Genomic DNA, 72089 nt, shown 5'->3' on the forward strand with positions numbered 1-72089 from the left:
ATTGTTTATTATTTTTAGGAACGACCCTTCTATTCCTATGCTTTCTAGTGTTTTTAATAGGAATGGGTGTTGTATTTTGTCAAATGCTTTTTCTGCATCTATTGAGATAATCATGTGGTTCTTGTTGGTTTGCTTGTTGATGTGGTCAATTATGTGGATGGTTTTCCTAATATTGAACCAGCCCTGCATCCCTGGTATAAATCCTACTTGATCATGGTGGATGACCCTTCTGATCACTTGCTGAAGTCTTTTTGCTAGTATCCTATTTAAGATTTTTGCATCTATATTCATTAGGGATATTGGTCTATAGTTTTCTTTCTCTCTTTTTGACCTGCCTGGTTTTGGAATCAGTACCATGTTTGTGTCATAAAAGGAGTTTGGTAGAACTCCCTCTTTGCTTATTATGTCAAATAGTTTGAATAGTAATGGGGTTAACTGTTCTCTGAATGTTTGATAGAATTCACTGGAGAATCCATCAGGCCCTGGGGATTTTTTCTTAGGAAGTTCTTTGATGGCTTGTTGGATTTCATTTTCTGATATGGGATTATTTAAGAATTCTATTTCTTCTTCTGTTAGTCTAGGCAGTTTGTATTTTTGTATATATTCATCCATATCATTTTTCCCTTTTAAACATTATTTTATTTGGTCATTTTCAAACATTATTCATTGGAAACAAAGATCATTTTCTTTTCCTCCCCCCCATCCCTCCCATAGCCAATGTGTGATTCCACTGGGTATCACACATGTCCTTGATTCGAACCCATTTCCATGTTGTTGGTATTTGCATTAGGGTGTTCACTTAAAGACTCTACTCAATCATATCCCCTCAACCCCTGTAGTCAAGCTGTTGCCTTTCCTCAGTGTTTTTACTTCCACAGTTTTCCCTCTGCTTGTGGATAGCATTTTTTTTCTCCTTGATCCCTGCAAATTGTTCAGGGACATTGCATTGACACTAATGGAGAAGTCCATTATGTTCAACTGTACCACAGTGTGTCAGTCTCTGTATACAATGTTTTCCTGGTTCTGCTCCTTTTACTCTGCATCACTTCCTGGAGTTTGTTCCAGTCTCCATGGAATTCCTCCACTTTATTATTCCTTTTAGCACAATAGTATTCCATCACCAACAGATACCACAATTTGTTCAGCCATTCCCCAATTGAAGGGCATCCCCTCGTTTTCCAATTTTGGGCCACCACAAAGAGCGCAGCTATTAATATTCTTGTACAAGTCTTTTTCCTTATTATCTCTTTGGGTTACAAACCCAGCAGTGCTATGGCTGGATCAAAGGGCAGACAGTCTTTTATCGCCCTTTGGGCATAGTTCCAAATTGCCCTCCAGAATGGCTGAATCAATTCACAATTCCACCTGCAATGAATTGATGTCCCTACTTTGCCACATCCCCTCCAGCATTCATTACTTTCCATAGCTGTCATGTTAGCCAATCTGCTAGGTGTGAGGTAATACCTCAGAATTGTTTTGATTTGCATCTCTCTGATTATAAGAGATTTAGAACACTTCTTCATGTGTTTATTAATAGTTTTGATTTCTTTATCTGAGAACTGCCTGTTCATGTCCCTTGCCCATTTATCAATTGGAGAATGGCTTGGATTTTTGTACAACTGATTTAGCTCTTTATAAATTTGAGTAATTAAACCTTTGTCAGAGGTTTTTATGAAGACTGTTTCCCAATTTGTTGCTTCCTTTCTGATTTTATTTACATTGGTTTTGTTTGTACAAAATCTTTTTAATTTCATGAAGTCAAAATTATTTATTTTATATTTTGTGACTCTTTCTAAGTCTTGCTTGGTTTTAAAATCTTTCCCTTCCCAAAGGTTTGACATGTATACTATTCTGTGTTCGCCTAATTTTCTTATAGTTTCCTTCTTTATGTTCAAGTCAATCACCCATTTTGAATTTATCTTGGTGTAGGGTGTCAGGTGTTGATCCAAACCTAATCTCTCCCACACTGTCTTCCAGTTTTCCCAGCATTTTTTGTCAAATAGTGGATTTTTGTCCCAAAAGCTGCGGTCTTTGGGTTTGTCATAGACTGTCTTGCTGAGGTCATTTACCCCAAGTCTATTCCACTGATCCTCCTTTCTGTCTCTTAGCTAGTACCAAATTGTTTTGATGACCACTACTTTATAGTATAGTTTGAGATCTGGGACTGCAAGTCCTCCTTCCTTTGCATTTTTTTTCATGATTTCCCTGGATATCCTTGATGTCAAGGAAGATCTTATGCCTTTAGGACCCTGGGCAAATCATTGAAGTCCTATTTGTTTTGTGTTCTTCATCTGTAAAATGGGGGTAGGGATGCATTAGAGAAGGAAATGGCAGATCACTCCGGTATCTTTGCCAAGAAAACTCCATAGACAAAAGTCCATGAGGTCATGAAGAGCCAGACATGACTGAACAACAATAAAGAAACAAAGTGCACAGCTGTCAGTGAGGAGACACACATGACTAAAGCAGAAGTTTGCAGAGTAGCCATTAGAAAACAAAAAATCTTCTTCTGGGGACTGCCTACCCTTTTCCAAATAGGATGAAGAAGGATTTCATACACATGATAGATGCAGCTGTCTTTTCTAAGCAGATCACATGGGAATAGCACTAGACAAACAGTTGCCCTTATCTCCCTTCCAACCCTTTTTGTTATCACTTCCCCACCCCTCCTATGGACACACACACACACACACACACACACAATACACACACAAACACACCTGTCTATGATTGACAGGTTTATACCCAACATACTTACATGTAATCTGCACCAACACCAGATGATGAAAGCCATGTTCAATTAGTCTAACTTAAAACATAAAGGTAAAGAACTATCATAAGAAGAAAGTAGAGTATTGTAGTGGAAAGGGGCACAACAGTAAAAACAAAAACCGAGTTCTAATTTCCTGGGGAAAAGTCCAGACTTGGTTAATAGTCTTGCCTAAATTCCTTCCAGGCTCAAGATTCTATGTTTTAGCTTCCCTTCCAACTCTCATGTCCTCATGCCTCAATTGGCTCTGCTCTCTCAGCAACATCTCACACCTCCAGATGACCTGGGTTGGTCTGCTGTCGCGATTGGTGAGTCCTTGGCCAAAACCACCATTTCTTGAAGATCCTTAGCCATAACTGGCTTCATTCCTGCTCTCCCCACTGTTCCACTTCCAGAGGATTCTTGTCTTCCCCTTTTTTCCAGATACCCCTTGTTTTTTTCTTCCCTTAATAGAATGGAAACTTCCTGAGAAATGGAATCATCTTATTCTCATGAATCTGTATTCCTGTGATTAGCACAGTTCATGGCACATATTAAGTAATTTATAAATGCTCTCTCTGTGTACATATGTATATATGACATATACATACATGTATATGTACATATACACAGATAAGCATGTGTAGTCCCTATGAAAAAGAACTCGACCTATGTATAGGTATATATTAAATACATACCATCCCTTTGAAAAGAAACTAAAATGTATATGTATCATATCTATATATGTATGTTTGTATATAGTTCTCTTTCTATCACTGACCATAGAAATATTTCCCATATTCCTTCAGGGTTTGAAATTCAGTGTTATTTTCTAAGATCTCTTCTAATGCTAATAGATTATAGGCTAAGATAGAGGCAGGTAGGTGGCACAGTGGGTAGAGTACTGAGCCTGAAATCAGGACGTCCTGAATTCAAATCTGGCCTTAAACACTTAACTAGCTTTGTGACCCTAAGTAATTCATTTTTTATCCTGATTGCCCCAGTTTCTTCATCTGTAAAAAAGCTGGAGAGGGAAATGGACAACCACTCCAATTGAAAACCCCAAATGAGGTCATGAAGAGTCAGACATAACTGAAAAACTGAACAAGCATGTTTTAATGTATCTACTAGTTCTAATATTTTAGGGCCACAATGTCCCTTCTAGCATTTTTATGTTCTAAGGTCTCTTTCAGCTCTGATACACTGTTTCAAAGATCTCTTCCAAGTTTGAAATTATTTTCTTTCCTAAGATTCTTTCTAGCAATAACTGAAAAATGAACAAACATAAAGTGTGTACTAGATCTAATAGACCTCTTCTAGTATTGATATGTTCTAAGGTTCCTCCCAGATTTGATGTTCTGTGTTCTAAGAGTCCTTCCAGCTCTAAAATTTCATTTTCTAAGGTGTCTTCCAGTGGTAAAATTTTAGGTTCTATCTAATGCATTAAAAAATCCCTTTAAGGTCTCATATTTTATGTTCTATGTTCTAAAATCCCATCTAGCTCTAAGATTCTTTGAATGAGGTGATGAGACATCCAATGAGATGATAATGGTAAATCACTTAGCTTCAGGCCTGGTACATAGTATATACTGAAATATGCATGTTCCCTTCCTTTTCCTTTCCCCTTTTTCACCTCCACATTTTATATTCTATCTGAGGAACCTTTGAGCTCTGATATTCATTGTTTTCTATGTTCCAATATCCCTTTCAACTCACAATCTATGCCTTTCTCAATAGTAATTCAAGAAAACCTGAATGTCAAGGAGTCAAGTTCTAAATCATGTACTCACGATTTTGTGGAAATCAAACTCAATGCCACCATTTTTAAAGCAGCACTAGGAATAGTAGAGGAGAGAAACTTTTTTCCCCCCAGAAGTTGAAGAATGAAGACTTTATGTCAACCTTAACTTCCAATTTCAAGGGCTCCTGTCAAATGGCATCCCTGCCTTAATGTCATTTTAACAATTTTATATTTAACTTTTAGTCCACCAATTGCTCTGCATGATAAGATAGAAGTTGGCAATATTCTTATGGAGCTTTCCATCACTGTCAGTAGGGAGGCTGTCTTTTTCCAAGGCTGCAGCCCTTGTTTGGTTTTTTTTTTCTTTCTAAAGAGTGTGGTTCACTGAGCTCCCAAGGAATATAAATGAAGTGGTAGAATATGCAATGCCACATCACAAATCATCTGAAAGAAACTCTGAAGGCATCCAGAGTCAGTCTTTGGTATCCTTGTAAAGTAGCAAAAATTAAGACACTCAGCCCAGCTAAGCCCAGACCAACTCACTGGAATATTGTGAGATTCACAAACTATTAAATGTCAGATTGGATGGAATATTAGGACACAGAATGCTGGAACTGGAAGAGAACATAGAACAGAATGTTAGAGCTAGAGATGACTTTAGAAGGGAGAATATTTCATCTGGAAAAGATCTTAGGCTCTCAAGCATGAAATATGAGAATTGGAAAGGACCTTAGAACTCCAAATACTTCTCCAGTTTGACTATACTTTCTAAGTTTCCTAGGTAATTTCCCTGAAATAAACATGTATGTTTCACAGTCCACTGATGATCATGAAAGCAGCCAAGAATGTCTCTTCTCTGGGTCTCCAATGTTGCTTTAGCAGCTCTTGACACTTCCCCTGGTGGCAGAAGGATCAATTTTCCAATAAGGGACTTAATAAATTTTCATGGATTGATTGAGATTATCTTTCCTTAATTATAGTTGAGATTCTTTCCAGGAAGGACTGCCACATTCTTTCAAACCCAGGTCTTGGTTCAGTGCTTGACATATGGTAAATATTTTTTTAATTTTTTTTCATTCATCCATTCATACCCAAGGAATGAACTTCATAAAGAAATCCATGTGCAGCCTAGTTTCGAGTTAGGACTTCCTGCCATTCATCACACATTTCCCACTTTTCAATAGCAGAGTTTAGACACTATAAGAAGATTACAGTTCAATTAGAGAGACCAGATATACAGACACAAAACAGAAATAAAAGGAGCAAGGAATTGTTTATTCACATTCACTCAGTAAATTTTCATCAAGCAAAAGTGCTTGATAGAAATCTGTCATTAAAGGAGGTTCCTAAGAAGTAACAAATCACAGAATTGTATCATTATAAAGGACCTCAAAGGGTGCCTAATCCAAACCCTGTCTGATCAATAATCCTCTGTAAAGCCTCTTGCTTTTTACTTGAATATTCCCCAATGATGGAAAACTCAATGCCTATTGAGGCATGCCTCTGATGGTAAGGAAGCTTCTCTTTCTGTTGATCTTAAATCTTTCTATCTGAAATTTTTATCCATCCCTCTTACTTCTCCTTGCAAAGGCCAATCAAAACAAGTCCAATTCCTCAAATATAAAGTCTTCAAAGTCTAAGTGAAGTCTTCTTTCCTCCAAGCTGAGCATCATGAGTTCCTTCAGTCCATGTTCCTATGGCATGGCCTCCATTCCCTGCAGAATCTGGGAGATAAGTTCCAAGGTTGAATAGTCATGGAAACCCCTAACATGGGTTAGGCAATATAGAGTACCTTGAGTAGAAGAGGTCCTATGAATTCTTTCTTCATTTCATCTTTTTATCTGGGGTCCTAATTTTCTTATAGTTGACTGCGTGTCTCTGAATTCTATGGTTCACAAACTCTCCCTGTAGATATCTGTAGATAACCACAATATCAGCAGTAATAATAATCTTGTCATTCACTCATTTTTCAGTCATTTGGAATTTTCTTGGCAAAGATACTGGAGTGGTTTGTCATTTCCTTCTTTAGCTCATTTTACAGATGAGGAAACTGAGGCAAACTGAGTTAAGTGGTTTGCCCAGGGTCACACAGCTAGGAAGTGTCTGAGGCCAGATTTGAATTAAAGAAGATGAGTCAGGCTTGGCTCCCTATTCACTATGCCATAATAATAATAATAATAATAATAATAATAATAATAGCATTATGTAGGAGTTTTTGTTTGCAAAGCATTTTAAATATTTTATCTTATTTAGTCCTCAAAACAGCCCTCTGAAGTAGATGCTATTATTTTTTTCATTTCCTAAATGAGTAAAATGAGACCAAGAGAAGTCAATAATTTACTCAAGATCACATAGCTAATAAGCTTGGGGCAGAATTTGAACCCATCATTCTGGCTCTGAATCCCTTATTCTATCTAGCATATATTAATTATTATATTGTATTATACTAATTATATCATATATTGACATATATTATATCATATACCACATACATCATATCATGTATTATGTTGTTACATTACATTGTTATGTTATAGTATGTTGTTATATTACATTATGTTATGTGATAGTATGTCATGCCATGTTATAGTATATTATGTTATGTTATGTTACATTATATTATGTTATAATATATGTTATATTACATTGTGTTATATTATATTGTGTTATAGTATGTTATGTTACAATTTGTTTTATTGTGTTGTGTTATGTTATGTTACATTGTTATGTTTATGTGAGTAATACTTATTGCTTGGTTAACTGATAGAAGTTTGGAAGGACTTTCAGAAGTCATCAAATCCCATTCTGTTCTTCTGTAGTTTGGTCAGGACCAAAAAGAAATTAATAACTACAATAGCCCATGCCTTCCTCAGAGGCATGTTATGGGCATCAGAGACAAGAAATGTGGCTCACTTTGTCATTGTAAACAGCTGGATTCTGGTCTGTATTACTTGCAGGGGAGGGAGGAGCTGAGAAGCTGTCTAATGCTCCTTTGGCTAATGTGATCTCCCCTCCTTTCCTCTCATTACAGTGGAGTCATTTGATGCATTGACTCACTAATGCTGTTTGTACCACAGGGTTCCAGGAGCAGCTACCTACACAATTGGAGGGCCAGGGAGCACCTGGGTTGCCGTGGTGACAAAGTATGCCTTGGTAGCTAGCTCTTTCCAAGTCACAGGTGTTCAGACTTCTTCAAAGGTTGAATATCATGAGGATTTTAATCTGCATCTTTAGAGAAGCTCCCAATAGCTTGATTGGCTGTTTAGGAAAGAAACGAATTAGCTAGCCTGGTGTCAGAAAAGAAAAAATGTAAGATGCTGAACACAGGAAATTTCTTGTGCTATAGAATCCTCTGTAGTCAGCTGAAAGAGATCTTCCAACAGAGAGCATGGCTTATCAGACCTGAAAAGGTCCTTAGAACACAGAGCACAGATTATCAGAGGGAGGACTTCCCTTTTTCCTTCATCTACCTCCCTGAGCCACTGCCTAACCACCAGCAAAGCAACATCCAATGTGGAAATGACCAGCTCTGCAAGATCCTTGAAATGGTCCAATCACATGCCCTATGTGACCTAGAGCAAGTTATTTCCCCTCTAAGGGCTTCAGTTTTCTCTTCTGTTTTTAAAATTGGGAAGGGAGAACAGAAATGATCATCAAGTTTTTTTTTTTAAAAGGCATCAACAAATACTAAAAAAAGTAAAAGAAAGTAAAATGAGAAAGGTAGGATTGGCTAGCCTTCTAGTTTTCACATTCTTATTTGAAAATCTATGTGTACATGTAATGTAATATATAATACATATATTTACAAAATTTGTAATATGTATGTAATGTAATTAGATCATAAGAGACTTTGGATGCCTATTTCTTTGGGTAGGCAGGGGTATTGTAGAAGCAATATCCTAGCCCCTGGCTCCATGCAAGTTCCCTTAAAAGATAATGAAATCATCTTTGGTACTTAATTGGTTTACAACCTTAAAGAAAAGCTGTTGACAATATTTGCTAATCACCTGATTATAAAATAGCTACAAGAATGTCCTGGTTCTATGATGCATGACTGGTGGACCATTGTGGGCAACTTGGAGGTAGAAAAGCTTTGATTAAATTAATTATTTGTGTCTTCACTGTCTCTCCTTGCTGAATTACTTTCCCCTGTTATGGCTAAGTAAATCTCCATTGGTTAGCTATTGAATAATCTCTGGGTATTTCATTTCATTTCAATATCAGACTCAAAACTATTACTTACAAGTCAAGCCTCCCCTGATACTAATCGAATGGCAGGATTTAGCATTCCGAGGAACCTTAAGGATATAGTATAATCTTTTCTTTTTATTTTTAGTTATTTTTCAACTAACAAGCATTTATCTCTCTTCCATCTCCCATTTAAAGAAAAATAAAAATCTTTGTAACAAATATGCATAGTGAATCAAAATTAATTCCCACACTGGTCAAGTGAAAAAATAAGAAATTGACTTAAGTTCCTTGACCAATGAGTAAGCAGTAGAGTCAAATTTGGGATCCACCTGTTCTGATTTCAAATATGGTAGGGGTTTTTACAGTATATCATGTTGCTTGTATAATTGATTTTGTTAGCTTGAATGTAAAAATATACATTTATCATTTATCACTATTAAATTTCACCTTCTTACATATGGCCCATCATTCTGGCCTGACAAGAGCTTTAATTAGAACCAGCTGGTATCAGATGGGTAAGCTCTGCCATTTCAGAAATGCCACTGAATTTATTAAAAAAAAAACTTACACTTAATCTTAGAATCAATTCAGTATATTGGTTCCAAGGCAGAAGAGTGGTAAGCAAAGGGAGTTAAGCAATGGGTAAGTGACTTGCCCAGGGTCACACAGTTAGGAAGGACCTGAGGCCAAATTTTAACCTAAGCCCTCCCATCCTTAAAGCCTGATTCTCAATCCACTGAGCCACCTAGCTGTTCCCAATGCCATTGCAATTTGAGGCAACAAAATGGCAGGCCACGTAGTTGGGTAATACTATAAGGACAGTGAGATGTGTGAGGGAGCAATAAACACCTCTACTGGAAGTATCCTAGATGAAGATTCCAAGCTCTACAATAGATAACTCAATAAGACTGGATTCTTTTAAAATTATTAATTTGCCCTTTTCCTCTTCGTTATCTTTGAAAAGGCCAACTTCTTTTTCAGATCAGTTTCCTGGGAACCAAGCAAAACCTAAGGCAATGAAAACAGAATGGGGGGTGGGGGGAGGGAACACCTTCCCTTTGCCATTTCTTCAATCATGGGCCTTCACTATACCAAAATGCAGGCCTGAAGCTCATTTGATGTGATGGACCCAATAGAGACAGTAGATCACTGAGGACCACCAAAGATGTAAGCCAGCAGGGATATGCATGCATGCCTCTGGAATTAAATGGTCCATGCTTCTGAGAAGCAAGCTGAGACCAACAGCATTTATTCCGCATTTTGCATCCCTAATCTTCAACAGACTACTGGTATGATGTGTGTTACCACTATAGAACAAACCCATCCCTCGGCTGTTTTGTTTCTCACCATGAAAGCTCATGGTTTTATTGTGCTTGAAGGCTTATGTGGCATTGTTTTGCCTGACTTCATATGTATAATGGGCATCATGTTTGTTGCCTTCTCAGTAAGTAGTAGGGGGTATGAAGGTAGGGAGAAAATGAGAATACAATAAAACTTCTAAGGTATGTCATTTGAGGTTTTGGTTTTAAAGGATCACTCTTTTATAAAAAAAGAATAATATGGAAATGGATTTGATTGTGTGTGTGTGTGTGTGTATGTGTGTGTGTGTGTGTAAAACCTAGTGGAATTGCTTGTCAACTCTGGGAGGGGAGAGGAATGAGGAGAGGGAAAAAAACATGAATCATGTAACCTTGGAAAAATTTTTTAAAATGAAAAAAATTAGCATAAAAATAAAATAATAAATAATAAAACTTCTAAAAATCATCTCTATATAAGCAAAAGGCATTGATATCAAAGACGGTTTGCAAAGAGACAAGTTAAGAATCATAGCTCTCCCAGAAGAATAATGCAAATGAAAAAACCTGAACACCATAACGAGGGAAATGTTAAAGAAAAGTTTCCAGGACTCCTGACAGAAAACAAAGCTCAAAAGGAAATAATCCACAGATTGCCTCTAGAAACAACAATAACAAATACATGTGCTTTGAACTCCAAGACACAGAGTGGTTAAATTGAACAATTTCCAGCAACAAACAACTCATTCTGCAAACAGCCAGAAGAAAGACATAGGAATATAAAGGGAAAAAAATTAATAGCATAAGTCTATTCTATAACCACCAGAAACTGCAGGGAGGAACAATATAACATATTCTGAGGAGCAAAGGAACCTGAGATACAACCCCAAATGAAATACCCTGCAAATCTGAGCCTCTTTGCATCAATGAGAAAAGGTGGGTGTTCAATCAAAGAAAAATATTTGAAGCATTCCTGAAAGAAGGAAAAAAACAGATGTACAGATGTGAGCAGATTGTTCAACTTACTAAAAGCCCAAACAACAGACAAGAAAGGTAAACAAATACAATTACCAAAGAAAGACTAGTAATGAAATAAATTGCTTCATCTCTTAACTGGAAAAGATCCTTTTCGGCCAATTCTCTCATTTAAATATTGCTAGATTAGGTCCTCAATGGCAACAATTTACTCAAAATCACATAATCTTTGGAAATCAGGACTAAACCCTAACCTTACTTCCAGCCCAATGTTTCTCCCATGGTTTCAAACAGTATTGAAAATAAGGTTGAGAAAATCATTCATTTAAAGTTGGATCAGCTGATTGGCAGATGGAATGATCTAGATTCCAGTAGGAATTCCACTTGACATTAAATACAACTCTGGATAATTTTGCATCAGTGGAAAGAATGTCTTCTTATTTTCTTGTGTCTTACCATTTCCTGTACTTTTGCAGAATAGTGAATGCTGTTGCCTTGACCGAAAAAAACCTGTGGTTTTACATTCAAACTATTTCTTCTGAGATGAAGCAACAATTTGAAGGTTTGAGATTTTAGTAGTCTTGAATATAGAAAGTTAAGCATTGGAAGCTTTGGGTTTAGCTTCCTTAGACTGAAAAGTTAGGCAGTCTTGGATATCACAGGATTTAAAAACCTTGGGCTCACTGGGTTGTTGACCTTAGAGAGAGATTTGATGGCTTTAGGATTATCCTGGGGCAAATAAGTTTAATGAAGTAAACTTAGAGTCATTGTGCTTGGTGGCCTATAATAGGGGGTCCTAACATTTTTTATGTGATGGCCTAACCCTAACCCTTTGACAGTCTGGTGATGCCACTTCTCAGAAAAATGTTTTTCAAGCCATAAAACAAAATAAAATAGAATTGTATAGGAATTGTAAAGGAAACAAATCATAATGAAATTTGGTTATCATAAAAGAATTCTTTCAAAGACTTATGGCCCCCTAGGTCAGTGGTTTTGCCAATCTTAGTGACGGGAAACCTGGGTGTTGACTTTGGATTCTGCATATTTGATGAGTTGGTGTGTCCGCTGGCAATCTTAGGGCTGGAAAGTTTAGTAATTTTGAGTCTAAGGAGTTTGGACATGGGAAATGTTCCCCTCCTTCCCTTATCCTAAAATAAACTGTTACTTAATTATATTTATAGTTTATACCCATTATTTAATATACATATTTCAGAACTTTAGTGCTAAGAGCCTTGATGGACATTGTTTGGGAATTTATTAATATTTTTGGCCTATGTTGAAATAGAGTAAAACAAAATCCCTGATCAGTTGGTAAAGGTAGTAATCAATAAAGTATACTTTCCCTTATAGAAAGCAGGCTTAAGGAATGTACTTTCCCAGGCAGTAACAGCAGATGGTCAGGGGAATTAGGGGATGTCCCCTCAAGGATGGGATAAACCAGGTGCAGGATAAGATATACAAAGGAAGGTCCATCCTCCCAATTTATGGTACATCTGGCCTGTGTCCAATAAGACTTGATTTCCCTGGACAGTCTGGCCCAGGCCACATTTCATTTTTTTTAAACTTAAAGCCATATATCCTTCATTAGCTTTGTATGAGCTCATTTTATCTTTTCCTTTCTCTCACATATGTAAACCTATAAAAACTGTCTGTAACTTTGCCTCAGCTCGGCTTTCACTAGGAAGGCTACCCTAGCCAGTTAGATACATATTGTTAATTAATAGATCAATAAACAAATGTTGTTTCCATTAATTGAACTTCTGGGTGTCCAGACTCACTTTCTAAAGGGCCCTACTTCACTATCCCTTCTTGTTATACTTCTTAGCTAAGTGCATGTCTCAGAAATTTGGATTCAACACTTTTTAAAAACTCATACCTCTATGACCTGGGTTTCTTAATGTTGTTTCTGGGCCATTTTAGAATCTAGTTATGGTCATAAACTTGGCCATTCTAATACTGCTGCCTGCTTTTTTTGCTGGGCATTCCATGATCCAAAGGAAACCTTGAATAAGAAAGAAAAAGGGATTAAGTATGGATTAGTAGTAAGTGGAAGGGGTTTCTACCATGATGAAATTTGGGGCCCAGATCCCCTTTGTCTACAAACTCCATTCATTCCCCTTCCCTAGCAAAAGAGGTCCTAAACCTAGGAAATTAAAAAGAATATCATTGGGAAGAAAACCTAAACTTAGTTGAACTGAAATTCCATGCTACATGGGATCTGCGCCATAGACATTCTTAGCTCTTGTAATAAAACTATGGCATGACTTTCCATAATAATAATATTAGAACTTTACAAGTTACTTCCCACAGCACTCTAAGCCTGGAATGTCTTTCCACCCAACTCTGACTTGGTTTGTTCCTTTCCTAACTGTCCTACCTCCAGTTTTTCTGCTTTCCTAGGATCATAGATTTAGAATTAGAAGGGGCTCTAGTGTTCCATTTCATCCAACTCCCTCATTTTATGAACGAACCAGAGAAACCCAAAAAGGATGAGGAGATTGGGTCAAAAAGTCCCACAGGAATTCAATGACAGAAGGAGTATTCGAATCTTAGTCCTCTGACTCCAATCCTCTTTCCATTAGACTATGATGCTTTCCTGTCTCCATGAAAGAAGAGATATCTTCTACCTGATCATTCTCATAACACTTGATTTTGACTTCTCTTATGGCACATTAATGACCTTGCTTAGAAAGAAGTCAATCAGAGGACCTGAGTTTCAGTTCAAATTCTGCAACTAACTCATTATCTCTCTTTTGCTTCTCTTTTTGTTGTTGTTCAATTATTTCAGTTGTATCCAACTCTCCAAGACCCCATTTGGGGTTTTCTTGGCAAAAATCCTGGAATGATTTGCCATTTTCTTCTAATTCAGAGGGGAAATAAACTTTTCCAAAAGATACAACTAGTCTGTGCTGAACCTGGGACTCCCATCCTGATTTCCTTATTCCTATATGATTCCATTGTTCTCTTTATGCTACCAAAGCTGCCACAAAGAAAGTCCCCATGAGGGCAGGGGCCATGCCTTAGTTAACCTCTGTATGTCCCCAACATTAAGCACAAGACTCTGTGCCTAGAGCATCAGACAGGTTGGCCTAGAGAATGGAAGATATTTTTTGGTTGGAGGTAGGCAGAGAAAGAACTAAACTAATTCCACAGTCCTGGTATAACGACAGAGCTAAACATGTGAGACTAGCTTCAGGCAAAGTCCATAGCTACATTTCATTTGCTCTGTGGTCAGTCTTTAATGAGGGCACTGGATACTGTCATGAATTTACCAAGACTTCTCTAGATTCTGAGGAAGAGTTGTCTTTCCGTGGACATGAAATCCCATTTCTAAAGCACTCTGTAGTTTATGAAATGCTTTCCTTAAAGCAACTTGAAGTTAGGTTGTGCAATCCAAAATATCTTTGGGTTTTCTGGCCCCAGCTCTTCTTGTGACAGGCTCTCTCTGTTCTACTTAGTACTTCTCCCCTAAACTCTCAATTTTCTGAAATTTTCTATGCTTAGGAAACTTTTAGCTAGAAACCTCCATGCCTCAGGTAGTTCTCTTCTGGCCTGATTGCCACCTCCCCAACCACAATAATCAGAGGTGTGAAACCAATTAGAAGTGCAAAGTGGAATCCTACCTTAATTCTCACCTATGCTAGCCTATTCTATAGGATAAGATTCGTTGCTCTGGCTGAAGGTGTGATGAGGCTGAAGCTTGGGTTTCAGGTCTAGAGGGTGCCTCACACAGAATCATTTATTCCCTTCTTCCTTCTGCCTGAAAATCATTTCACTGAAAGTAATGAGTCATCCCTCAACTGGATGAAGTATAGGTATTTCCTTCCTCTCTGCAAAAGAGTCATAGGTATCCTCTACTTTGAAGCCCTCACTATAGTCCCCTACCTCCTCATGCTTCTAGCTGTCTCAAATTGAGCCTTCTATGTTTTATCATGCATAAATTAATAGTTGCCTGTAATAAAGACCTCTTTTAGCAGTACTGTTTCTTCTATAAGTTTTTTCAAAGTCCCTAAACCAGTTGGAAAGTATTGGGATATATTGATAGCCTTATCACCAATTTTTATATGAGAAAATTGAGGTCCAGTGATGGATTGGTGACTTGCCAAGGGTCACACAATTAGTAAGTACCAATTCTAGGACTTGAATTACAGAATCTCAGACTTGGAAAGGACTTTAATAGCCATCTCATAAAACCTAGATCTGAACAAGAATTCCTTATACAACACATCTAACAATTAGTCATGCTGTCCTTGCTTGAGATTATATAGTTTGGTGGAACCCAATAGCTCTTTATGACTCAGAATGTACTTTCCTCACAACAACACTGTTAGATAATTAAAGTATTATTGACCTCATAATATAGATGAAAGATTCAGTGAGGTATAGAGAATTTTGTCTGAGAACAGGTATTGTTTCCTTCTTTGTGTAAACAATGAATTCCCAGGGATACTTTCCCAATCCCCACTCAAGAAGTAGTGAGGTCTGTTCCCCTCAGGACTCCTAGAAACAATGCTGAGGGCTTATAGATTTCTAGTACTGTCATTCTCAAGTCCCCAACAATGTACTCTGTATTGCTTATCAACCAGTTAGCTTTTATAAAAGGTAAGAATCCTTGTTGTAGAAACAACCCACCAAAGTGTTGGTCCATTATCTCCTTGTACAAACAAGTTCTGTGGGGAGAATGGGCTCAAACTTAGAGATCACATGTGGCTGAAGAATAAACACAGCTCTGGGTTACTGGAAGCCTTTTTCTTCCTATCCCCTTAAATGTAGCATTCTGGGGGGTTTCAAATGCAGATGACCTTATAGACTACTGAAGTTGTTTTCCTCAAAATTAATTTGTCCTTGGTACATCTTTCAGCTCTGTGAACTTAAAATTTCTCAGACTCTACCTTGGAACATTTGATTAAGGCTATTCCCCATTTTAAACAATGAAAGTACTTGGTCAGGAATGTATTGGAAACTCTAACATTACTCCACCCATACTTAGGCATGCTTTAGGGGAAGATAAAGTTGTAAACTCCTGATGGAACAATGAGAAAAAGTCTCCAACCCATACTTATAGCAAAGCTAGAACCTTAAGCTAGGTCTATTTTTAGATCTAATACAAAAGGGTGCTAAGTACCTATGAAGGTCAAATTAATCACTAAAAGGTCAAGCAACTTACAAAGGGCAAGCTTAGCAAAGAGGTGCGAAGTTTTAGTCAACTCAAATGTGAACTAAGAATGGTCAGTCCTAGGGAAAATGTCTATTGTGATTGGTAGATGTGAAGATTTATGGGAGGTGACATAAGAGAAATTTCTCTTTAAAAGGAGCTCTCTGAACTTAGTTCAGGGAGTTCTCTCTGGAGGTGGAGGAGTTTGGAGCTGGGTCTCTGAACTCAGTTCAGGAGTTGAGGATTTCAGTGAAGGACTGGAGTTTTTCTTGGGACAAATCTTGTGGTGAGTTGATAAAAGACTGACTAGTCTCTCTTAAGGCCTAGGCCAATTGGCCTAGGCCCTTCCTACTATAAACTCATCTCTCTACTCTTTTTCTTCCCTTAATTCTTAATATATGGGAATTTTTCCCATGGCAACCACTTATTTTTTATTTAAATAAAGATACTAAAAATTATCTTTACAGTTTTGGCAATTTACAGTCTTGAGACCATATTTTCGCAGTCACAGTTCCCAGTGCAAGGATTGCTGTCAGTCCCCACTTCTCCAAGGACATTGCTACCAGTCATGATAGGAATTCTATTTCTTATGAACTTTCAAAGTTCACAGTGTTGTCACCTGGTCAGTAGATGGGGCAAAGGTGGAACTCTTCCAAAGGCAATTCCCTCTTAGGAGTCTTTTGCTCTTGGACACTCCCCTGGCTAGCTCCTGATGATCTCACTATTTTTATACACAATTCCATTGGTTGTAACTTATTTTTTTAAAGCTAATCTCAAGATATTTCCCAAGTGGTGTCATACATGTGTTTTCATGTATTGATCCAAAGTCCTTATGAGTCTTTCAAATTGATAAAGGACTTATTCACATCTAATTTTCCATTGATTGATTTGACTCAATAAAATATACATTATTTAGTTGAACTAAATACATTCATATTATCTCACTGGCATATAGTAGGAATTAAAAATGTTTGTTTTATTGTTGATTTATTGACTTGTATTCAGGAAATTCTAGATGATAGGATCAGAACATAATAATGGAGGGAGACACTTTGATTGATGATGCAGATGATAATGATAATGTCATTGATATATTGTTTAATTTACAAATTGCTCAACATTATCACATCTCAATTTACCAACAATCCTTTGAGAAGGCATTACTATTCCCACTTTGCAGATAAGGGAACAGAGAAGTTACTCAAGTAATTTGCCTATGTTCACATATCTATAAATATTGAAGATAGAATTTGAACCCAGGTCTTCAAAACTTTAAGTCCAATACTGTACTCACTATAGTAAATCTCCTCTCACAGGGACACATGACCTAGACATACACATGCAGGAATAATTCATACCTCTAATCTTTCCAGGCTACTAATGTCATTTTGTGATATAATCTTTTCACTCCTGCCAAGTCTCTTTTAAGTCATCTCTTTAAAGCATTGTTCTCTGCTATTCTAGTGTGGCTGCTGTTCAATGTCTGCTTATCCCATGATCACTGCTAGGTGTGGCTCCAGGGGGCATAAAGTCATGGAAACTTTCTCTTCTTCCACTTTCTGGATTTATATGGAATCTTTAGCTAACATACTAGATCTAAAAAAAAAAATAGTACTTTCTTCCTTATAGAAAGGATGGACTCTTCCATTGCTCTTCTAATTTAAAATCAAGAGGTATTTTCTGCTGCAGATCTTTTGAAGGAAGCCAAAAGCTCTAACAATTTCAGTCATCAAGTTAGAGGATGAAAGACTTCAATGGCTTTTTAAAAATTTGTATATGGAGGAAAAGAAAATGATTTTTGTTTCCAATGAATAATGTTTGGAAATGACCAAATAAAATAATGTTTAAAAAAATGTTGTATAAGTTTCTCTGAACAGTAGCTGGAATGAGTATTCCCTTTTCAGAAGGAGAATCCTTACCAGCCAAGATCTTTAGAACATAGAGTCAAAGATCTAAAGCTTAAATGTCTCTTCACCACTGTTTCCTGGTCACCTCTCTAACATAAACTTTTCTCTGAACTGGGGTCATAAAATTCATGTAAATCATTGCTCTTTTCTGCATAATAAATTAACCTCAGTCAGTAGCTGTTTAACATCAACTCTTTCAGAAAACTATAAGGTTTTCTTAGAATCCCAAACTTTCCAATTCTCAATATCAAAACTTATTTGCTCTTCCTGAAGAACACTCATCTGACCCAAAAGGGAAGTTGGTGAATTGAGAGAAAAATGAGGAGAAATATGACTGATTCTCTCAAGCTTCTAGACACACTAGACACAACAAAGTACCCAGTTGTTGGATGGAATATATCAAACCTCAATAGGTCACTTTTAGCCAATATGGACTTGAAAAGAAATACCTATGTATAAGGTACAAAGAAAAGTTGATTTATCTAAATCTCTAGGAAGAATGTGTGTGTGTATGTGTGTATGTGTGTGTGTGTTGCATGTGTAAGAAGCTAGGATACCATACAAGTATAAAAGAAAGATTCTGAAATAGAAATATGCTTTTTTGTACTGTGTCAAAGACTGCCAGGGAATCTTAGGTAAAGCTGGTCCCCTGAGAAAGGGATTGACTTCCATCTGCTGGAATTAGAAGAGAATTGCAGGCAGCATGAGTAGCAGGCTAAGAATTGGTCTGCAAAAAAGAATATCAAAGGGGGTGGTAAAGAGCAATCTGAAAGTAGTAGAAAGCATGAGCTTCAACGGGGAAAACCCCTATAAAGACAGAACACTTATGGAACTCTATCAGCACAGTGCCAGACACATAGTAAGCATTTAAATGCTTGTAGAGCTGACTTGTTGGAGAAACAATCTCTGGGCTAGAACTTTACCCAGGAAAATATCATAGGTGATCAAAACTATATAGCTTTGGGTTCAAGAATTACTAACTTCCGGGTATTGTTATTTTCTGTGGGTATATACATATATATGCATGTGTATGTTTATATTTGTATGTATACATATAGTTTATTTTCCTAACCAAAAATAAATTTTTCCCATGCTTTAATTCTAGTGTATCTCAATGCTTGCAAAGGAACCTGTTGACTATTCTCTGGGGTAGGGGTTTATCAGATATTAAATCTCCTAGATTATCTGGATGGAGGCAACAAGCAAGAAAAGTTACAATTTCCACAACTTGTGCCTAGACCCTTCATGTCAGGAGTGGATCTCTGACACAAGAGTTTCAACTGTGGTGCTTTACAATCACAAAACCCCTTACATCCATGATCTCATTCATTCTTCACAGGGTCGTTAGTCCAAGTATTACTATCTCTATTTGACAGATGGGAAAACTAAGAGGCAAGGGTTAATTGACTCACTCAAGGTAATAAAAGCCAGAGTCAGGACTTGAAATAAGATTTTTGAACTCTTCATACTCATTAGGGTAGGAATTTTCTCCATTTGACAGGTTAAAAAAAGTGATCTGAAACTGGAGTGAGGTAGATATGATTTCCACATGGCAATAGAGGGGGAGGAAATGGCACTCCAGGCATAGGGAACAGTGTGAGCAAAGACACAGAGGACAAATACAGGGCACGCTCATGGAAAAAGGTTGGTCTAATTGGCAGGGATAGAGACTATATGATGTAGAATCCAGGAAGATAAGACTGGATGAGTTGATTAGAGACAGACTGGAGAGAACTTTGAGGAGTTTGGACTTTATTCCGTAGACAATGATGAGCAGAAGAGTGCCATGATCAAAGCCATGCATTAGGGAGATTAATCTTCCTAATGAGTGATGAAGGATAGATTGGAGGGAAGAGAGCAGAGCAGGAACTGTTAGGAGGCTTTTGACAAGAGAGATGTTAACAGAGGTCCTATGCTAGGGTGGCAACAATGAGAAAAGGAAGGAGGGAAGCAGACGCAAGAGATCTTGTCTCCCAGCCAGAATTTTAGAAGCTTTGCAAGGATTTAAAATTGGATTTATTTTATAATTTTGCAGTGGAACAATCTGAAGCCCAGAGGAGTTAAGTGACTTTTTTAAGGTCACATACACACTAAGGAACAGAGAAAAGATTCAGCCCTAATTCCTCTGGCTGCAAATCCAGTGCATCCCCCACCACAAGCTTCTGTTGTTCAGCCCTGAGCATTTTCCCAAGACATGACTGACCAGCCTGTCAGGCCTTTGTCTATGCAAGCCTCTTTATCATTCCTATCCAGGCACATAGAGGAGAAAGCAATCTCCCTGCACCACCCTGCCCATCGCACAAAACAATTCCTGCATTTCATTTCAATATTTCAGCAGCAGCAGCATGATCCAGCTGCACGTACAACCTGCACCAGAAAAGGCTGCTGGGAACATTAGATTTGATTGTGTCAGCATATGAGGGGACCTGGGTTTAGAGGGTACCCACTTCAGGGAAGGAACTGACCCAGCTTTTCAAGTTTGATGTGGCTCAGCCTAAAATCTAGCTATGGAATCTCAGCATCCAATTTGGGGAATGGGGGGAGGTGTGGAAGAGAGGGAGGGAAGCCTCCAGTGTAAGGTGTGGAGAGGGGAGAGACTGAGTCAGAGAAAAGGGTAGAAGGGGGGATACAGGATGGAGAAAAAGAAAAGCTAAGGAGCAAATGAGAAAGGAGAGAACAAAATAGAGAGAGAGTGAGAGAGAAATGGAGAGAGAATAAAAGAGAAGGAAATAGCATAAGAGAAGAGAGGAGAGAAAGAGAGGGAGATGAGAGAGACAGAGAGACCCAAAGCATGTTTCACAGTATCCTGCTCCTTTCTAATGGACTTAGACCATTCCCTTATGACTTTTGTACCTGGGGCAAGTTAGAGGCTAAGGGAATGTTAGACTTTCCTGAATTGGAATTGGATTGAGGAAGCTGCCTCCTGGAAACCTCAGGATTTTTAGGCTGCTTCAGAGGGCATGAGTATTGAATGAAAGTGTGGCTGGGGAGAAAAGGTGTGTATCCCAGGACATATCAAAGAGTCTAGACTGCTAAAGGACTGGATGCTGGGGAGAGATAGGGGTGGGGCATTGGAGGCTGTGGTTGTAGCCTATGAGAGGAACAAACACTCCCTGAGACATTCTTTCCTCCTTGCTGAAAAGGAAGCAAGTCCATCCAAGGTTGAGGCTACCACCCCTAGGATAGGTTCAAGCAGAAAATAAAATATACCTCCAGGAACAGTGCTTGAACTCTCTAACTTCCCTCATGTTGAGGCAAAACCCTGATGGCTCTACCCTGATTTCAGCTCTTCATAGAAATGTTTTATTCTCTCTATTCACACCGGCATCCCTGATCATTCACATACCCACCCAGCATGCAGACACACATATATACCCATACCACATACCATATCATACATGCACATACAACCACACACTAAATCATATGTGTGTACATGTGTATATATGTGCCATACACACATACATATACCCACCTAGTATAGATGATCTTACAATGTGTTTGACTGCATTAAGAAGGTTGAGGCCATCCAAGATGAGTTTCCTTATTTCCCCTTCATTCCTCAAAGAGTCTCAGCACTAGCAGTGTTCTTCCCTCTTCCACCCTAGTAACAGAACAGATATTTTTACTCCTCTTTAAGTAAATTCCTTCTGCCTATGACCTTGCTCCATGTTGTCCTGCCTCCATCAGAACCTTGTTCTAAAAGTCTTCCAACTTCTTAGGCTTCTTTGACATGTCCCTTGGACTATGTTTTTACAAGCATGTCCATGTCCCTGTGATCCTAAAAAGAAAAAAAGAAAAGCAACAAAAATTCCCTTGACCAAACCCTACAAGTATGACCCCTGCTCTCACCCTCTCCCTCACTGCTCAGATCCTTTTAAAAGTTGGCTGTGTCTCCATTTCCTTCCTACCCCGTGTTCCTCTAATATCTCATTTGAGTCTTCAAATAGAATTGTAAACGTTAGTCAGGGTGTATTATTTCCATTCTTTTCAGGTGAAGAAACTGAGGATCATGGATGGAGGAGCAGTATAATAATTGCTTCAAGAACACAGAACCAGTTCTCAAACCCAGTGTTTCTAATCCCTCTTGGGTGCTTTAACCCCAGCACCTCAGCTGCCTACACTAATTCAATAGTGGCTCAGTGGGCCAATCAAAATCACTGTCCACTGTTGCTCCCTCCTTAGTCCCCAGTGGCTTTGCCACCAATGACATCAAGTTAAATGCAAGCAAGGCATGATGTAGTCACTATGAAGTCAACTTGATCACTGACAAATGACTTACTAACAAGTATAACAGGTACAAAGATCGTTATGGCCAGGCTATGGCCAGCTGACCACAGAATCTACTTCACATCTCTTTAACTTGGCTACCTTGAGATATTGTGCCATCTGCCCTGCCACTGTGAGTGACCCCCTGCCCACAGTCCTTTCTCCCAATCTCTATGCTAACACCTTCTTACTTCTTCTGTTCCATCTCTGACTTTGGAAATAGTAATCAAATTAATATCAGCGCTGCCATTACTTCTAAAAAGGCATGACAGCTGACTACTATGACTCTACTCACTCTTTCAGTGATTCACTAGACTAAAACTCCTTCCCTTGGTTTCCCCCCTTTTAGAATATAAGTTTCTTGAGGGTGTATTTTGCTTTTCTCTTTGTACCTCCAACACATAGCCTGGCACAGAGCAGGTGTTTTATAAATGCTTTTTCATTATTCATTCATTCATTCAAGGTCCCTGTTCTTAAAATGGTTTGCAGCCTAATGGAGGTGAACCTATAGTCTTAAAAGTAATGATGTAAGAGTGAGTGAAATATTTACAAAGCTATTATTTGGGAAGCAAGAGGCTTCATGGAAGCTATAGAATCAGAGCTGGTCATTGAAGGAAAAGCTGTAGGTTGAGGTTCAGGGTAAACTAAGGAAAATACTTGGCCATAATTTGGAATCAACTCTAGTTAGTTCCAAACCACACTGTGTGAGCTCATATGCTCTTGTGTGTCCATACAAGACCCAACCCTGCTACTCAAAGCCCTCAGCACCATGGGCTCCCTCTTCTTATTATGAAATTCTTGAATCTAGTACCCTTGAAGAATGAAATGAATGAATTTGAAAGCAAGAATGTGAAAAGCAAAGTAAGGACAAGCAAGAGAATGGTTTATAGACCAACAGCACTATTGTTTGAAGAATAACTATGAATGTCCATTTTATTTTTTTCAATTTGGAAAATTTTGTCTAATTAATTAGTAATTCCATGTAATTCCATGGTTACAAGATTCATATTCTTTCCCTCCCTTTCCCCCACCCCCTCTCATAGCTGACGACGAGCAATTCCACTGGGTTTTAGAATGTCCACTTTAGAAAAAGAGTTGATAAACAGAAGTGCTTTTATATATGTATGTGTATGTATGCTTATACATATATATGTGTGTATGTATATATATAATCTGTGTCAAATATCTTTTCTCGTGTAGGGTAGGAAGGAAAAGAGAGAGACAGCTCAGAACTTAAAATGTAACAAAAAATAAATTTTTAAGAAGACAAAGGGGCACAGGGGGAAAAAAGCAAAAATGTTCCAGTGAGCCCTTCTTCAGTTTAATGATATCATAAATTATAATAATTTTAAAAGTTTAACCAGTGATAAAGTGCCCAATTCTCTGATCCTTTTCAGTGAAAGGCAGAAGTTCAAACAAATTAGTGAAGTGAAACCCTTAGTCCAGCAAAGATAAAGCCCATTGCTGCTGAGTATATGAATAATTATAAGAAATTGAAAAGTTTGGGTAAGATGATCTCTCCAGCATCTTTTAGACTTTACCTTCCATGTCCTATGTTTTAAAGCCTCTTCTGGCTCAGACAGTCTGGGTTCTGTACCCACAAGTCCTTTCTAGCTTTCACATTCCACATTCTCTTCTAATTCTGACATCTTATTATCATTATTTTAATCTCTTGAGATTGAGAAGTTAGCACAGGCTATAGTAGACAGAACATGAGACAGGGTCCAACAGCTGGATCTTGTTCTCTGTTCTAAAGAAGCTTTAATAACTCATCGAAGATCCCGATTAGGTCATGAGTTTGCCAGCACTAAAGTGTAGACTAGATGGCTCCTTGACAAAAAGTTGGGAAGGGAATTTCTTCAGCTCTGGGTTGGATTAGATGTCTCTGGGGTCTCTGACCACTCTATGATTCTGGAATGACTGGAATCTTAATTTTTTCATCTATCAAATGGGTTGGGGGAAAGTATTAAAGTCAAGGCAAGGTATGGCAAATAATGGGCATTAACTTAGAAAGTCTAAAATGTTTTGGAAATGTGAAGCTAAATGTGAATTGAGTCCCACAGCCTAATTTGTCTAACTTATTCATAAAAGGTACCACCTTTAGAGAGGAGAATAAGGGGTTATAAATGGTAAGAATTCCAGATAATACATAGGTTTTTGTTTGTTTGGGGAGGAATCTGTTACTGAGATTTAAATCTCAGAGGAATTTGCCAGCCCTTTCATTGCTGATTTTTAATAGTCTCTGTCTCTGTCTCTCTCTGACTCTCTCTGTCTCTGTCTCTGTGTGTGTGTGTGTGTGTTTTTAAGGAAAAACTAAATGGCTTAAATGAAGACACCGAAGGGAGTATTAGAGAAGTAGTGGCATCCACCTCCACCCCAGAACTATGCCAATGGCTTAGTACTAAATTAGAAAGGGATGGAGAATAGTTCCAACTATGGATTGTCTAAGGAGCAACCTAGATAAGTATGGCAAGGCTCTTCTCGGAGTAAATGATCTCAGGAAGGATTTTTTTCTTAACACAGTATTTCTTGAAATCCACAATGAAGGACTGGAATTGCTGCAATCTGCAATGGTGGTAAGCATAGCCCTGCTGAGGACAACTTAAATCCTGGAAGAATTGAACTCCCTGAAGATCTTGCATAATTCTAAATCCCTCAACCCACAGCAGATAAGAAGCAACAAATGAGAAAGGGGTTTGGGGATGTGTCAGCTTCTAAAATCAAGCAAGCTTGCCGCTCTAAAAACTGACAGCTGACAGCCTGACAGAGAGGGAGGATATGTGAAAAGAAGACATAAGAACTACAAAAGCCCAGCCCAGATCAAAACCCCTTGGGAACATTACTATGTTACAACCTAGGACAACAACTGCGGCAATTGATGATAACAGCTCCCGTTTCCAGCCAAAGCATTTTCTTCTGGATTATCCTGGGAGAGGTAGCATAGAGATCTGGCCTTTTGGTGAGGAAGACCTGTGTTCGAATCCCCCTTCTGTTACCTACTGGTTGTGTGATCCTGTGGAATCTATGAGTGCCCCCAGCCAACTATCTGAGACTGTACTTTGCAGAGAGGGTGCTGAGACCCATTTGTAAAAGGAAGATGAGAAGGAGTATTCAAAACCAGGTCCTGTGATTCCAAATCCAGTCCTCTTTTTCAAGAGATTTCCTACCAGAATAGTTAAATTGGAAAAGAATTTTGGGACTTATTAAGGTAAACAACCAGGTCTCTTGAAAACCTTGCCATCCAGAATACTTCATTTCCTGAGGGCTCTGGAGGGCCAAGATGTTACTGCATTATTTCTTGGCTGGGAGCATCCTGAAAGGAGAATGTGTACAAAGGATTGGGGATGTTGCTGTAACAATCAAGGAGCTGACAGAGCAATGGGACCAGCAGCAGAGGCAAAGAGTCAGCAATAACATCGCAAATTAATTTCCCAGTGAATAGAGGAAACACCGGGAGATATTTTAATTAAACACGGCCCTGTGCCAGAAGCACTTAGCTGGTGCTTTGTCATAGTGGGGGAGAAGAGGAGGGACTCCAAATGGAACCAGATTCTGCTCCTCACTCCAGGGGGGTTCCGAGATTTCAGCATAGAGTATAAAAGCTCCCATTTTCCATACATTAGCAACCCTTAGGAATGACATTGACACATGAACATAAACTCTAAGAGCTAAAAAAATGCCTTTGGAATATAGAACATAGAATACCAGAAGGGAAAGGGAATTTTAGTATAGAACAGTAGGGCTACAAGAGGTCTTAGAATATCCAAAACAATGTAAGACTGCGGTGAGATCTTTAAGATTAGGACATGGAATGTTGGGGACATTCAAGATAAAAGGGATCATCTCATCTACCCCTTTTAGCAGTAGGAAATTGGACTCAGAGAAGGTAACAGACTTCTTCAAGAACAGATAATGAGTAGGAAAATTAAAAAAAAATTTGTTCAGAAGACTCAAGTTTGAATCTTTTTTTAAATGTTTTCTGACTATAGCCAAATCATTTCTCTCTGAATATCATCTATATGTAACTTAGGGAATCTAAACTCTGAAACTTTAAACTCAGATGGACAACGTTCAATCTTGAGAGCACTTCTCAATAATCACATTCTTTGGCGTATGCCCCTTGCCAGGTTCTTCCCTGGGAACATCAGGATTTGGTGAGTATTTAGGTTTCCACAGTAAAAAGAAAAGGATCCCCAGACCCCATGCAAGCACACCGGCTAACACAATATAGCATACAGAACAGATTTGTTTAACCTGACAGAAAATGTAAAGGACTTATACCTGAGCCCATAGACAGTCAAAACAATTCCCCATCACTCTCCAGTGGGCCTCTGCCTTCCCTAGTTGGCTATACCATCTAACCAAGTATAGTACTAATCCCATGCCCAGCTCCAAACAAGAGGGAAAGCTCAGAAGTTGCTAGAGAGTCAATCCTACAGTCCACGTGACTCAGTACCAATCCAGAGATAAGCTTAGTTTATTCCTTCAGATCTTGGCTTTCTGTGATGCCCCTCCTTCTTCCCCTACACGCCTCTGTCTGGCAATGGTTCCTTCTCTCCTTCTGTGTCTCCATCTGTTGCTAATTCTTCCTCTCCTAATAGGCTGTATGGTTCCCTGGAAGGACTATGGGAATGTACAAGGGTAAGCCTTTTCCCAAGGAACAGAATCTGTTTCTGTCTGTCTGACCTCCTCTCTCTCCAGCTTCCCCTTCAAACAAGTAGTCCAGGGGCAGCTATGTGGCTCAGTAGATAAAGAGCCAAGCCTATAGATGGGAGGTCTTGGGTTCAAATTTGACCTCAGATACTTCCTAGCTCTATGACCCCAGGTGAGGCACTTAACCCCCATTGCCTAGCCCTTAATGCTCTTCTGCCTTGGAACCAATAACTTAATATTGATCCTAAGTCAGAAAATAGGTGTTAAAAAAATAGTTCCCTTTTAAAAACCAGCTGACGTGGGCAAAATAAGACAGGAGCTTGATCCATTCCAGAGTAAGAACCACTCATCAGTAGAGCAATGAGGACTCAAGGCAATTGAAATCTATACCTTGTTGAAAAGACACAGGAAAGAAGAGAGATTCTTCCTAGGGAATGAATGCCTAAGAACAACCGCTACCTTGTAAAACAAGGACAACAGTACTATGCTTATAAAATCTTTTTCTCAGTTGATAGGAAAAAACATTTTCTAAATGTTAAACGAATTAAAGAAATTAAAGCTGTGTGTTTCAAATTGGATCTAGAATTCAGACTCTGGACTTCCAGATGAAAACTCTATGTGTTCCTCCACTCTACCTCTGAACATGGGAAGCTGAGCTAGAAGCTAACTTGTATATCTCTATTTTGGGCCAATCTCTCATTCTGTCTGTCTGTTTCTTTCTCCCTCCCTCTTTCTCCCTCTCCCTCTTCCTCTCACTGTCTCTGTCTCTCTCCCTACTTCTCTGGCTCTCTTTGTCTCTGTCTCTCTCTCCCTCTTCCTCTCACTGTCTCTGTCTGTCTCTCTTTCTCTCTCTCTCCCTTTTCCTCTCACTGTCTCTCTCTGTCTCTGTATCTCTGTCTCTCTCTCTCCCCCTCCCCCTCTTCCTCTCACTGTCTCTCTCTGTCTCTGTCTGTCTCTTTCCTTCCTTCTCTCTCTCTCTCTGTATCTCTCTCTGTCTCCTTACCCTCTCCCTCTTCCTCTCACTGTCTCTCTCCCTCCTTCTCTGTCTTTCTGTCTCTCTCTCACCCTCTCCCTCTTCCTCTCACTGTCTCTCTCTGTCTCTGTCTATCTCTCTCCCTCCTTCTCTGTCTCTTTCTCTCTTTGTCTCTGTCTCTGTCTCCCTGTGTGTGGGCGTCTAATTCAACTAACCTTTTAACTTTGTAAGGCCTTTTGCTGCCATCTAGTGGCAATTTATATCATTTAAGATAAATATTACCCCAGGAGGAAGGAGAATGAGAAGACTAGGATCATAGGATTTAGAGCTCAAAAGGACCTCTGGTGTGAACTGGGTCAACCCCTTCATTTTACAGAGACAGATTCAAAGGTCCAAAGATGAGAAGGCAAGTGCTCAAGGCCACACAGGTAGTAAATTGCAGCATCAGAATTTGAACCCAAGCCCTTGAATTCTCTAAATCTAACTATATATCTTCTTCAAGAACAAAGAAACAGAAACAGGTATTCTAGTCAAAGAATTTATACCAAGCAAAAAATCCAATGTAGCACTTTTCTGTGAACATTTCAGGATATACTTTTTGCTTCTAGCCATCTCCTCTCCAATCTGCCCTTCCTTCTTTAAGCCCCCTCCCTCCTTCTCATCCCATTCCTTTCTATTTTATTGTAGGGTAAGATAGATTTCTATTCCCAACTGAGTATATGCGTTATTCCCTCAGAGTCAATTCAGAAGCAAAACAATTTTAAAGAGGGATAGGGTGAAAGGAGAGAGCAGGATAAACAATGGGGAACAGGATGGAAAAACACAATTAATATACATTACCATGAATGTGAATGGGATGTACTCACCCACAAAATGGAAGCACAAAGAAGAGTTGATTAAAAAACCAGAATCCTACAATATGTTCTTTACAAGAAAAATATTTGAAGCAGAAAAACATAGATATAATAAAATAAGGGGTTAGAGCAGAATCTATTATGCTTCAGTTTTCTATTATACCATTCACTTTTCTCCAGAGGTCTATCATATCTAACTTTTCTAAAATCTTATTCATCTCTTTAACTTCCATCTTGCTTATTTTTAGGTTAGAATTATCTACTTCTGAGAGGGGTAATTGAGGTCTTCTACTATTATAATTTTACCATCTATTTTATCCTGTGACTACTTAACTTTTCCTTTAAGAATTTGCTATATCATTTGGTGCATATATAGTTAGTACTATTACTTCATTGTCTAAATATACCTTTTCTTGATGGTACATAGTACCTACACAAAAATTGGGCATGTATTTGTATATAAAAACCTCACAACCAAATGAAGAAAAACAGCAATATTAAATGTATTTTATAGGTCATGTTGCAATAAAAATTATATTCAATGAAGGACTGTAGAAAATAGATTAAAATTAATTGAAAATAAAATAATCTATCAAAATGCTGGGGAATTCACAAATGACAATCATAACATTGAACATGAATGGGATGAACTCACCCATAAAAAGTAGACGAATAGCAGAATGGATTAGAATCCAAAACCTTACCATGTGTTGTTTTCAGGAAACACACATGAGGCGGGTAGATACTCACAAGGTCAGAATTAAAGGTTGGAGTAAGACCTATTGGGCCTCAACTGACAGAAAGAAGGCAGGAATTGCAATCGTGATATCTGACAGAGCAAAGCAAAAATAGACCTGATTAAAAGGGATAGGGAAGGTAAATACATCCTGATAAAAGGGAATATAGACAATGAGGAAATATCATAGCACCCAAATTTCTAATGGAGAAACTAGGAGAATTGAAGGAGGAAATAGAAAATAAAACTATACTAGTAGGAGATCTGAACCAACCACTATCAAATTTAGATAAATCAAATCAAAAAATAAATAAAAAAGAGGTAAAAGAGGTGAATGAAATCTTGGAAAAATTAGAGTTAATAGATATATGGAGAAAAATAAATAGGGACAAAAAGGAATACACCTTCTTTTCAGCAGCACATGGTACATTCACAAAGATTGACCATGTTCTAGGTCATGAAAACATGGCATACAAATGCAGAAAAGCAGAAATAATTAATGCAACCTTTTCAGATCATAAGGCAATAAAAATAATGATCAGTAAGGGTACATGGAGAGCAAAATAAAAAATCAATCCTAAATTAAATAATATGATGTTCCAAAATTGGTTAGTTAGAGAACAAATCATAGAAACAATTAATAATTACATTGAAGAAAATGACAATGGTGAGACATCCTTTCAAACCTTATGGGATGCAGCTAAAGCAGTACTCAGAGGAAAATTCATATCCCTGAGTTCATATATAAACAAATTAAGAAGGGCAGAGATCAATGAATTGGACATGCAAATCAAAAAACTTGAAAGCAAACAAATTTAAAACCCCCAGAAGAAAACCAAATTAGAAATCCTAAAAATTAAGGGAGAAATTAATAAAATTGAAAGTGATAGAACTATTAAACTAATAAATAAGACAAGAAGCTGGTACTTTGAAAAAAAAAACAAACAAAATAGACAAAGTACTGGTCAATCTAATTAAAAAAAGGAGAGAAGAAAAGCAAATTAACAGTATCATAGATGAAAAGGGGGACCTTACCTTCAATTAAGAGGAAATCATGGCAATAATTAAAAAATTCTTTGCCCAACCATATGGCAATAAATATGCCAATCTAGGCAATATGGACAAATATTTACGAAAATATAAATTGCCTAGACTAACAGAAGAAGAAATAGAATTCTTAAATAATCCTTTATCAGAAAAAGAAATCCAACAAGCCATCAAAGAACTCCCTAAGAAAAAATCCCCAGGACCTGATGGATTCACAAGCGAATTCTATCAAACATTCAAAGAACAGCCTATCCCAATACTATACAAACTATTTGACATAATAAGCAAAGAGGAAGTTTTACCAAATTCCTTTTATGACACAAACATGGTACTGATTCCAAAACCAGGCAGGTCAAAAACAGAGAAAGAAAACTATAGACCAATCCCCCCAATGAAAATAGATGCAAAAATCTTAAACAGGATCCTAGCAAAAAGACTCCAGCAAGTCATCACAAGGGTTATTCACTATGACCAGGTAGGATTCATACCAGGAATGCAGGACTGGTTCAATATTAGGAAAACCATCCACATAATTGACCATATCAACAAGCAAACCAACAAAAATCACATGATTATCTCAATAGACGCAGAAAAAGCCTTTGACAAAATACAACACACATTCCTATTCAAAACACTAGAAAGCAAAGGAATAGAAGGGCTTTTCCTAAAAATAATAAACAGTATATATCTAAAACCATCAGCTAACATAATCTGCAATGGGGATAAACTAGATGCATTCCCAATAAGATCAGGAGTGAAACAAGGATGCCCATTATCACCTCTATTATTTAACATTGTACTAGAAACACTAGCAGTAGCAATTAGAGAAGAAAAAGAAATTGAAGGCATTAAAATAGGCAATGAGGAGACCAAGTTATCACTTTTTGCGGATGAGATGATGGTCTACTTAAAAAACCCTAGAGAATCAACAAAAAAGCTAGTCGAAATAATCAACAAGTTTAGCAAAGTTGCAGGATACAAAATAAACCCACATAAGTCATCAGCATTTCTATATATTTCCAACACATCTCAGCAGCAAGAATTAGAAAAAGAAATCCCATTCAAAATCACCTTAGACAAAATAAAATACTTGGGAATCTAATTCCCGAGACAAACACAGGAACTATATGAACACAACTACAAAACACTCTCCACACAACTAAAACTAGACTTGAGCAATTGGAAAAACAGTAACTGCTCATGGGTAGGATGAGCCAATATAATAATAATGAACATCCTACCCAAACTTATTGATCTATTTAGTTCCATACCCATTGAACTTCCAAAAAAAATTTTTTTTACTGAATTAGAAAAAAAAACAAAGTTCATTTGGAAGAACAAAGGATCAAGGATATCCAGGGAAATAATGAAAAAATATCAAAGGAAGGAGAACTTGCAGTCCCAGATCTCAAACTATACTATAAAGCAGTGGTCATCAAAACAATTTGGTACTGTCTAAGAGACAGAAAGGAGGATCAGTGGAATAGACTTGGGGTAAGTGACCTCAGCAAAACAGTCTACGACAAACCCAAAGACCCCAGATTTGGGGACAAAAATCCACTATTTGACAAAAACTGCTGGGAAAACTGGAAGCCAGTGTGGGAGAGATTAGGTTTGGATCAACACCTCACACCCTACACCAAGATAAACTCAGAATGGGTGAACGACTTGAACATAAAGAAGGAAACTATAAGTAAATTAGGTGAACACAGAATAGTATATATGTCAGACCTTTGGGATGGGAAAGGCTTTAAATCCAAGCAAGACATAGAAAGAGTCACAAAATGTAAAATAAATAATTTTGATTACATCAAATTAAAAAGGTTTTGTATAAACAAAACCAATGTAACCAAAATTAGAAGGGAAGCAATAAACTAGGAAACGATCTTCATAACAAAAACCTCTGACAAAAGTCTAATTACTCAAATTTATAAAGAGCTAAATCAATTGTACAAAAAAATCAAGCCATTCTCCAATTGATAAATGGGCAAGGGACATGAATAGGCAGTTTTCAGATAAAGAAATCAAAACTATTAATAAGCACATAAAAAAGTGTTCTAAATCTCTGATAATCAGAGAGATGCAAATCAAAACAGCTCTGAGGTATCACTTCACACCTCCCAGATTGGCTAACAAGACAGCAAAGGAAAGTAATGAATGTTGGAGGGGATGTGGCAAAATGGGGACATTAATTCATTGCTGGTGGAGTTGTGAATTGATCCAGCCATTCTGGAGGGCAATTTGGAACTATGCCCAAAGGGCGATAAAAGACTGTCTGCCCTTTGATCCAGCCATAGCACTGCTGGGTTTGTAACCCAAAGAGATAAAAAGTAAAAGAACATGTACAAGAATATTCATAGCTGCGCTCTTTGTGGTGGCAAAAAAATTGGAAAATGAAGGGATGCCCTTCAATTGGGGAATGGCTGAACAAATTATGGTATATGTTGGTGATGGAATACTATTGTGCTCAAAGGAATAATAAAGTGGAGGAATTCCATGGAGACTGGAATTACCTCCAAGTAGTGATGCAGAGTGAGAGGAGCAGAACCAGGAGAACATTGTACACAGAGACTGATACACTGTGGTACAATCAAATGTAATGGACTACTCCATGAGTGACAATGCAATATCCCTGAACAATCAGCAGGAATCTAGGAGAAAAAAACACTACCCACAAACAGAGGACAAACGGTGGGAGTAAAAACAACAAGGAAAGGCAACTGCTTGACTACAGGGGTTGAGGGGATATTATTGAGGAGAGACTCTAAATGAACACCCTAATGCAAATACCAACAACATGGAAATGGGTTCAGATCAAGGGCACATGTGATACCCAGGATCAAGGACACATGTGATACCCAGAAGAATCATGCACTGGCTATGGGAGAGGCATTGGGGGCGGGGGGAATGATCTTTGTTTCCAATGCATAATGTTTGAAAATGACCTAATAAAATAATATTTAAAAGAAAAAAATCAAATAATCTAATTTTATAGAATGAGTGAGTCAAAGAATAAATAGTGGAAACAATTATTTCATCAAAGGAAACAATAATACAATATACCAAAATTTATGGGATATAGCCAAAGCAGTACACAAGTAAAAATTATATCTCTAAATGCTCAAATTCATAAAATCGAGAAAGAACAGATCAATGAATTGAACGTACAGCTATAAAAAAACCTAAAAAAAGAACAAATTAAAAATCCCCAATTAAACATAAAACTAGAAATCCTGAAAATCACAAGAAAGATTAACAAAAATGCAACCAACAAAAGCATTGAATTGATATTTATAGCAACTTTTTTATGATGGTAAAGAATTGGAAACTGAGATGTCCATCAATTTTGGAATGTCTGAACAAGTTGTGGTGTATGATTATAATGCAATCCTATTATTGTGCTGTAAGAAATGATGAACAATATACTTAGAGAAAAATCTAGGAAGACTTACATGAGCTGATGCAAACTGAAGTGAGCAGAACCAGAAAATATTGCACACAGTAACAGCAATATTGTACAATGACCAACTATGAATGACAGCTATTCTCGGCAATACAATGATCTAAAACAATTCCAAAAGACTCATGATAGATTTTTTAAAACACCCTAAATGAACTGGAGTCTGAATGCAGATCAAAGCATTTGTTTATTTTTACTTTTCTTGGGTTGCTTTGTTTGTTTGTCTGTGTTTCCTTTCACAACATGACTAATATGGAAATGTATCTTTCATAACTGTGTATATATAGGCTATATCACATTGCTTAATTCTCAATGTGAAAGGGGTGTAGGAAGGGAAAGAGAGAATTTGGAACTCAAAATTTAAAAAACAAATGTTAACATTTTTAATTAAATTGGGGAAAAATTAAACATTTTTTAAAGTTATTTATGCCATTAAAATTACAGGTCCAGTCCCTATTCCTATCTCCCTCACAAAGGTGTTGTGTCATGGATATGAATACCCTTTGCAATCTCTAAATCTTCATAAAATTGAATAATTATTATCATCAGATATCATTGTTTAAAACAATTATAATAATTTGGAAGAAAGCTACTCTCTTAGGGGAGGCCCAACTAGGATAGATTACATTGTAAGGTAAGATTTCTCATTCAGATATTTATTTTTCTTTATTATAAGAGACAATCTCTAATCTTGGAGCTCCATAACAATGCCAGAGAAACAGAGCATCATACTTATTTAAAGCAGAAAAAATATTCTTGAGGTCATATATTCTAATTTTCATTTTACTCAATGAAAAGGGGAAACTGAAGGAGTTTTTCATAAGTGAATTGATTTTTCCCAATGTCCCACAACTCATACATGGCAGAGCAAGGACCAAAGGCTTTTGAGTCTAAGTTCTACCTTCCTAGGAGCAGCTGAATGACTCAGTGGATTGAGACCCAGGGCAAGAGACAAGAGGTCTTGGGTTCAAATCTGCCCTATGACACTTCCTAGCTGTGTGACCCTGAACAAGTCACTCTACCCTCCTTGCCTAGCCCTTATCACTCTTCTACCTTAAAACCAATAAACAGTATTGATTATAAGATAGAAGGCAAGGATTTTTAATAAATAAGTAATATATTTTACCAGACCTATAATTTCATGAATATAGAAGAGCTCCCAGAGAAAGAATTTTCTTACACTACAAATCAGCATCTTCCTTACAACTTCTCACTTAAGAATGTTGCCTAGAACGCTGAGAAGTCCTGTCCAGTTACACAGCTAGTATGTCAGAGGCAAGCCTTAAACCCTTCCATAGTTCTACAAAGCCAACTCTTTCTCCACTACACCACACAGCCTCTCAAAACATACATACAGCACTACCTTTGCCCTCCTGCATAATGTCCATGTCTTTCCCACCCATTGATGCACTATCTTTCCAAAAGAGACTTTTTAATTCCTTCACTTTTCCCCAAGGCCACAGGAATTTAGGAAGTCCCCCCAAAAAAAGTTCATTTGGGGCTGGTTAAAGCATTCTCCTTGCACCCAGACTGCAGAGTTGGCAAGATCCTATTGTGCCCAATCTTTGGATTTAAAGCCTGACTGGTTTCCAGAATTCTGCAGTGACTCATTTTCCCTAGGGCAATTTAATTTCTTTGTTATGCTGGCTGGATATATAGAGATGCCATCTGGCATGAGATAAATCAGAGATATATTCCTCTATAGGGAAGTGAGTTTCCCTTCCAGGTCTCCCCCCCTTATCCTTATGAGGTGGCCTGACTTCAGGGGTTTTAAGAGGGAGTCCAGAGGCATGGCTTCCTCTTTCAGCTCCAACACTCACAACTAGATGTCCTTCACTAAAACACTTCACTTCTGAGTTTCAGTTCCATCATGTGTCAAACAAAGACAACAATATGTTCCCTGACTGTCTCTCAGGGTCGTGGTAAGAATCCAAAGGGACTATGGAGGGGAAGCTAGGTTGTAAAGGGGGAAAATAAAACAAGGACGTAATCACAGAACAGGGACCTCCTGATTCCCAATTTCTGTCCTCTACTAGACAGAGTCTTTCTATTGAGTGGGCCAATTGTCCAGTTAATACAATTGTCTTGGTATTGTAAGTATTCTCGCTGAACTTCACACAAAAATATCATACTTATATGAACCCAGCATCATCATAGCATAGAATGCTAAAGCTTTAAGGTACCTTAGAATGTAGAGTACTGAAGCTGAGAAGGACTTTAAAATATAAAATGTCAGAGCTAGAAGGTACTTTAGAACATAAAATGGCAGAGATGAAAGGGGCCCTAGAACAGAGATTGTCAAAGATGGGAGCAACCCTAGAACATAAGATATCAGAAGTGGGAATGATTTTAGACCATAAAATGTCAGAGGTAAAAGGGACCTTGGGAACACAGAATGTCAGAGTTGGGAGGGATTTTAGGATGTAGAATCTCAGACCTGAAAATAATTTAGAACATATAATGTCAGAGTCTGAAGAAACCCTAGAACACAAAATATGAGAACTGGAAAGAACTTTAGGCCAGTATTCTCAAAGTCTGGTCTGGGGGCCCACGTGGATTTCCAAGAAAGATCCCTTTCAGGGTTTTTGTAGGATCAAAACTGTTGCAATGGAAATAGTGCATAAGCATAATTGGCAAGTCCTCAAGATAGAATCTTCAGAGCTGAAAGGGGAAGATTCCAGGGCTATTAGAGAGACAGTTTGTCCCAGCTAGCATTGGAACTGACAGGGAAAACCTGATAGTAGAAAATCTTCTCTCTCCCCTGGACTTCAGTGGACCTTGGACAAGCAGATCTTCAAGAGTAAGCAGAGGTTCCCAGTACCTTTAGGTGGACTAAAGGGGAGATTGAGGAAGACTTCTGCCATTCTCTGGACCTCAGCAGACCTCTATCTGGATATCAACAACTGCCTGTCAAGGACTCTATTTTGTAAGATCTCTGTTGGACTGGCCTTTAGGAGTTTAGTTTAGGAAGATAGGATTATTAGTTAGGAATTGATGGTTTAAGATTTCCCTCTCCTCTCTATTAAATAAAGCCAAATATTTATATGTTAATCCTTCTGTGTTGCTTCCCTATAGAACCCTCCTAATTAATACTAATATTTCAAAACTATTGTCAAAATAATACTAAGATGTTTTAATTCATAATATGGTAAATATTCATAGATAAATCTAACCCACAAAACCAAAAGCCCTTTTGGGGATCCTAAATAATTTTAAGAGCATAAAGAGGTCCTGAGAACAAAATATTTGAGAACCATTAATTTAGACAATAAAATGTCAAAACTTGGAGGAAGCTTGGAACCCAAAATGTTTGAACAGGAAGAGGCCTAATAATGAAGAATGTTAGAGCTGGAAGCTAGTAGAAGAAAAAGTTTAGCTAAAACCCAGTTTCTGTCTTTACAGAGTTTACATTCAAGTCAGGATTCGGATAACCATACATCACAGCATAAATGTGTAAGAGAGAGGATAAGCAATATATAATGTGTTGTCTGACAGGGAGGGTCCTTTTCCATCTTTGACATGAGGGAAGGCTTCATGAAGAAAGTAGTGCTTGACATAAATCTTTATAACAAAAACCTCTGACAAAGGTCTAATTACTCAAATAAGGAACTAAATCAATTGTACAAAAAATCAAGCCATTCCCCAATTGATAAATGGGCAAGGGACATGAATAGGCAATTTTAAAATAAAGAAATCAAAACTATTAATAAGCACATGAGAAAGTGTTCTAGATCTCTTATAATCAGAGAGATGCAAATCAAAACAGCTGTGAGGTACCACCTCATGCCTAGCAGATTGGCTAATATGACAGCTATGGAAAGTAATGAATGCTGGAGGGAATGTGGCAAAGTAGGGACACTAATGCATTGCTGGTGGAGTTGTGAATTGATCCACCAATTCTGGAGGGCAATTTGGAACTAAGCAAAAAGAGATTTAAAAGACTGCCTGCCCTTGGATCCAGCCCTACCACTGCTGGGAATATACCCCCCAAAGAGATCATAAGGAAAAAGACTTGTACAAAAATATTTTATAGCCGCATTCTTTATGGTGGCAAAAAAAAATGGAAAATGAGGGGATGCCCTTTGATTGGGGAATGGCTGAACAAATTGTGGTATCTGATAGTGATGGAATACTATTGTGCTCAAAGGAATGATGAGCTAGAGGAATTCCACATGAACTAGAATGACCTCCAGGAATTGATGTGGAGTGAAAGGAACAGAACCAGGAGAACATTGTACACAGAGATGGATACAATGTGGCACAATTGAATGTAATGGACTTCTCTGCTAGCAGCAATGCAATGATCTAGGACAATTCTGAGGGGTTTATGATAAAGAACACTCTCCACATCCAGAGAAAAAACTGTGGGAGCAGAAACACAGAAGAAAAACAACTGCTTGATTACAAGGGTCAATGGGGATATGATTAGGGATGTAGACTCTAAATGATCACCTTAGTGCAATTATCAATAATATGGAAATAGGTCTCCATCAATGACACAAGTAAAACCCATTGGGCTTTTAAAGATAAGTGGGAAACAATTCTGAACTACCACCTTACATCTCTCAGATTGATAAATTTAACAGAAAAGGAAAAAAGGCAAATATTGGAGGTAATGTGGAAAAATTGGGATCCAAATGCACTGATTCAACCATTCTGGAGACCAGGTTTGCAACTGCACCCAGGGTTATAGAAATATGACCCAGCAAAATCATTACTAGGTCTGTATCCCAAAAAGATCAAAGAAAAGGGAAAATGACATATATGTACAAAAATATTTATAGATGCTCTTTTTGAGGTGGCAAAGAATTGAAAATTGAGTCAATGCACATCGATTGTAGAATGACTGAACAAATTGTGGTATGTGGTTGTAATAGAATATTATCACACCATAGAAATAAAGAATAGGACAACTTCAGAAAAACCTGGAAAGAATTATATGAACTGAAACAAAGTAAAGTGAGCTAACACAAGAGAACACTGTATACAGTAACAGAAATATTGTATCAACTGTGAAGGAATAACTATTATCAGCAAAGCAAGTTTCTAAGATATTCACAAGGGATTCATGCTGAAAAATGCTGTCCAAAGCCAAAGAGGGAACTGCTGTAGTAAGTTTACAGATCAAAACATGTCATCCTCTACTTTATTTCCTTCGTGAGTTTTTTATTGTATGTGTGATATGTGTTTTCTGTTACAGTATGAGCATAAGCAATATGAAGATTTGTATTGCATGAAAGCAATCAGACTATTTATTATCTTGAAAAGAGAGGAAAGGAAATCTAAATATAAAATGTCTGAAAACAGTTGTTAAAAATGTTTTGACATGCAATTAAATAAAAGTAAAAAGAAAAAGAAAGAAATTACAAGAGTTCAGAAAAATATGGGAAGACATACATGTACTGATACAAAATGAAATGAGCAGAACCAGGAGACATTGTACAACAATATCGTAAGATAATCAACTCTGTGCAGAAAAAAAAAAAAGCAAAACTTGACCTAAAAGTTCCCCAGAGTATTTAACATATAATTAGAGTTTTTTTTTTAAGTTGGCAACAGACAACATAAAACTTTATTAAATAATACAACAAATATTTTTAAAGAGATTTCAAATTCATAGGCAAGAAGGGTGGGGATGGAGGAGGAAAAATGAGAAAGGAAATCAAGCCATTTTAATTTTTATTAAATATTTTTCTCTTGGCACAAATCTTAAAATATAAATGTTTTATATATATGTGTGTGTGTATATATATATATACATATATATGTATGTATAAACAAAGTGTCTTCACTGCATCAAAATAGAACTCCAGACCAATAAAAGCAGCCAAAATTGACATGTGGACAGCAATGCAAATGTACATTGAGTTTGCTCCCCCTGCCCTTCCCACTCCCAGTTGGCAAACAGAGTGAAGGTAAAATCATGCAGACCAAAGTGGATCATGGATAGGGCAACAATTGCCGAAACAAATGGCCCCTTCCTTAATAACTAAACAAGATAAAATACAGTACTGAAAACCCTTTCAAGACAACTCTCATTACCCTTACTTACCACCCCTCCTTACCTTACTTTAATTAATTGCTTACCATACTTGCTCTTCTGTTACTATATTCTCTTATAACAAAACTTGTTTCCTTAGAATGGACTCAGTTGAGTCATCAACAAATTATTTGGACAAGACCAAATAAGAATTAACCCCAGCAGACCCACAAGAAGTAGTTGGGATTCAAACCCAAGATAATTGATTCTAAAACCGGTGCTTTTACTCCCTGGACCAAAATCCTAGCAACCTATGCTAAGATGGCAACCAGTGAGAATAGAGAGGAGATGAAAGATATTGCAAAGGTTGAATTCACAAATCCTCATAATTGACTAAATTGAAAATGCTCACAGAGGCCATTTATTTCAACCCACACCAGAACAAAGAAGTTCTTGATGGTGTCCCTAACATGAGGCAATCTAGCCTCTGTTTGAAGATGAGAAGTACATGAGACAGAATTAAGCGTGCTATTCTCAGAATGAGCATTCAGCTTACAAAAGCTAGTTTGTTACCTTTGTTGATTGAGGATTCCTGGACAAGTTAGGAAGGCAGCTGATGGAAGACAGAAAGGGCAGTAAACAGCTCAGTTACTCCCCTTACTTCACCTGAACTGGGTTGGAAGAAGCTACAACCCAGTCACAGGTGTTTGGGGGTAGGTCAGGGCAGGAGAAGGGACCTGACAGGGGAGGGGGGAAGCCTTGTGTTGTTGCCTAGTCAGTTGGCTGGTCTTAGCCCATCACTGAAGTGCTCTCTTTCATGAAGAAAATAAACAACGGCCTCTTTTACTCCTACCTTTTGATTCTAGATTTTATTTATTTGAGTGAGTCATCATTTTTATCTCACACAGAAAAAACCTCAAAGAGGTAGCACATCCCCCTTTTGAATAACTCTAATGTTACAAAATTTTCCTTAAATGTATAATCTAAGTCTACCTCTCTCCAAATTCTACCCATTGCTCTGAGTTCTTCTGTATGGAGTAGAGCAGCAAAAGTTGAATCCTTCTTTCAAATGATAGCTCTACCTCCAATACTTGGAGAAAGCTATATATTATTTCCTAGATCTCATCTTCCTAAAAGTAAATACTTCCATTTTCTTTCAACTGAGCCTCATGTCTGGAAGTCTCTCACCATCACAGAAGGGACCTCATCTAACCACCTGAACAAAGAACACTCCTATTACTTTCCAATAGTCATTGAGCCTTTTCTTGATTACATATAAGAAAAAAAAAAGAGTCTAATTACCTCCAGAGGTAACCTATTCCTCTTTAGGATAGTACTAATTGTCATTTAGATTTTTTTCTCACATCAAATCTAAATGTGCTACTCTGGGACTTCTATCCATCCATTCTGTCCTTTGTAAAAAAGTAATTAGAATAAGAATTATAGTCATCCTGTCAATGGCATTTCTTTTCATCCATCAATAGAGATTTTTTTTGTTCCATTATTTCATCATTGCAAGGAATTCTGAATATAAAAACTTCTTCCCACAATGCCAATTGTCAACTTGCCAATAACTTATTCTTTGATTATGCTTTGAAGACAAGGAAAACTTAAAATTTGTTTTGCTCAGAGTGTCATAGTCAATATGTGACAGAAATGGAACATGAATTCCAGTTTCTAACTTATTGCCTGGCTAAATAAGAATTAAGCTACTCTACCTGAGAAAGAAAGCAAGCAAGAAGAGAAGGGAGAGAGGGAGAGAGGGAGAAACAAACAAAAAGAAAAGAAAAGAAAAGAAAAGAAAAGAAAAGAAAAGAAAAGAAAAGAAAAGAAAAGAAAAGAAAAGAGAAGAGAAGAGAAGAGAAGAGAAGAGAAGAGAAGAGAAGAGAAGAGAAGAGAAGAGAAGAGAAGAGAAGAGAAGAGAAGAGAAGAGAAGAGAAGAGAAGAGAAGAGAAGAGAAGAGAAGAGAAGAGAAAAGAAGAGAAAAGAAAAGAAAAGAAAAGAAAAGAAAAGAAAAGAAAAGAAAAGAAAAGAAAAGAAAAAATTAAATTATTTTCTTAGAACCTGTTCTTGATGAAATGTGTATTCTTATGTATCATACCTTGGTTTTGGATATTTACAAACCATTTTTTTTTATTTTAACATTTTTAAATTTAAAATTTTTTTAAATTTTAACATTTTAAAAATTTGGTCAGGAATCATAATTACTATCCTAGCATTACTTTTATACTCCAAGTTTTTTTTTTCCCTTATATGAAAATGAGATAAAGTTTTCTTGATATACTCCTACAGCTCTAGGAGAAAGTGGAAAGTGACAAGAATACTGACAATATTCAGAGACTGGAAAAACAGGAAGAAATGAAAGAGACTCAGAGATGGAGATCAAAAAAGACATAGGAGGAGCAAGTGACAGAAAGAAATGAAGAAAAGGCTAGAAAGGTAAAGCCATGGAGGACCCTCAGTGACTCCCTATCTCATTCCCCACATGAATTGTTTGTTTCAAACTATTTTTTTCTTCCCTTTAGCCTACAGCTGCACCCTTCCTCTCCTAGTTCACACACACACACACACACATGCACGTATACACTTATATATGTATGTGCTTGCAGAAGATGACCTAGCCTCATACTGCCCTAAGTAGGCTAAATAGCCTTCTGATATGAACTCTCTCAGCTGCCTTCCTCCATTCTTTGAAATTTCTCACCTCTTTCCTTTTCCTTTCCAAGGCCAGAAGAAAAGGTCTCTACTTCTCTATAAAACCAACACCTCTTTTCAGGCCTATAGACAGTATCGATATTATACCTACAAGAAACTGGCTCAGATGTTCTGTGGTTCAGGATAGAGCCTTAGCTTGAAGAGAATGAAGATGTGATTCATAGAATTGACCACCAGATGTCATCATCATTCTAAGGTTGATGAGACTTTCAGGCTAATCTCAAAAAAAAAAAAAAAAGATTTTTATTTCAAGTTGAAACTGAGAGGACTTTCAGTTCTGCTAAATGCTTGTCGGTGCACATTCCTAAGTCAAGCACCTCCTATGGACAATGCAATAAGCCAAAAGGCTGAGAATACAAAGAACTGCATTGTGGGAAATCACTCAGTGTTTTAAGGACCCTAAGCTGGCCCCCAAACAAAACAAAATGAAACAAAACAATAACAACAAAAATGCTATCATTTTCAGTCCAGGATCTGATCCCTTCACCTACTAGATTCTATATCATTTCATAGCATGGTCCACAACAGCATCCAATGGATCCTAATCACAGGTGACCCAAAGAGGAATAGAAAAGCACAATGTGTATAACTTGGCTATAGCATATAATCAATGATGTCTAGTGCTTAGGAAGGGACATAAATAATCAAAAAAAGAAGAAAGAACTACATAGTATGGGATTTCTGAGGGACTTACTGTTGGCACATCCCTTGCTAAAAGCCCTAAAGGAAGGTCTCTAACCACTGAGTATGACAGTCTTTGGAATATTGGCAAAATAATAAAGGAGAAAGAGAAGGAATGGAAGCATCCAAATCTGTGCCATTGTGGAGTATGGTTTCTTGATAATTGTTTAACAATTAGCTTTCTAGGGGAAGGTAAGGGGAAAGGAAAAGACAGACAGAGAAATATACTCACAATATGCTTTTAACTTTAATCTATAATAAGAATAGCTTCTCCATCACTTTCTTAAGTCAACAAATTATCAACAAAACAATAAATTAAGCTCTGATTTTTAGCATTTGCCAATTTCTGAGGTGTGAATGCTCATTCTGAAATTCTAATAATAGATTCTAAACAGTCTACATGAACTGGCTTGAGCATATCTGTAAGTGGCTGTGCATTGACAAATTCCATAGTAAATTATTGACTTAAGAGCTAGAAGACACCTTAGCTCTCACATGACCCAACCTCTTTACAGACAAGGAAATTAAGACTTGGAAAGGGGAGTGATTTGCTTCATTAGTTGTTTCACAGAGTTGTCTACAGAGTTGTTCAGTAGCTAAAGGACATACAAATCTTAATCTCCTAACTCCCAGAAAATCATTGTTATAGTGACAAGAACCTTGAATGTAGTCGGGCAAGATCTTTTTGAATCTCAACTCTGCTCTCTACTCCTTATGCTGTGTTGGGCAATCTCTTTGTTTCTATGGGTCTCAGTTTCCTCATCTTTAAAGCAGAGATAGGAGGCAGCTGGGTAGCTCAGTGGATTGAGAGTCAGGCCTAGAGACAGCAGGTCCTAGGTTCAAATCTGCCCTCAGATACTTCCCAACTGTGTGACCCTGGGAAAGTCATTTAACCTCCATTGCCTAGCCCTTACCACTCTTCTGCCTTGGAACCAATACCAAGTATAGATTCTAAGACAGAAGGTAAGGGTTTAAAAATGTTTTTAAATAAAGTTGAATTACCTAGCTCATGGATTTATTGTAAAGCTCAAATATGATGGTAGATTAACTGAGCTTTTTCTCTCATTTGCAGTGAAAAGAATATGGTTTGGTTTGTTGTTTCTTATTTCAACATTTATTGTTTTTAAATTTTCTTTTATTACTATAAACTTGATAAGCATTAACAAACACATTCAAGGAACAGAAAAAGTGAACCATATACGAAATTGTGAATCTCCATCATATAGAGCTTTTAAAACATAAATATTTCAAATTTACATGGTAGTACTAATAGTGCTTTGCTTGTCCGAGTCCCAGTCTTCATTTTCTTTTGCTCTTTTATTAGTATTAAGTAATTCATCAATGTTCCTTTCTTTTTTTCTTTCTTTCTTTCTAAACTCTTACTTTCTCTCTTAGAATCAATACCATGTATTGGCTTTAAGGCAGAAGAGCAGTGATGGCTAGGCAATGGGGGTTAAATGATTTGTCCAGAGTCACACAGTTGGGAAGTGTCTGAAGCTAGATATGAACCTGGGACCTCCCATCTCCAGGCCAGGTTCTCTATCCACTGAGCCACTTAGCTGCTCCCTTCTTTTTTCTTTTTGATATGATTATCATAACTCTACTTTTTTTCAAAAACCCTCCTATTTAACAAGAAACTAATAAACTTAAAAGAAAAATTTCCCTCCTACCCACCCAACCTACTGTCCAAAGAAGGCAGGTTTGTACATGAAATGAACATAAATTATCATATAATACATATTACCCTATTAATCATGTTGTGAAGCAAGATACCTATTGCTTACACTAGAGAGAATTCTTTTGTTCAGTAGAGATTATACATTTCTATAAATATTACTACTTATGTATTGACAATCAACAGAATCATATAAAAAAGAAGAATCTTTGAGGAACTATTACTAAAAATAACTCACTTATCCATAACCCTTTCTGTCATTTTTCAGCCATGTCCAACTCTTCATGACCCCACTGAGAGTTTCTTGCAAAGATATTGGAGTGTCCGTGACCTCATCTGATCCTCATGTCAGCCCTGTGAGATAAATAAGAAAAGCATTACTATCTGAAGCCAGTTTTGAACTCAGGAAGTGTAAAAGAGAGAATCTGCAATGCATGAAAAGGACATCATCTGTCAATCAAAAGGAACATTCCATTTGGAATGTTCCCAGGAAAAGACAGTTGGGAGCCATCTTGATCCATTAGCCATCTAGGGCAATCAATAGAAACCCCAGTATCTCATCTATTACAGAAGATGAGTCTTCCAGATTCCAAGCCTGATGCTCTAAACACTACACCACCTACCTATCCCTTTAGTCCTTTATCTCCATATAAAGATGAGGAAACTAAGGTAGAAAAGTTAAATGACTGCCAAGGTTCCCACAGCTAGAAAGTCATTCAAGGATCATAGACTTAGAACTGGAAGAGGTCTCAGCCCCACTACCCAGTTCAACAGTATCATTGCTGTGGGGGACTGAAACCCACAGAGGATAAATGTTTTACCTAAGATCACTAAGAAGTAGCAAAGTCAGGAATTCAAATGTAGGACATCATCTAACTCCAATAGCTCTTCTCCTTTTTTTTTTTAGCCCTTTAGTGATTAGAAAACCCTTTCTTCCCAATCGCTCTAGGCACTGAAAGGATTATCAGAATAATTTTGCAGGAGAGAAAAACGTGTGTATTGTTGGTTGCTGTAAGGAAAAAGTACATCTTTTGTGAATGTTGGGGATAACTCTGGTATGAAAGGGAGGGAAGGTGGGATCTGAAACAACACAGATGGCTAATAGATCTTGGTCAGTAGAGCCAATATGATCCATGTCTTGCTAAAAAGCCCCAGGTAAAGAAGGTGCACATCTACCATTGAGGCCACAAAGTTACATGTCCCTAAAAGAGATCAGGTCAAGACAAGGATCTTGGGACTAAGTTCCCTCAAATAGCCATTTCCCTTCCAAATGTTATTCATCTTCTTGACTTTCCTGTCTCTTTCAATGGTACCATAATCCTTCAAGTCACCCAAGTTGGAAATATCACTCCTCTGACTCTTCCTTCTACCATTGCTTCAAAGTCCAACTAACTGATGAGTCTTATCCATTCTATATTGGCAATATCTCTCCCATCATTCCCTCTCTTCCCATTCCCACCTCTCTGGTTCAGATTCTCACTATCATCAATCTGGACTCTTGTCTTTAACTTCTCTTCCTTCCTGTTGTCTCCTTGTCCCTATTCCCCCAAGTCTAAATTGGTGTTCTTAGCACACTTCTCCCATCATTTCATTTCCCAGCTCTGAAGTTTCATAGCTTCCCACTTACCTAACAGATAAAGTCCTAACCCCTACTTAGCCTGGCACTGAAAACCCTCCATAATCTGCCTTTGACACCTTTCCAGCCATATTTCATTCAACTCCTACCTCATCTGTACCAATCTTGCCAAACTAGACTGTGCCTGCCAAACCCACCCCCAACAAATACACACCCCATGCCTTAATTGTCCTTCCCATCTCCCCTGGCCTCTACCTACTTCCTCCTCTTTAAAATTAAATTAAAATGTTATCTTCCTTCTAAGTTTCAGCTCTCATGCTACTTCTTCCAGGAAGCCACCCTTGATTCATGCAGGTTGAGATAACCTCTTCCTCCTCTGATCTCATAGAAATTTACAATCTACTGATGCATTTTCTCCTGTTATTTTTTATTATGTTTATCTGTGTGTATATCTTATTCCCCCTCCAAAAATATGTTTGGGGCTTAGCAAAGTATAGTGCAAAGACCATTATATTAGAAATTGAGAGATCTGGGTATGATTACTGACTTTACCATTAATTTGTTCTAAGATGCTGATTAAGTCACTCTAAACTCCCTGAACCTCAGTGTCCTCATCCGCAAAATGGATAGAGTAATGTTTTCCTTATTTATCCCCAATTATTTATCCTCCAATGTGAGAATCAGATGATGTCAAGGACACAAAGTACATTATAAAACATAAAACAATATTTTACTAGCTTATAAAATTCATTAGGTCAGAGACCATGTTTTTTACAAATTTTAAGGCAGCTAGGTAGTACAGTGATTTTGTACTGGGCTTGGAGTCAAGAAGACCTGAGTTCAAATTCAGACCCATACTCACTAGCTATGCAACCCTGGGCAAGTCATTTAAGTTCTGTCTGCCTCAGTTTCCTCAAGAGTAAAATAAGGATAATAATTTCATCTGCCTCACAAGGTTGATATAAGGATCAAATATGATAATATTTCTAAAGTGCAATACCTGACACATGGTAAGTACTTAATAAATGTCTATTCCCTTCCCCTTGTAATTATTTCATACATGTACATAAACAGTTGGACAACATAATAAAACAAAATAATAGAGAAGACAGATAAAACATATTCTATATAGTACCAGAGGGCCCAAAGAAACAGTGGGAGAGAAGCAGCTTTGACCTTTTAAGGAAAAAGTTCCTAGTTATGAGAATTTTCCAAACCTAGGATGGGCCACCCCTGAAAGCGGTAAGGATTTCTCCCTATTGCCTCAGACGGCAACAGAAACTTTCCAAGGAAACTTGGAGGTTTCTCATGTTTTTTTTTGGGGGGGGGGGTTGTTTGTTTGGGAGTTTTTTATCTCATTTGTTTAAGTATAGACAATATGACTACTTTTCTGGAATATTCCAGAGATGAGTCCTGTTCAGATAAGGTTGCACTAGGTCACTTCTGGACATGAATGATAGTGAAATTGTAATTATGACTGGAGCAGATAATGATATACTTTTTAAAAAGCAAGCTGTGCATTATAAAGAGCCTCGTCTTTATGTATAGTCCACTTTTTTCTGTTTGCATTGTGTATGAAAGTTTCCATTCTATTAAGTGCTTAAGTTCATTTAAAAATGTATTAAACTTTAAAAAGAGATTGGATCAGAAACCTGCACTCAGCAGAGCTCTTCCATACTTATTCTCCTTGGCACTCAAATGGGATATTAATTGAGCAAGAGAAAGCCTTCCCTTCAGTTCTCCATGAAGATCCACTAGGTGGTAGCCTTGTCTCTGAATCAGGACTAAACTGATGGGAAATCAAATTTGAGGCATGGAATTTAAGAGTTAAGAGATCTAGGTCCAAGTCAAAATTCATGGTTTGGTGATCTCCAGGTGATTAGAAGAGGGGAATGAGTGAATATTCTAAGGGATTGAGGGATCAAGGGAAAAGATCAAGTTCTAAGAGAAGGTTTTGTTCAGAAATGAACCTACAGTTGATGGTACTGGCTCTAATGCTTTAAAATCCTTCTTGCTGGGAACAGCTAGGTGGCTTAGTGGATCAAGAGTCAGGCTTGGTGGTGAGAGCCCTGGGTTCAAATCTCAGACACTTCCTGGCTATGTGACCCTGGGCAAGGGTTACTTAACATTAATTGTCTAGCCCTAACCACTCTTCTGTGTGGAATCAATATATACTACTGATTCTAAGATAGAAGGTAAAGTGTTTGGTTTTTTTTAAATTCCTCTTGCATGTGATTCATAGGATTCTCTGTGTTCTCTGGAAGTGAATGGGAAAGAATCTCAGAGTTGGAAGGGGCAATCTAGACTAATTCATATCCTTTACAAAGTTCAAAGTTGACCCCAGACACTTATCAGTTGTATCTTCCTGGCCAAGTCACTTAACTCTGTTTACCTCAGCTTCCTAATATGTAAAATGAGATGGGAGAAGGAAATAGCAAAATACTTCAGTATCTGGATACAACTGAATAAATTCAAAAAAGTCTTTTTTTCCTTTTCTCTACTTAGCCTCACTTTCAAAATACTCAGTGGTCAAAGGTAGTGTTGTCTCAAGAGAGGTAAGATAAGGCTCAGATCTTTCTATAGGATAAAGATCAGAGACTTCATTCCCGCCCCCCCTCTTTCCAAGTCATAGCATATAATAACCTCCTCCATTGCTTCACACTTAGAACTCTCTAGCAGTTACCTGGGTTAGCCTTGAGGATCCTTCTCCATTGAAGAGACACTTATATAGGTCTCTTAACATAGAGAACTATCCAACCCAGATGAGCATCTTTGGTCTCTTCATTTCTGTGTCTATCATTGAACAACAATAGGAGTCCAGAAATGTCACTTTCTTCCCTTTCTTTACCATGAAATAATGTTATTAATCTATATTGTCATCTACCCTTTTTGACCATTTTTAGCTGCCCCTCTCCATCCAACCACACCCACATCCCTGGAAGCCACCCCAAAGTACTGGTCCCAGCTCAGACTTCCTTGGAACTCAGGAACCAAATCTCCTGATTTGGAAAAAGAAGTTGGTTGGGGCTAAGGCAGCAGAGCCAGGGGGCAAATTCCTCACTGCTCAGTTCAGAAGCTCAGAAAGAGAAAAGTTCATAGGATTTTAGACCTGAGAGGGAACATAGTTGAGTTCAAGCCCCCTCAATTTCATTTTACTGTTAAGAAATCTGGAGCCCAAGAAGGAAAAGTAATTTGATCAAGATGAAGTCTTTCAGAAGTCTACCATCTATTAAGGCTCAGTCTTAACAAGCCTAGTGTAGAAAAAGCCAAGATTTGGGAATCAAAGAGACTTGGACTAGGCTCTGTATCTTTGGCACATTATTTCCCTTTAGACCTCAGTTCCTTCATTTGTAAAACAGAGAGACAGAGACAGACAGACACACACTCACAAGCACGCGCGCGCGTGCGCGCGCACACACACACACACACACACACACAGAGAGAGAGAGAGAGAGAGAGAGAGAGAGAGAGAGAGAGAGAGAGAGAGAGAGAGAGAGAGAAGCTACTAAGCCATTAATTTCATGAAGGGCTTGTTTATGGTAGATGCTTAAATCGATGTTTTTGAGTTGACTTTAGAAAAGGAAATTAGAAATGTTCTTATCTATTATAATGATCACCTGGTGGCTGAGCCAGGGACCCTCAGAGGCATGGAGGAATTGGGAAGTCTCCAAGGGAGCACACTCAACTGGGAGTCCTTCTTAGGCATAGTACCCTTGGCCTCCAACATAAATAAATAATTCATATAAAATAATTCATTCATGTCTCTTTGTCACTCTATGAAAAGCAAAGAACTTTGAAATAATATCTCTCATTTGATCCAAGCAGTGTTGATCGTCTTTCCATTTCAGTGGGGAGAAACCTGAAGCTCTCAAGAAAATTACTTACTCAAGGACAAGAAAAGTGATAGAACTAGAATTCAAAGCCAGGGCTACTGACTACAGGTCTTACTCCTCCCACTACATCATGCAGCACAAGCCTCATCTTTTCCCCCTATGTTTGCACACCATCTCCTGTCCTTTCTGAAACAACAAACATAGCCATAGCTAGAATGAATTCACACACACTCTACAAGAAACCATTCACAATTCCCCCTTTATCTGTGTGCATTCTTGCTGTTGATTTATCTCCAATTGATCATGTTTATGTTATTTGTGCATATGATCTTCCCCCATTAGACTGTTAGCTTCATGAGAGCAAGGACGATTTTTTTTTGTTTTGTTCTTCTTTACAGTACTTAGCCTGGTTCCAGGCACAGAGGAAGTAGTTAATAAATGTTTGTTTTACTTAAATAATTAATTAATGTCTAATTGACTGACTTCTGTTTCTTTGATATATACCCAAGTTCCTACAGAACATTTTGCCATTCCACAGTACCACAGACATAAGCACATGCATCTTCTACTTAGACACAGTGCTAGTGGAGTTCATTTGTTCAATGAGACATCAAGAGCATTAACTGAGCTCTCTTTATATTACTTAGTATCAATTAAGTTTTGGGATCAGTGCCTGTGAGTTCTTAATTATAAGGAATTACGAATTTGGAAAGCCCTTCTAACCAAGCAGATAGACAACTCTCCGGGAATTTAGGAGTATGAGGGAGTTGCCTTGGACACTGAGAAAGTAATTGACTTGCCCTGGATCACTCAATTTGAATCATAAGAAAGACTTGGATAGAGGTCTTCTTTACTTCAAGATTAGTTCTAGAGGCTGTTAGGTGCCTCAGTAGATAGAGAGCCAGGTCTAGATACAGGAGGTCCTGTTTTCAATTCTGACCTCAGATACTTCCCAGTTGTGTGACCCTGGGCAAGTCACTCAGCCCTAATTGCTTAACCCTTACTGTTCTGCATTGTAACCAATACCTAGTATCAATTCTAAGACAAATTATAAGGTTAAAACAATTGGTTCTTTATCTACCACTCCCTACTTCCTCTCAAATTCTTAATGTGAAAGCATATTAACTGAGAATCAGAATGACAATAATGGCTAGGAAGCTCTCCTGGTATAAGATATGTCCTAGTTTAACTCATACTTCTCACACACATCTGTGTAATCCTAGACAAGCTATTAAACTCTCAATGGCCCTAATCTACTTTCCAAGACCAGAAATTGCAGCATCAATGCCAATCTGCACTGGTAGAAGGAGTTTTCTTACTGAGAATTCCCATACCAATGAAATTACAAGTACAATGTATGTTAATAATGGAATCTATTGCCGATTATTACATGTAAACATTATTGTCATATCCATATTCCGTTCATATGCACACAATATCAAGAAAGCTAAGGGAATATTCCCCCCAAAAGCTACTTAGATGGGCCCATGTATAAAACATTTACAGTAGAAAACTAGCAAGAATCTTAAGAGCTGAGAAGGGATGGATGGATTGCAATCAACACCAATGGAAGGTGTACCCACAGTAATGAGGTCATAGATCTACTGGAGTATTAAAATAACATAGAGCTTAATTACTTGATGGATATTAATCAATAAGGAGGCAGTAAGTGCATAGGGAGTCATTAAAGGAATTATTCTTAAGCAACATAGCAACATATTAATTATATATTATTTATATCATATAACTTTAATATTATTTTACGATATACTGTTTAATTATTCATTATGCATCTCTTTCCCTGTATTCATATTTAGTAGAATCACTTAATTAATGCATAACCAATAATCAATACTTCATGCACACATTCCTCAAGGAGAATGAGGTTTCATTGCCTCGGTGAGGTAGGGACTAAAGGTGTAAGTAAGATGCAGTATTGCTTGGGCTTTGCCAGAGTTGTGGGATTAAGTTTGAATTCCAGAAAGAGATGGGCTGGGGTTATGGGAAATCTGTCAGCCCTCATAAAGTTTAACTCCTGCTTGTAGGCTCCCTGAAAGCCACTTTCTCATGTCTGTGTTGCTGTCTTCAAAGTAGACTCTAAGCAGGAACTACTGTGTTTCAATTATTAACTGGCACATGAGTACTTAATAAATCTGGTTAAGGGTGTACCAGACAGCATTCTGAGCTCTGAAGCTCTTCAAGGATTTGGTTTGAGAAACGATGAAGAAGGAAGAAGAAGAAGAAGAAGAAGAAGAAGAAGAAGAAGAAGAAGAAGAAGAAGAAGAAGAAGAAGAAGAAGAAGAAGAAGAAGAAGAAGAAGAAGAAGAAGAAGAAGAAGAAGAAGAAGAAGAAGAAGAAGAAGAAGAAGAAGAAGAAGAAGAAGAAGAAGAAGAAGAAGAAGAAGAAGAAGAAGAAGAAGAAGAAGAAGAAGAAGAAGAAGAAGAAGAAGAAACAAAGAAACAAAGAAGAAATAAATATGCATCAATTTATTATACATGATCTTTAAGACAGGTTCAAGTTTAGTTTGAACTGGTCCATTCCTTCATGAGACATTATTAGTCATGGGGTTGAAACCCAAACAACCCAACAAAACACACACACATACACATATGCCCACGTGCATGCTCATGTCCATATTTGGGGGGGGGGGGGGAAGAAAGAGACAGAGGTTAAGAGAGAGAAACAAAGCCTAGAGCACAGAAGTGAGCTTATTTCCAGTTTGTTTCCTAGCTCTGCATTCAGGAAGTCAAATCCCTTCTTGCCCAGGAGCCTCTTTGGCTTTGTCTGGGAGCTAGAGTCAGTCACTGAATTTCAAAGGATTTGGAATCAGAAAATCTTGTTTTGGATCCTAATTCATCCTTTGACTTGCTGTGTCATCTGAGACCATTCATTTCCACTTTGCCTGCTATTGTTCCATCCACTGCAAAAAGAGGAAATGGCCTTGATGTAAGCTGGATTTTAAATCAGAAAATACCTGCATTTGGATTCTGCCTGATCCTTAGCTGACTCAGGTTCCTCGTATGCTGAATTGGAAAAATTAATAATATTTGCCTCATAGGGTAGTTCGGTTCAAATTAGTTAATTATATAAAGATCTGGGCAAATCTTAGTACTATATAAAAGTGGGCTATTATTAAATAATCACTGAAGTTCTTTCTCTCCATCAGCTTCTATCACCTATACGATTCCTTTCCCTAGAAGCCTTTAAGACCTGAGAGAAGAGAAAGGGAAAAAGAAGGGGGAAAGATAATGTGATAATACCCCACCTCTCTTATCACCTATCCCATCCCTTAAACTGAGTTTCCCACCTCCCACGGTCCCCCTAGGTTCTTGAACTAGTCCTGCTCCAGACTTTCTGCTTGCAAAAACAGCCCTACTGCAAGCACTCTGTAGGGATTCCAGTTAGTAGAAAGCCCAAAAAAGCTAGGAAGGACCCCCCCAAGCAGGGAAAGAATTGAAAGATTTATTTTTCTGGGATATGATCCACTTTTTATTGAAATACTTGACTGACAGTGGATTTCATTCAATCCAATACACATTTGTTGAGTACCTACTGTGTGAAACCTGGGGTGCTGAGTGCAGTTGGAGGAAACGGAACTCCTCTCTTCTTAGATCCCAAAGTTCTTGAGGGAAATGTCACATTATATAGCTAGAGCACATAATTCTGTATCGGAGAGGTGCGAACCAACTATTTTGTAGGATAGAAGTAAAGTATGAACAGACTGGAGAGAACAGGGAAGCGTATTGGAAGAGAGGGTGACTTGTCCAAGCCCCCACAGTCAGTAATCTCCAGACCGGGTAAGGATCCAGAGTTTAGTTGCTTCCCTTTGCGTTATGGGGAGCGGAGGTTGTCCCCTCTTCTTAGTCTACCGGCTCGGCACCCTGAACTCCTGGCTGATACGTTAGAGTACCGGGGAGGCAACTTCGTGCTCATCACGAATCACCCTTGTGCCTCTCCCGGAGCTTTAGACGAACTCGTTCCAAAGCCGCTGTGGAAAAGTGAGTCAGTCCACCTTCTCTTTACCTCCCTAAACGAAAAATTGATGCTTAATCCCTAGGTTTCGCCTACAGAATGGCTGGAGGAGGCTTTTCATAGCCAAAGAACCCTTAACTACCATGTCAAAATTCTGCTTAACGAAGTGATCCCTGAACAACTCAAAATTAATTTGATTTTAAACGATTTGGTCCACCCAACAACTCCTGCCTTATAGCGGTTGCTATTTCTCTTATTCGTCATTGATCTATGGAATAGGGAAAATAATTATAGAAAGCTAGAATGGAAGGGAGCTTAGAATACAGTGAATATTAGAACTGGGAGGAGCTTTAGAACAGAGAATATCCTAGCTGCAAGGGCTTTTAGAATATGGAGAATAAAATATCTTCAAAGCACTTAGCTCAGCTCCCCCCCCTCCCGCCCCCCCATGTGGTAGGCATTTAATAAATGCTTGACTTTTCCCCTTTCCTTTGCATGGAACACCGTATGTTAGAAGTGGAAGTTCTGGGGGCAGCTGGGTAGCACCGTGGATTGAGAACCAGTCCTAGAGACGGGAGGTCCTAGGTTCAAATCTGGCCTCAGCCACTTCCCAGCTGTGTGACCCTGGGCAAGTCACTTGACCCCCATTGCCTAGCCCTTACCACTCTTCTGCCTTGGAGCCAATACACAGTATTGACTCCAAGACGGAAGGTAAGGGTTTAAAAAAAAAAAAGAAGTGGAAGTTCTTGGAACATAGAATTTAAGCATCAGAAGGAATATTAGAAGACAGATTGCTAGGAACGGGAAAGGAATCCCTGCTGGAGCAATGCCCTCTTTTTAGAGACGAGGAAACTTGCATAAGTAAGAGTTGTATAAAATCTAAGAGCTATAGAAACCGGAGAAGTAATGAGAATAATTAGTGTAGATCCCTCATCTCTCCTCCCATTCGAAAGCTCCTTGCGGGCAGAGCTCCTATGCTATTTTTCCTCCCGTCATTCCGTCTCTTACAGTGTCATTCTTGCCCAAGGAAGCACTTAATGAACGCTGCAACTTTCCGGGTTTGGGAGGACTTCTGCTCGTTTGGGACCCTCTTTCGAGTTTATTTGGAGGTGGAAGTAGCCTCAGAAATCCACCTCAACCACTCCATTTTACAGCTTAGAAAGCTTGCCCTCAAGGAGTAAGTGTCACAGACAGGAGGTGAATTCAGATGCTTTTCCTCCGCTGGGGTTACTCCAGATTGGGATAGCTGCATTTAGCTTTCCAAACTAGCTGTAGGTACTCTCCGGTCCCGTTTCTATTGATACTAGAAGGACTTGTCGCCTGGACCAAAAGATCAAAATTATTCAGCATTGTCTTAAGGCGCCGGCACGTGTCCCCAATTGTATTTCTTCAAACTAGTCAAAAGGTTGATTTGTATGTACAATGGTGGGTAAGTAGCACTGGGTTTAGAGAAGAGGGGAGGGAGGGAGTCTTGCTGACGGGATCCACTCAGATAAGTTGACTTCATTGCTCTGCTGGACTGGTCCTGCCTCTCATTAAATCTCTGTTTCTTCCTCGGTGAGAAATTGAGCTGAGAGTGAGTAGTAGATAATTTGTGAGGAGACCTCAACTGCTCCAAGCCTTTTCTGTTTTCTTTCATTATTTTCTTCCCTTCATCACATCCCCTGTTCCCTTGCTCCTGCCCTCAGCTCCTTCTTCCTCTTCCTTTTCCCAAGGACCAAGGGTTAATGCTGAAGTTCAAAACATAGGGTCCTCCCTTTACCCCCTCCTTCCTACAGCCTACAATCCCTAGGCCCCTTCCAGGCCTTTAGAGATCATATTGATTCTCTGCAGCCTTGGAAAGCAGCCCCGGTAATGTCTTACAGTCAATTGTTTTAATCGCCAACAATAATTGAGTATTGCATCAAATAAGTAGACTTAAGTGAGTAGCCAAGATTTAAAATTGGCTCTATGCCTTAATGATCATCTAGGCTAAACCATACATTTTACAGAGATGTGAATTGAGGACCAGGTAAATGACTTGCCTCAGTTCACAGAAGTAATGCATAGCAGAGACAAACTCGAAACCCAGGACCCCTAACTGCTTGAAATCCCTAAAAAGAAGATTCTTAACTAATTCTGAGGCTGCCTCTATCTCCCATTTCCTACACATATTTGAGGATCAACCTTTCATGACTGAGGGTTGCCTTGTGGCAAAAAGCACCCAGAGAACCCAACTTCCAATTTGGTCACCCTGATGCCTTCTCCACACCTCATTACCAACTAGCCCATGGAAGTCACTCCATTTTAACAGAAAACTAATGAAAAAGGCACAGAAATTAAGAGACAACGGGACAGAATAAGAAAAGACACACAGAAAGAGACAAAGATGGGGCAAAATGATGGAGATGGGCAAAGTTAGTCGTAGAGACAGAGAGCCAAGGGAACAGATAGAAAAACTGAGAGAAGTTAAAATGGAGGCAGATGAAGTGATAGCTAGATAGAGGGAGATGCAATGATTTCTATATTTTTTTAATAGCAGATCCAAGACAGTGACAATAATCAAAACAGAAACAGACACAAACAGAAATAGATTTTTGAAAAGACAGGCAGAGACAGATAGAGAAAGTGAAAGGATCATAGGGAGCCTGAAAGATAGGGAGGCAAAGGAATGAAGAGACAGCACTTGTAAAGTCAGTTAGTTAACCAGCACAAAACAGCAGCTCCTAAATTCCCCTCCATCAGATGAGGTCATCAGCATGACTTTTTCTGGTTAAAACGTCCATCCTTCCTTGCCACTTTCCCAGGTCCCATGGTATTTGACTGTCTGAGTCATTCCCTCATAGTTCAGACAGCCCCCCATCTATGAGACCTAGAGAGAAAAGACAAATTTGCCTGAGCTGCAAAAAGAGAAAAAAGGCTTTAGAGAGATTGTGTATTATTGCCCAGAGAATAAAGAAATCAGGTTTCTGGAAGAAAGGAAATGACTCCGAACAGAGCCTCTTTTCCCTATCCCTTACACTCCCTCTTAATTAGTAGTGTCTCTTCCTCCTCAATAAGGGCACCTAAGTTCAGAGCAAAGCTCTCTATCTCACCACTAACCAATCCATCTTCCTAAATCCTACAAGATCATCATAGCTGTATGACTTCAATCAAGTCATTTCACTTGTAGAACTATCATTTTCTCCTTTTGTAGAAATAAGAACTGCATACCTCACATGGCTGTTGTAAGGAAAATGCTTTACATTTAAAAAATACAGTAGACAGCAATACACTAACTGCAATTATCATCATAGAGTCATAAACTCAGAATGGTAGCTACAAGGACCTGAAGGATCATTTGGTCCAACACATATGCAGATAGGGACCCCAAAGTCCATGGAGAAGTAATTTGTACAAGACTGACCAGTAATTGGCAGAGGCAAGAACAAAATTCAGTATAGAAAGAGTAAAAAAATGAAAGAAACAACCCAAAACTCCTGAAAGCCTGGTCTTCCCTCCTCCAAAGGTCCCAGCTTCACTGTCACTCTCTTCATCCCATCTGAAATCACTCACCCAAGTCTAAAAGTAAAAAATAAACAATCTTCAGAGAGACAATATGAAGTAATTAAAAGAGCCTTGTCAGCCTAGGAGTGAGAGGGCCAGCCTCTTTATATGACATTCATACAGTCATTCAACGGCCTTTTATTAGGCACTTGCTTTATGCCAGGTATTGTCTAAGCTTTGGGGATACAGGGGTCAAAATGAAGCCTCAAGGCATTTATAGTCAGTGTAGGGGTGGAGGAGGCAGAGGATAATATATGTACAAGTAAGTAAATATAAAAATCTTTGCATAGTTCTAAGTGTTTGGGATAAGAGATGCTATTAAGTGAGGAAATTAGATTAGGTCTTGTTTTAACAACAGCACTTGAACTGAATCTGAAAGGAAAATAGAGAATGTGAAAGGAAGAACATTCTGGAGACATAGGGGACAGTCCATGAAAAGACACAGAAATAGCAGGTGTAATGTTGTGGATGAGAAACAACAAATGACCAGTCTGGTTGGAATGTGGTATTAATGGAGGGGAGCAAAGTACAATAAGTCTAGAAAAGTAGGTTTGAGCTAGATGTCAAAGACTTTGAAAGCCAGAGGAGTATGTATTTTATCTCAGGGGCAACTAGAGTTTATTGAGCAGAAGAGTGACATTATCAAGTTCCTGCTACAAGAATATCAATTTGGCAACTATCAAGGAGGGATTAGAGAGAGAGAGAGAGAGAGAGAGAGAGAGAAACAGAGACAGAGAGACAGAGAGACAGAGAGAGACAGAGAGAGAGAGAGAGAGAGAGAGAGAGAGAGAGAGAGAGAGAGAGAGAGAGAGAGAGAGAGAGAGAGACTAGAAACAGGGAGATCAAATAGAAGAAAAGAGCAATAACCCAGGAGATGAGCAGGACTTGAATATGGGTGGTGACTGTAAGAACGCACAAAAGGAATGGATACAAAAAATGTTGCAGAAGACTGTTCTGAGTTTTTCTATCTCATTTTATCTCTTGAGACCTTTATATTTTGGCCATAAAATGATAGGTTGGACTGTGACAATGAGTTCAATAGTTTGTTCTGTTTGTCAAGCTCTGTTTTCTTTGGAAATGTGCAAGTTTATGCCCTTTAATATAAGGTCCACTTCAGCTTGCTCAGAAGTACTTTTCCTTGGACTCCAGCATCTCCAATATATTTCATAACAATGACTGAATCTAAATAGGTCTGAACTCAAGTTACAAGAGGAATGTATTCCCCATATTTTGTAGTCCTCAGTAAACTGGGCTTCTGTAACTGTATAAATTTTAAGCAGTTTTTTATTTTAAGGTCATGGATAGTCATTGGGGACAAAGAAGGATATGTTAAACAAATGTCTTTAGATTGGTGTTAATGAAATAAAAAAATTCATGCACTGAGAAAGTCCAAAAATAGTATTTAAAATTAAAATAACATTAAAAATAATAGCAATAATAGCCTCCTAATGGCCAGTTTATACATGCCATTCTCAAAATAGAATGCCCTGGATTAAAGAACATATAACATAAAAGATAGTGTGGTATGGATGAGACATTGTGGTATTCTAGAAAGAACATTGAACTTGAAGGGAAAATATCACATTGATTATAGCCACTGCCAGTATGAGCTATATGACCTTTGGCAAGTGTCTCTATCTCTCTGAAAATCAGTTTCCCCATCTGTAAAAGGAGGATAAGGACCCATCCAGAGAAAGATTTGTGAGAGTAGAAACACAGAAGAAAAACAACTGCTTAATCACATGGTTCGATAGGGATATGACTGAGGATGTGGACACTAAATGATCATCCTAGTGCAAATATCAATAATATGGAAATAGGTCTTGATCAGTGACAGATGTAAAACCCAGTAGAATTGCTCATTGGCTATTGGAGGGGGGTGGAAGGAGGGGAGGAAAAGAACATGAATCATGTAACCATGGAAGAATATTCTAAATTAATTCATTAAATGAATAAACTTAATTTTTAAAAAAGGAGGATAAGGAAACTTCAATCAGATGCCTCAAAAGATATATAGGAAGAAAGTGCTTTGTCAATTTGAAAGCCCTCTAGAAACATGAGTTGGTCCTGTTATGGATAGTGAATCTGAGATTTGACTATTGGGGGAAGAGGGGGGCCTGGAAATTTTTTAGAACTATATAGGCTCATGAAGATGGAGCCAATTTTAATTTAGGTGAGGACCAAAAATCACTATGGTAAACATCAGCTTTCCTTAATGGAATGTCAAAGGAGGAGACTGAAAAGAAATGGCATTAATAATGTAAACCTGAGCCATCAGTCGATTCTGTTGGAGGAAGCTTTGCCTTAAAAACGTGAATCTGTCACTGAATACTAGATTTCATAGACTTTCCTGAAGGAGGGAGAAAGGGAGTAGAGGGCAGAGAAGAGGAGGGGGAGTCAACACACAAATGGGGAAAGGAGGAGGGGGAGGGAGTCAGCAGGCAGACACTGGGGAGGTGGAATGAGATTTAACAAAAATTGATCTCCAAGGTCTTTTCTACCTCTCGATCAATAATCCTACATTGAATGTGTAAGGCAATTAGATAATGTAGTGGACAGAGCTCTGGACTTGGCATCAGAAAGACCTCTATGATCAAATCCTACCTCAGATACAATGGCTGTGTGACCATAATAAAGTCCTTAACCCCTCTGAGTCTCAGTTTGTTCATGACTAAGAAGGAGCTAAGGATAAGCATCAATTTCCCAGGGTTGTTGTAAGGATCAAATGAGATAACATGTATAAAGTGCTTTGTAAATCTTAAAGCTCTCTATAGTAACTACATGGTTTTAGATAATCTGTACTGTACTAGTATATCTCTGCTACAAAGTTTGGCAATTTATATTATTTCATTCAACAATCTCACAAGTTTCCATGGATTTAATTATTACCTCTATCCCAATGATCTTCAGGTCTACTTATCCAGCCCTAACATCTCTCTTGAGGCAGCTAGGTGGTTCAGTGGATAGAGTACTGAGTCTAGAGTCAGGAAGACCTGAGTTAAATCCAGCCTCAGACACTTTCTACTGTGACCCTTAGCAAGTCATTTAACCTATGATCACTTGATAAAAGGATCCATTTGGATCCATGGAAGAAGGAAATGGTAAACCACTCCAGTATTCTTGCCAAGAAAACCCCAGGGATATCTCTGATCCCTGGAGTTAAAAATATTCAGACCTGATTGAACAATAACAAACGTCTCTCTTAACCCCAAGTTCCACATCTCCATCTGTCTATTGGACTTCTCAATCTGAATGTGCAATAACCATCTTCAAAACTATGTATCCTACAGAGAACTCATCATTCCTCCTCCCCTCAATTCTTTCCCCCCTTTCCAACTTTCCTGCTATTGGTGAGAGTATTATTACCTTCCCAGCTACCTAAGCTCATACCTTAAGTGTTCTCCTCAGTCCTTCATTCTTTCTCATTCCCCATATCCAATCGTTTGACCATTTCACCTTCATAATATCTCATAATACCTCCTTCTCACCTCTGATACTGTGACCATCCTGATTCAAGCCTTTATCCCCTCATCCCAGGACTATTTCGATGCCTTTAACCCTGGCTCCCTGACTTGAGTCTCCCCTCTGAAGCCCATCCTCCACTAAAGTATCAAATTGAAATTAACCTTTCCAAAGTGCAGGTTTTCCTATGCCACTTCCCTATCCAAAATACTCCAGTGGCTCCCTATCACCTCCATTGAAATATAGAATGCTGTTTGGTTTTAAAGCCCTTCGTAGCTGATATCTTCTTACATTCCCAGTCTTTTACACTTTACCATTCTTTTTACATCTTTCTTTAACTCTCCCACTCCTCTGTTCCTATGACACTACACTCTGCCTTTTCCCCAGATGTTCTCTATGCCTAGAAATCTAACCCTCTTCCCCTCCTAACTTTCCTATATTTCTTCAAGACCCAAGATCTCATCTTCTGTAAGAAAACTTTCCTGATCCCTCAATGCTAGTGTCTTCCCTCTAAGATTATCTCCAACTTTTCTTAATCTAAATCTGTCTCTATATTTTTCATACCTAGTTGTTTACATGTTGTCTCTCACATTAGACTATGGGCTCCCTGAGGGCAATGACTATTTTATTTTGTTTTGGCTTTGGCTTTTCTTTGTGAACTCAATGCTTATCATGGTTCCTGAAATGTAGTAGGCACTTAATGAATAATTCCTGGATGATTAAACCAACTTAATAAATAGTTGTTGGCTGAATGAACCTTTGTTCCAGACCTGAGCCACTAAGTAGATAGAGACCATCAAAACCACCATTTGCATTTCTCAGACTCCAGATCTCAGTTAGTTCTATATCTCTGACTCAGGTAACTTTGTTCAGAATCATGACTCGATCAATAAATTTGTATAAAGCATTTTTTCTGCATCAGTAAGGGATAGGGAGAAGAAGTTGGGGCTTAAGGTCAAAAGACCTAGGTCTAAGTTCTTGTTTTGGCAGGTTTTTAATGTGTAACCTTGGATGAGTCCCTTCCTCTCTATGAACCTTAATTTCTTCCTCTGTTTAAAAAAAGGACTGTGTCATATTCCATGATGGGGCAGGATAGTGAGTGCAGAGGCATGATATACTCAAATAACATATAATATGTAACATTGATATGTTTAGTATTATAAAATAGTATAATATAATAATATGACCTATCTGGCAGTGCTATTGTGGGGATTAAATGACTTGATGTATGAGTCATAACTATTTTTATAACAATAAGACATTTTAATTTCTAACATTGTAAATAATGAAAATATAAATCACATAAACAAAAGCCTTTGGGTGAGAAGGGAATGTGGTCCTCAATAATTTTTGAGAGTATAAATAAGTACTCAGACTCAAAAAGCTTTAAACCACTGTGCTTGTACAAGTTTCTTTTGTACAGGCCCTGGGCCCCTTCCAGTTCTGATATTCTATGACACTGGTTACCATCCTAGTCCTGATTTACTTTGTGTCCTTGGATGTCTCTTAACCTCATTACGTCTGTACCTCAGTTTTCCAGAGCCATCACCACTGTAGCATAGCTTTAAAGATCTTGTAGGAGTATTATCCCTGCTCTATGATCAAGCATCAGAGGACTTCAATGAAGATTTAGTTTGTACCTATTGCTAATCTCATTAACATGGCTGTTCATTTTTGTTCTCTTTTCCCTTGAAAATAAACCCTGTAAAATCTTTCTCATGATCTGAAGTGCCTAGCAGAAGGGGAAGAGGAAAGTAAATAGCTACTATAATGGGATGAGAGGTATTGGCCTGTAGTTACCATTGAACTGGGATTTAGAATAGCGCTGTAATTCTGGCTCTGACTCTTACTAATCATATGACTTTAAAGAAATCATTTTCACCATGTAAGCCTCAGTTTCCTTATCTTAAAATGCATATAATTATATTTGTACTACCTACCTCACAAAGTGCTTCTGAGGAAAGTGATTTGTAAACTGGAAAACACTGAATGTTTCATGTCATTTGATGCCAAAGCAGCAAATATATATTCACATCAGTTCAAAAGAACTTTATACTCAAGGGTCAAGTTTCAACCAAGAAAGGTGCCCATAATTGTCGTTTGTAGCTATTAGTCACCAAGGATATTCCAAAGCAACATGAACTTCAGCCTCCAGTCCATTGGAATTCCTGATCGCTAGTATATTTTGCAATAGAATGGTTTCTTTGGCCAGGAGCTAGCTATCATCTACAAAGTGATGGAATGCTTTGTTGGGTTTCTGAAGGTGCCAGAATATGATTCTTAGTAATGTCACATCTCAGCCTGCATGGAATGTTCTTGTCATTGTTTTTTGGACTTCACACAAACCAACACCTATTATCCAAGGTCAGGTAACACAAAGGGTTCATTGAATGGTTTGCACACAAATCCTAGAAATATGAATCTGTAAAAGACACAGTGTTGAACTGCTCCCTTTTCCATATTACAGAGATATCCAATCACTGAAACTCAGAGATCAATTAGTCCAACATATTCATGAATAATAATGATTCTTTCTACATCATATGGGACAAGTGGTCACAAGCCTTTTCTTGAAGATGATCAGTGAGAGTAGAGAATGTTCTTAGTCCTTCTCCCAGGTAGTCCATTCCACTTTGGGAGAATTCCAATTGCTAAAATTCCTCCCCATTCCACTCCTTTGCAACTTCAAGCCATTGTTCCCAGTCCTGTCCTTTGGGAATAATCAGAACAAATTTAATAATTCCTCCTCCACAGAAAAACTCTTTAATTACTCTAAGATAGCTATCAACTCTCTTCTAAGACTTCTCTAGGCCAAACATGTCCATTTTCTTTCATTCATCCTTATCAGACATAACAAAGCCCTCCAGCATCCCCAAAATATTCCAACTTATCAGTTCTCTTCTTAAAACATAGCACCAAGAATTAAACACAATATTATAATAATGGTCTGGTCAAGACAAAGGCCAGACACCATGTCTCTCAGACCATAATAACGTAATTGGATGCTCAACCACATGAACTCAATTTGAGCTTTTGGTCCCAAAGTCTAAGTAGTTCTTCTTGGTTGTACCTTTCCTATTTTTAGGTGGGTAATACTAATTTGAAAATTCATGCCATTAGCTTCATCTCAGTATTCTAGCTTTTTTCAAGACTTCCTTGAATCCTGTCTCTGTCATTCAATATATGAGCCATAGCCTCCAGCCTTGTCTAATCTGCCAGTATGATAAGGATTCCATCTAGCCCTTTATCCACGTCACAGCTAAAAATGTTAAACAGTATTTGATGAATCACAGATCCCTGGAGTACTGCTCCTGCCATCATTTTACAAATAAGTCTGTCAGGGCATAAAGCACACACCAGGCAGGTAGACATTACATCAAATGTAATTCACCTTGGGGCTGGGCAGATTGAGGGGAATGGGAAGGGAGAGGATGGGTGTGGTTTCTTATCTGGACCAGATGTAGGCTGAAACCCCAAGAAAGGTGATATTCCTATAATTGGTAGTCTGGGTGCTCATGTCCTAAATCAGGAAAGGGTGTAAAAAGAGTCCCACAGATTACTTTGTACATGTTTATTTATGTACATGTTGTATCCCTGGCTCCCTCAGTAGAATCAAGCTCCAGGGATAGTCTCATATTTTTATATGACTGTTAAGAGATGTGGTAGAGACTTGAAGAGAGAGAGGTTTTGCAGGACAAGCCAAGATGCAAGAAACAAGACTGGGGACCTGGCTGTCAATCAGGAAGGTTCCAAATGGAATGTTCCCAGGAGTTGGCAGTTGAAGCTGGCTGAAGGACCCATGTGTGGCTGGCTTGGCTTTGGGCTCTCTGACCAAAGGAGAAACCTCTGCTCTCTCTGGGGAGACTAACCAAGAAAGGGGGCAAGCCTAGCTGTAGAGAGAAGAAGCTAAATTGATTTTATTAGCTTTTGTCCCAGGCTGAAGAACCCTTGAGGAGGGGCTTCTGAAATTAAGCTGAGAGTCCTTGGTGGCTTTGTGAAGAAGAAAGAAGATTTTAGACAGTTGTCCTCCATCCATCTCTCTAACTGTCCCTCTGTCACAGTTGTGACTGGACTACTTTCCCAAACACTCAAATTCTCCATTATAGATTAGGGAAACCCTCATCCCTCTTTCCTCAATTTCCTTATCCTGTTATCCCAATAAACCCCTTACCTGAGAAAAGAATACAAGAGTATTTTATAGTCCACTCAGGGGAGAGGGAGGAAGCCAAAAGGCTTCAAGAAGCAGGTGGTTACCGTGGAATTGGGAGAGGTGGGGGGGGGGGGAGGGAAGAAAAGAAAATGATCTTTGTTTCCAATGAATAATGTTTGGAAATAATCAAATAAAATAATGTTGGTGGTGGTGGTGGAGGAGGAGGAAGAGGAGGAGGAGGTGGGTGGTGGTGGTGGTTAAGGGAGGGAAAGAGGGAGGAAGAGGGTAGGAAAAGATTAGGAAATAGATTGATCTGTCAGCTATCAATAGGGATCAGTAGGCAAACCCCAAAGCATTCCCCTGTGGCAGCATCCCTCTATCCCTGTAGCAGCAGTTCTCAGTGTCCCTCTATCTCTCTGTGGCAGCGTATCTCAGTGTCTCTTTATCTCTGTAATACCTCCATCCCCATTGTAACTAGGTACCCTCAGTTGTGTCCCCATTATAGCAGCTGCTCTCTAGTCTGTCAGAGTACCATTGCAACAAGAAATAGTGTCACACAGATTTACATTTCTATTTCAGAGAGGCAGGTCTTGTTTCTCTAAGCAACCCCATCTGCCTCAGTTTCCTCATATGTCAAATGAGCTAAAGAAGAAAATGGGGTATCTTTGCCAAGAAAATATTAAATGTGGTCACAAAGTAGAATCCAACTGGAATAACTGAACAAGTAGCAGGCACTTAATAAATGTTTACTGAACCATTATTGCAGTTGTGAATTGGTCCAATGGCCCAGATATTCCTGAAAGCAATTTGGAACTCTATTCAAAAGTCACTAAACTGTACATTTCCTTTGAGTCATTGATTCTATTACCAGGCATATACAGTACCCCAAATGAATGGAAAAAATAGGAAAAGATCTAACATGTACAATTGTGTGTATGTGACAAAGAACTAGAAAAAATGGTTATCAATCAACAGGGAAACGACTAAACAAATTATGGTATATCAATATGATGGACATTATAAGAAATGACAAAAATCAGTTTCAGAGAAACCTGGGAAGACTTGTAGGAACTGACACAAAATGAAATTAGCCAAGTCAGAATAGAAATTTATATACTAACAGCATCACTGTAAAGAAAAACATCTTAAGACTTAAGAACCCTGACCAACCAGAATTCAAGAGGATCTAAGTTGAAGAATCTACCTACTTCCTGACAAAGAATCAGAATGCTAAACTAAGATATGGGATGGGGATAGCAGAGAAGGATGGGAAGAAGTAAGGAGTGGCCATTTCAGGAATCTGCTTTTCTTAATTACATATTTGTTCTGAGTTCATTTTTCTTTTCTTTTCTTTTTCTTTTTAATGAAATAACAGGAGGGAGAAAAATAGATTTTAATAACTGAATAAACTGTATTGAATATTTTTAAACAACTCTCTGAGACTCAATTCCTTTATTTGTAAAATGAAAGTGCTCCTAATTTTCCTGACTATATCACAGGATTGTTGTAAGAAAAGTGCTTCATAAACCTCAAAATACCATAAAAGTGAGTCATTATTATTCAAGTCCAGAGTTAGAACCCTTATAGAGAATAATAACCATTGCCTACTTACAGGCCTGTTTTGAAGATCAAATGAGCCAGAAAGTAAAATAGACACTCTTTGGGGGAAGATCATTTTTTCATTATACCTATTTTACTCCAGCATCCACTACATTGCCTTCTGCATGTACTTGGCCCTATATCTACTGTGCTACTTATTATAGCCTTTTAACAAATGCTTATTGAATTGGATTAAATGTGAGTATGGCTTGGAAATTCTAACACTGAGTAAATTTGCTGTAATGAATCTATTGATTTAATGGATACTGAGTTTTTTTTGAGTGATGACAGGATGTTGGAGGTAGGGGTGGTGAAGAAGTGGTTCAAAGATGGGAAGAGGCATAGATATTTGGTAAAAAAAATAGCTATGGCAAGAATGTTTTATGTAGAAATGTCTTCACACTGTGAGTTGGGCAGATGATATGGAGGAATAGATTTCTTGTTTGTGCAGAAAAGGATAATCAATCAGAAGCCAAAGTGCTGGGTTTCTGGGTTCCATTTACATGGATAGCTTCATAAAACCACTTAGATATCTCCATTAAAATGACAAAAAAATCAAAATAGAGAATGCTCTCCACCAATCCACTCCCCTTCCACCACCACCCCCAACCTTCAAGGAAACTTGCTAACACTGAGCAGAATTCTTAGGCAGATGAGAGGCACTTGTGATTTTCCCTCTAGAACAATGACGATTTGGGGGGGAAAGTGTCCTTTGATACTTCTAGGTATGGCCTAAGTACACAAAATAAAGAGGGTGACAATCCCAGTGTCCTCTGTCCTGATCAGACAACTTCTGGGGCACTATATCCAGCTCTGGACCCCACATTTTAGGAAGGCCATTCACAATTGGGATCATATCTAGAGAATGGCAACTGGGATGGTGAGCGATCTAAAGTCATGTCAGAAGAGGGTCAGATAAAGGGGCTTGGAATGTTTAGAGGAAGGGAAGGCAATAATTGTTTATTAAGTACCTACTATGTGCTAAGCACTTTACATATATCTCATTTAATATTCAGATCAATCTTGTGAAGAGGGTGCTATTATGGTCCCTACTTTATAGTTAAACAAACTGAGGCTGATAGAGATTAAATGATTTACCCACTGTCACACAGCTAATAAATATCCAAAGCCATATTTAAATTCAAGTCTTCCTAATTCTAGTGCCAGCACTCTCTCTGCTGATCTATAAAAAGATTCAGGAGTACTAAACTCACTGTCTTCAAATACCTGATAGTTTATCATGTACTTTCATGGCCCCAGAGGGCAGACTAGAAGTAAGTTGTCAACGTCAAGAAACGTTGATTAAGCATCTACTATGTGCCCGGGTGCTGTGTTAAGTGGAGGCTATAAAAAGAAAGCTTAATGGTGAGGACAATGTGCCAACAATTCTGTATGGATAATACATAGAAACATATATATAAAACACACATACATATATGTGTTTATGCATGGAGATTATTATAAATTGGAGATAAACTCAGGGGGAAGTCACTAATATTAAGAAGGAGGACCAGGAAAAGCTCTTTACAGAAGCTTTTAGCTGAGAAATGAAGGAAGCCAAAAAGCAGAGATAAAAAGGGAGAGAATTCCAGGCAGAGTCAATGAAAATGCACCCAACTGGGAGATGGAGAAATACCTGGAAATTACAAGGAAGAAAATATCCATTTCACCTGTCCCAGAGAGAGAGGACAGTGTCGATGAACATACACCTTTAAAGAATGTAAGGATGACAAAATAGCAAATGAAGCAGAGAGATGGAAGAGGAAATGATGATGAAAGTGTAATACAGTGAAAACAAAGGGAAGAAGGCTTATAGGGAAGGATGATCAAATATTGCATAAAAGACAAGAAAGATGACAGAGATCTGGGTTTTTTTTTTTGGAATGGTAGGGATAAAAGTCAGATTGGAAGAGTTTGAAATGTGAGTTTAAAAGCTATTAAACTGTACACATTCTTTGGCCCATCAATATTAATCCGAGATCTAAAACCTCCAAAGAGATCAAAGAGGAAAATGTGTAAGTACAAAAGTAGCAGCTTTTAGTGGTGCCAAAGAATTGGAAACCGAGTTGATGCCCATCAATTGGTGAATGGATCAACAATGGTATGTTAAAGGGATACAATACTGTTGAATTTCTTTTTTCTCTTGATGTGGTTATCATATGATATAATACACATTTCCCTGTTCATCATGTTGTAAAACAAGATACATATTGCTTACACTAGAGAAAATTCATAGAGGAAATAAAGTGATAAATGGTATGTTTCATTTTGCATTCAGACTCTATCTGGTCCTTTTATGGCAATGGATATCTTTTTTTTTTGTCATGATTCTCTTGGAGTTGTCTTAGATCCTTGCCTTGTTGATAATAGTAATGCAATGCAATACTACTGTAATTGTCTTTAAGAATAGTAGTGACCTAAACATTTTGTAGTTTAGAGAGAAGGGGTCAAGAGAAAGGATATTGAAGATGAATTGGGAGGGAAGAGATAACTGATAGAACAAGGAGGAATTAGAAGGGAATGGAAAGGGTAATAAGGATGAAGGCTTTTAAGAAGTTAAGAGAAGCAAAAAAAAAAAAAGATTGAAGAGTTCATACTGGAGAGCCTCAAAATTTTCTTTAATAAAATGGAGGTGAAGTCGTCTTCTGTGAGAAGAAAAGGGGATGAATCAGAGGCCTGCAGAGAAAGGTTGGAAGCAGATCAGGATCATCGAAATGAATAAAACATTGGATAGATATTACATGGATTTGAGTTAGAATTTCTGTTTCTATTAAAAGTGAACCCAAAATAATTGCCTTACTGAATTACAAGATCACCTTTAAAAAACCCAACTTTTTTTGGTTGCTTCATTGTAGGTGTGACAGAGCAGACATATGTAATAACAAAGTTATTCTGTATCAAACCAACCTATAATAGAAATAATCATGGAAGGCAGGGACTCTGACCATTTAAATTTATTCTTTCCCTCAGTTCCAAGGACAGAGCACTCAATAAATGTTTACTAAATAGACCATTGGCTTCTAATCCTCTGCTTACATAAAAGTAACTTCTCCAGGAACTCAGTTTCCCCTTCTGTAAATTAAGGGGATTCAGTGATCTCTAAAGGCCTTGATAGCCAGAATATCCATTCACTTTCATCTGTTGAGAATTTCCCATTCATCCTTTACAACCCAACTTTCTCCAGGAAGCTTTCTCTGATCTTCTATCCACTCCTTCCCCCTTCCATACACACAGAACTTTGCACTTCTGATGCATTTCTTTTTCTAAAAGGGAATTATAAGGTACAGTTAATTGAGTGCTAGACTGGCATCAGGAAGACCTGAATTTGGGGGGCAGCTGGGTGGCTCAGTGGATTGAGAGCCAAACCTAGAGATGTGAGGTCCTAGTTTCAAATCTGGCCTCAGACACTCCCTGGGCAAGTCACTTAACCCCTATTGCCTAGCCCTTATCACTCTTATGCCTTGGAACCAATACCCAGTATTGATTCCAAGACAGAAGGTAAGGGTTTATTTTTTAAAAATTTTTAAAGAAAGACCCAAATTTGAATCTTACTTTAGACACTTACTAGCTGTGTGACCCTGGATAAGTTAATTTTCCTCTCAGCACCTATTTTTGTATATGTAAAATGGGGATAGTGGTAGGCAACTCCCTCCCAGGACTGTTTTAAGGATTAAATAAGATTTTATAAATATGTATTTTATATCACTTTGTAAACCGTAAGGCATTATATAATTTTTATTGTAATGCTATACCCCTTATTCATTTCTGTTTACTTTCTGTGTTTATACCCCCATGGATTGTAAGCTCCAAAAGATCAAGAACTATATCACCTAACCTTTGCATCTCCCCAAGAGAATATTGCAATGCCTACATACAATAGAAACTACACTTAATACCTATGTAGCCTTGGACAAGTCATGTTCATCTTTCTGAGTCTGTCTATCCATTTAGAAGTAGGTATATTAACATGCAGGACATCTAGGTATGGAAATAAATAGTTTTGGACCTGAAGTTAGGCAGACCCAAGTTCAAATTTAGTCTCTGATACTTACTAGCTTTTGTACACTGGGCAAGTCACTCAACCCTGCTTGCCTCAGTTTCCTCATCTGTCAAATGAGCTGAAGAAGGAAATAGAAAACCATTCTAGTATCTTTGCCAAGAAACCCCAAAATGGGGTCCTGAAAAGTAAGACACAAATGAAAATGACTGAACATTAATATAATAATAATAATAATAATAATAATGTCTATACTAAATATCTCACAGGACTACTAGGAGGGCAGTGAACCATAGGATTTAGAATAGGGAGCAAACTTAGAGAGAATATCACCTAACATCCTTTTAAAAGTGAACAAGCCAGTACTCAGATAGGTATAGTTACTTACCTAAGGTCTCATAGGTCAAAGGTTTCAGGGCAAAAATTGGAATACAGATGTTCAATTCTAGACTCAATCTCCTGCCCAAGTCAATAAACCTCCATGAAGTAATTTCTCTGTGCCACGCTAGAGTCACCCATAGACTGTCCCTCTATGGTTTGTACACCTTAAAAATGATAAAAATGAGTTCTTAAAAATACAGTCATTTTAACATTAATAATAAATCATCACTTTATTGAATCAAACTGAAAATACTGTATGGGAAAGGGCTCTAAGGATTTGAGAGAAAAGGTGGAATCAAAATTCTAGGAATGATTATTGCTTCATTGTGTCAAGAGACAGAACCCTTCACACCCCAAGGATGAGAGAACCTCTAATTACCTGAGTTCAGCCAACTTCTCCCAAATGTTTTGTTTTTCTTCCCTGCCTCTGGCTCAACACCCCTTCCTGATCTGGAACAGCAAATAGTCTGGTGCTTTTCATTAGCTCATTGGCACTAGTTCTCATCACAGAAGATAGTGAGATCATAACAATGCAATA

This window comes from Monodelphis domestica, chromosome 6, assembly GCF_027887165.1.
Source record: "Monodelphis domestica isolate mMonDom1 chromosome 6, mMonDom1.pri, whole genome shotgun sequence".
Taxonomy (NCBI): domain Eukaryota; kingdom Metazoa; phylum Chordata; class Mammalia; order Didelphimorphia; family Didelphidae; genus Monodelphis; species Monodelphis domestica.